Source organism: Misgurnus anguillicaudatus, chromosome 19, assembly GCF_027580225.2.
Source record: "Misgurnus anguillicaudatus chromosome 19, ASM2758022v2, whole genome shotgun sequence".
Lineage (NCBI taxonomy): Eukaryota > Metazoa > Chordata > Actinopteri > Cypriniformes > Cobitidae > Misgurnus > Misgurnus anguillicaudatus.
This window is the reverse complement of record NC_073355.2, coordinates 46,713,287-46,785,375: the sequence shown is the minus strand read 5'-3', so window position 1 is coordinate 46,785,375 and position 72,089 is coordinate 46,713,287. Positions and strand designations below refer to the sequence as shown.

General features: G+C 39.9%; 2 protein-coding genes across 2 annotated transcripts; one reads left to right on the top strand and one right to left on the bottom strand.

Annotated features, from left to right (window-relative positions):
- Positions 1 to 29,576: 29,576 nt before the first annotated feature.
- On the bottom strand, positions 29,577 to 42,059 carry LOC141351208 (phosphatidylcholine transfer protein-like). The gene is made up of 6 exons (XM_073857787.1): positions 41,876 to 42,059; positions 41,458 to 41,575; positions 32,357 to 32,436; positions 31,884 to 32,055; positions 30,310 to 30,377; positions 29,577 to 30,203 (listed from the first exon to the last, which is right to left on the bottom strand). The coding sequence occupies exons 1-6, from the start codon at positions 41,999 to 42,001 to the stop codon at positions 30,126 to 30,128; spliced, it is 642 nt and encodes a 213-aa protein (XP_073713888.1). The 5' UTR covers positions 42,002 to 42,059; the 3' UTR covers positions 29,577 to 30,125.
- A 2,567-nt stretch (positions 42,060 to 44,626) lies between these two features.
- Positions 44,627 to 47,212, top strand: LOC129436735 (transmembrane protein 100). Its single transcript, XM_055194974.2, has 2 exons — positions 44,627 to 44,782; positions 45,710 to 47,212. Exon 2 carries the CDS (start codon positions 45,763 to 45,765, stop codon positions 46,219 to 46,221), a length of 459 nt encoding a protein of 152 aa, XP_055050949.1. The 5' UTR covers positions 44,627 to 44,782; positions 45,710 to 45,762; the 3' UTR covers positions 46,222 to 47,212.
- Positions 47,213 to 72,089: the final 24,877 nt, after the last annotated feature.

Here is a 72,089-nt window from a genome sequence, read left to right as displayed (position 1 = left end):
ATATTCTGAAATAAGACAGTCTTGATGACGAATGCATCCTAGATATGAGACCTCCTAGGTCCTAAAGCTGAAGTTACGTCCAAACCCAGTTCATATTAATCCTTATTGTAATTAATATTTACAAATTACAAACAAATTATACAAAGAAACCCTGCTTATAGACTTATAAGACCAAAGATTACCCGTTAAATTGACCCGAAATGAATTTTATCCACAGTTTAAACACTACTTTGACGTCACAGCCAGCGGATATTTTCAGCGAGACTGGCCGAGGTGAGGCGCCGTTGTCCGGTATATATATTCGCGGAGCGCCCGCTGATTATCTAGAGCTCCCATCACCAAAAACTTGAAGGAAATGTTTAAATAGGCGATATCTTTATGAACTGCTTTCAAAACTTTGAATTTTGGCACAATAACAGAAATATTTCCTAAATCCGTCCGCTTAGCACTCACCTGCATATCAACCTGAAATGGTTTTTAATTTAAAACAGCTCATTTGTATTACGTTGGATTTATTCAGTATTCGCTACATGCGCAGATACACAATAAGAATAGCTAAATCCTTCACAAAAACAATAAGTTGTTTTTATTCCAGTCATTTTTAAAGAATTTTAACACAAAAAATACCAAACTACATGAAATTAATTTTATTAAATAAAGTTTACATAATCAATTTCATCAAATCTACAAGCCTGCAGAATGACTTTTTACAGTGTATTGTGCAATAAGTAATAATATGTTAGCAAACTTTACTTTTTTTGTAAGCATTTCTCTTTAAACATGACCGTAAATATGAACACAAGATTGAATGTATAATAAAATAAATGATTATTTGTCATTAAAAACTTTATAAATGTGAAAAAAGACTTGAATGATATATACTCGCACGAGCAGCCATGTTGGGAAATTTCTTACCCGTTCGTTTGAAGTGGGATCCTGAAAAATCTTAATTTGAAGGGCTATTTGGCCCTTCCCACTTTCCCTACCCCTCCAACTAAAAGAGAATTGGGACATCCCTAGCCTAAACAAAGGGGGAAGGAAAGTGTAGGGGGAAGGGGTAGAAATGGAATTGGGCCAGAGAGAGAGAGCAGAGGGAGAGATGAGAGAGACAGAAAATAAAGGTCTGAGGCCCAATTCCATTTCTACCTCCATTGCTCTCCCTAGTGTGTAACTTCACATGAAGCTGCTAGTTAAACCTTGGAAGATAATGCATTGTGCAAATGAGTGGTAAAAACCCAGTCGGCATTTCCGTACTCAAGAGTATGAAGCCTACCTTCCATGGAAATAGAAAACTCGCTTCGCATCAGTGGAAAGTGGTCGCTTAAATATAGCAGGGTGTGATGGCTAAGGCCACACCATTAAGTTTATTTTTGTTTTTCTTTGATAATTGTTTTATTTTGTAGAGTGGTTTGTGTTGGCATGAATTTGTTTTATTTAAAATGATGCTGTGTATTTATTAGGTTTATTGTGACCCTTAATACTTATAAATTGTTTAATTCTCTTGCTAGAGTGCACCCTAGTAAATGAAGAAAATAATAAGTGAGATTTGGGTCTTATTTTCATGTTTATTTCATATATTTATTTTTATTTATTTTTTGGGTTGTGCCACGGTTCATGACTGCAGCGTGAGTCAGAGGTCGGTAATTTAAAAGGTTTTCTTTTAATGTTTGAGTTGTAGTTTTTCAATAATTTGTATTTCTTTTTATAAATAATTATATTTCTTTATTTTTTATTTTCATTTGATGAATTTGCTGTTGATATTTTCTTAGTTTTTGGAATTTCGTGTTCAACCTAATTCCAGAATGGTTTGGTCCGCCAATTAGTGAATGCATAAGCTGCCGATCATTAGGAAATTGTTTGGTGAGATCCTGGGAGAGCAATGCAACCAGGGTCTAAGTGTGGCTAGATTTCCCTGTTTCCCGAATTTATGGGAATGTTTTTGATAAAAGAAAGATAAATAAATTGAAGTCCAAACGACATTGATTATAAGCAGTGGGTCCTGTGGTTTTTGGGCGAGAATCCTCACAAATATGGTGTCAGAAGTGGGATTGCCTGATCAGGAGAAGGCCACTGGTGAAGAGTGGAAATTAATGGGACATGGCGCCTAAAAGAGTGCGTGCTGTTGTACCTACTGATACGGAGCCCGTTTCGGATGATGGAGAGGTCCGCTCAGGGACCGAGCGTGACCGAGATGCCTGGCAGGCACAAGAGGTGAATCGACAGGATTCTAGATGGAAGACGCTCCAGCATCAGTTCCGTTTGCTGCAGGAGGAGGTGAATCAACGTACCCCGGCGGCGGATTTCGCGGGATGGCGCTAAGCCGGTGGGTCCACGGGGAGCTTCTTTGGGCTCCGCAAATATTAACTTTGGACATGTGTTGAAAGAGCCGAAGCTGCAACAGTTGTGTGAAGCGGATGATATTGAACATTACCTAACTACGTTTGAACGCATTGCTGAGGTGTGTAAATGGCGGAGAGAGGAGTGGGCCATCAGACTTATTCCATTATTGACTGGGAAGGCGCGTAGCGCATATGTGGCTATGGATGTAATAGCTGCCAGTGACTATAGCCAAGTAAAGGAGGCGATCTTGAGGAAGTATTCTATCAACCACGAAACGTATCGACAAAGGTTCCGTTCGTTGGAGGTAATGGAAGAAGAGACTCCTAAAGAGTTGTATGTTCGATTAAAGGACTTGTTTCATAAGTGGGTGTCACCGGACGAGAAAACTACGGAGGACATTGCTGAGGTAATTGTCCTAGAACAATTTCTGCGAATGCTTAGCCCAGAGCTGCAAACGTGGATAAAAGAACATGATCCGCCTTCTGCTGAAGAGGCTGCGCGATTGGCTGATGTCTTTGTAGCTGCGCGACGGAGAACTGAGCCATGGAGTCTCAATCGCTGGAAAACGGTGCGTCTTCTCGTCGACTGCCGTCGACACCTCAAGGTAGCAGAGCTGCAAGTGAGTCAAGTTTTAAACGAACTGAGAACTCTGTCTCTGTGTCAGAGATTAAGTGTTATAAGTGTGGACAATTGGGGCATAAAAAACCGATGTGTCCGCAATTAATGAAAACATTTACAAATATGTGTTATGTTCCACAAGTCTCTGTACCTGAACCTACTAACATTACTGTACCCAATGAAATATTAAGAACTGTAGAATTGAATGGGGAAAAAGTCACTGCTTTACTAGATACAGGTTGTACACAAACCCTTGTGGAAAATGAACTTGTACCTGAAGTAAATATCGGTAGTGTTCCTCAGGTGATAGTGAAATGTGTACATGGAGAGGAGCGGCATTACCCGATCGCCAATGTGAATGTGGGAATAGAGGGACATCAGTGGTGTAGTCTAGATTTTTGTAGGGAGTATACTCAGATTTTTCCCTCTCACCCTTATGCTAACTCGTCCCAGCGCAACGCACCACCACACTCACAGATGCATACAGTATGGATCTTCATGTAACAGAGCATTCTGAAAGTGTACTCATAAACACATAAACTGAATGTGTTATCAACATGTCAGTTTATAATAAGAAAAAAAAGGAGTTTAACAGCCAATGGGTTTACAGCTGGGGAAACTGGACTGATTTTTAGACTGGTTTAGTGTTAATCAACATCTAACTCGGGGCCAAACTTACTCAACTGTAAATTAAAATTAAATAAACTGTTTACAATCTTCAATCCGTGGCTAACACATGCATAACTATTGATAACATTACCATGTGTAATTTAATGGTGTAAATGTTTTTATTTAATACACATTTAGATGACCATGAATTAACTCTAATACAGCAAATTCTAATAATTAAATTTGCATAGTCATTGATATAAAAAGCTTATTTTTGTGTCACAGGAGTGACGATCTTTTAGGCGGAACCAAAAATTGGGAAATTTGGTTCCGCCCGGATGTTTCCGCCCGGACCGGTAAGAGAAAACACCGGACATCCGGTAGCGTCGCGAACGCTGAAATCAGCCAAATTACACACAGCTGGGAGTTATTAAGAGGAGCGCCGGGTGATTGGACGAAAGCGACACCAGGAGAGTATTTTAGGACAACGTAAATCACAGTCTTGGTTGTTGTTACGGTGTGTGGTTGTGTATCGTAGCGCTGAGTTGGGCTCGCCGGATACGCTGTTTTGGATCGCTGTATTGCTCTCTCTCTCTCTCGTTTGGATTATAGATCTATACAAAGGAAGACATCGATGACCTTATGGGTGGAATATTAGACAGATACCGACGCTGAATGAGAGAAACGGAGGAAGAGGAAAACTTACTGTTGTGAGTACACACCTGTGGAAAAGTAGTGTTGGTGGCTGGAAACGCCTCGTTTATGCATCTGGAGTCAGTACAGCGTGAAGTCAACCTAGGACGAAGGGAGACCGAAGTTGTGAGTAGATACATCACTTGAAGTAGGTGTTTTATATGCAGTTGATTTATACAATCATTTGGAGTGTTTTCAAGAGTGAACGAGGGCCCTACCCCTGTACCAGCGTGGTGGGTGAGCCGAAGGGTTTTTGTGTAAGCTGCTACAGTGACAACAATAAACAAACACTAGGCCGTCTACCACCTCCCTATTCTCGCCCAGAGCAAAGTGGAAGAAGGCGGGTGTCATTGTGTGCACTAAGCGTGGTGGGTGAGTCTTTTGGATGTAGAAATTTTCACTTGAAGTGGTGCTGTGTAATGCTGTGTATTGCAGTGAGAGTGCTGTGTCTTGTCTGACGTAACCCTGCCTTCAGTCACTTGTCCCGGGACGACGAAGAGGAAAAACAGCGCTAGAGAACATCTGCACGATTATGCTGTAGTGTGCTTCAGTCTGACGGTATTATAGAGTGGCGGTGAAGAACTGTGCGAGTGGCGGTGTGCATGAGTACTACATTTGCTGTTGTTACTTTATCTGTGTCTTTTTCATCACTACAGAGTAGAGGCGAACGAGATCCGCCGGCCCGAGGTCTCGACGAAAGGGCGCCCCGGTCCGGTTTTCGATTGACCAACGGGTCTCGAGGAAAGGGCAGCGCTCGACCCGGTGTGCCGGCGTGACGTCCTCGCCCCTCTGTCAACCAATAAGTTCGCCGAGTGGGTCTTGGTCCCCGGCGTCCCATTGTAAACTACTGTCCAATCGACGCATTGCATAGTTAGCCAGCGTTAAGCCCGCCACCCGTAGCCGTATGTGAGAGATTGAGCTGTGGAGAGAGCCGTACCTACCTAGAAGTTGTAACCAGCACAGAGGTGAGAGGAAAACCTTGAAGTCGATTCACTGTACCCTTGTATCCCAGCAGTCGTCTGCGGAGAGAAAGAGAGCCAGCGTGAACACTGAGATATTGAGCTGTGAAGAGAGCCATACCTACCTAGAAGCTGTAACCAGCACAGAGGTGAGAGAAAACCTTGAAGTCGATTCACTGTATCCTTGTATCCCAGCAGTCGTCTGTGGAGAGAAAGAGAGCCAGCGTGAACACTGAGATATTGAGCTGTGAAGAGAGCCATACCTACCTAGAAGCTGTAACCAGCACAGAGGTGAGAGAAAACCTTGAAGTCGATTCACTGTATCCTTGTATCCCAGCAGTCGTCTGTGGAGAGAAAGAGAGCCAGCGTGAACACTGAGATATTGGGCTGTGAAGAGAGCCATACCTACCTAGAAGCTGTAACCAGCACAGAGGTGAGAGAAAACCTTGAAGTCGATTCACTGTATCCTTGTATCCCAGCAGTCGTCTGTGGAGAGAAAGAGAGCCAGCGTGAACACTGAGATATTGGGCTGTGAAGAGAGCCATACCTACCTAGAAGCTGTAACCAGCACAGAGGTGAGAGAAAACCTTGAAGTCGATTCACTGTATCCTTGTATCCCAGCAGTCGTCTGTGGAGAGAAAGAGAGCCAGCGTGAACACTGAGATATTGAGCTGTGAAGAGAGCCATACCTACCTAGAAGCTGTAACCAGCATAGAGGTGAGAGAAAACCTTGGAACCGGTTCACTGTGTCCCTGTGTCCCAGCAGAGTCTGTGGAGAGAGAGAGAATAAGGAAGAAGAGTGAGTCAACGAGCAAGGAGCCGTGGGAGATAGGCGGCAAACCGCCGTGCGCTGTTAAAGGTACACTGACAGGAAAAGTTGATACCAACACTCATTGTGATTTTATTCGGCCTCCAGGGAGGAAGAGGAGCGCGCCACGGGCAGAGGGAACCAGAGGCGGGAGCCCGTTCCCCGACGCAACCCCCCCCCCCCCCCCTTGGAGGACAGACCCCGACTTTAGTTTTAATTTCCCTTTCCCCAACTCCCCGTATATTTTAACTATTTAAATAAATAAAGAATATTTTATACTTACCTTGTACTCGTTGTTGTCTGGTCATTGGGTTGGTTTTGGGGACCTCCTCGAGGTGGAAGTTTAGAAGGGGCGCGGCTTAACCATTAGCGCCCAGCCCCTGGCTTGTGACAGATTTTGGCGTAGTCGGCAGGGTTCCACCTCGAGTTGAGTAACCAGACTAGCCCAATGACCGACAACGCGGGGCCCGCAGCCCAACCCCGTGCGGTGCCTGTCTTTATGGGCAGCCCTTGGGTCCAAAAGTATGGAGGGACGGAGTCGGGAGTACGACTTACAGAATGGAAGGCCCAGTTGGAGTATCTAGCCGACCTGCAAGGCCTTAGTGTAGCCCAGCGGCTCCAGTTCGTGCTGAACTCCCTAGAGGGAGAAGCGCGGCGAGAAGTACAGGCCGCCCCTGAAGCTGTCCGAACCAGCGCCCAAACTATATTCCAGTTTCTCACCGAGCAATATGGTGATCACACCCCCGTAGCCGTCCTCCGTTCCCAATTTTTTAATAGTAAACAAGGCCCCCGACAACCCATTAGAGCTTTTGCCCTGAGACTGCGAGAGCAGTTCACCCGGTTACAGACCCGCCGCGATCATGGATTGGGAGATGGAGAGACTTTGCTGCGCGACCAATTCCTTTTGGGGATGAAAGAGGGCCCCGTGAGACAGAGTCTGAGGGTCCAGTTTCGGAGAGCCCCCGACCTCACATTTGAAGAGGTAAGGAAAGAGGCGCTGGCGTTGGAGGGCGACGAGGTTGAGGTGAGTGAGACCCCAGTGTGTGCGGCTGTAAATGAAAGCGTGCCACCACCACCTGAGCGCACGGACTGGAGGCAGGCTCTGAAGGCAGAACTCTTGAAAGACGTCCGGGAACAGATGTCTGAAATATCTAAGACCCTCCTGGGAGAGCTACGCCAAGGTAGGGCGCGGGAGGAACCAAGGCCGGCACCCCGAGAGCGAGTGTACTCGGAGAGGAGCCGAGAGCCACCTGGACGCCCAAGCCGCTACAATCGGCCCCGTTTCGAATGGGATGACCAGGGGCGGCCGATTTGCAACCGTTGTGGTGAGCCAGGACATTATAGCCGTCAGTGTGGGCCCCGCAGGGCATCAGAAGGGGGTTTTTAGGACGACCGGCCACAGTGGGTCGTGTGGCCGGGACCCCTCGAGAAGACCCGGGAAGAAGGGACAGTTCAAGGCAACAGATGATCGGGCATAGCCCGGTGGCAGAAGTAAAAGTGTGTGGCAAGTGGATTCAGTGCCTGGTAGATACGGGCTCACAGGTAACGATGTTTGCAGAAAGCCTCTCCAAGGAGATATTCGGACGAGGGGGAACACAAGGAGCGGAGGCCCCCTGGCTGACTTTGAAGGGCGCTAACGGCCTGGAGATCCCCTACATTGGCTATCGCCTGACGGATCTGGAAGTGCATGGAGTAGTTGTCCCTCAAAAAGGTGTGATCATTGTTGAAGATAAGTGTTTGGGTGCCCACAGGGCCCTGTTGGGCATGAATGTCCTCTCTGAGTGCTGGGAGGAGATATTCCGGGCTAGGCCTGGTCCAAGGATTTCACCTACCGAGAGGCCCAAGTGGGAGCGCGTAGTGGCCGACTGCCGCCGGGTCCAGATGAACCAGGTTCGTAGAGATCGGGAGGAGGTGGGAAGAGTAATGTGTCGTTTTGCTTTGTCTATTCCCCCTAGGAGTGAGGCTATCGTATGGGCAAGAGTGCCCCTTCAGGAAGCGAGCCCTGAGGAGTGGGTGTTGGTAGAGCCACACACAGATTGTCCACAAGTGGAGGTAGCACGAGGATTAGCTGCGGTCCACCGGGGGAGGATCCCTGTGAGGGTACGAAACGAGCACCCCTATGCAGTACAATTGCACCGACATCAACGACTGGCCCGGCTGACGATGGTCACACCCCACCAGGTGAGAGAAGAGAGGGACGTCAGTTTCCGTCAGGTGTGCCCCACTGTGATCGAGGTGGCCCTGACTCAGATGGATGCCCCGGCGAGTAGCCAGGGGAGAGGTGTGCCAAGACATCTGGCGGGTGAGTCACTGCAAGGGGATGACCTGGGACAGGTACAGACCCAGAAACTACAGACACTCCTTCGAAAGTGGCAACATGTGTTTGCGAGGCACGATGAGGACTATGGGTGCACCCGGGTGGTGGAACATCACATCCCCACTGGGGATGCAGGGCCCAACAGGGAGAGGTACCGACCGATTCCACCTACCTTGTATGCAGAAGTGCGTACACTTCTGCAGGGCCTGTTGAGCCAGGGCATCGTCAGAGAGAGTAGTAGCCCCTGGGCAGCCCCCATCGTGCTCGTACAAAAGAAGACGGGAGCCTGGAGGTTCTGTGTGGACTATCGCAAGTTGAACCTGGTAACAAAGAAAGATGCTTTCCCTTTGCCACGTATTGAAGACTCCCTCGCTGGCCTCACGCAGTCAGCCTGGTACTCCACCCTAGATCTGGCCAGTGGATATTGGCAGGTGCAAGTAGCCGAGGTAGACCGGGAGAAGACTGCCTTTACGACCCCGTTTGGACTATTTGAATGGGACCGGATGCCTTTCGGGCTTTGCAACGCTCCGGCCACCTTCCAACGCCTGATGCAACGCTGCCTTGGAGGTCAGTTGATGGAGTCAGTACTGGTATACTTGGATGATGTGATTGTGTATTCCCCAGATTTCGACTCTCACCTCCGGCACCTAGAGGAAGTCTTTCGAGCCATGGAGAGATACGGGCTGAAGCTGCAGCCAGACAAATGCCACCTGCTGCGGCGAGAGGTGAAATTTCTGGGCCATGTTGTCAGCGCAGCAGGTGTGGCCGTGGACCCCGAGAAAGTCTCTCAGGGTTCCTGCAGGTTTCACCAAGTCAAATTTAAGACTTTTTAAGACCTTTTTAAGACCATTATGAGTGAAATTTAAGACCAAAGCGGCACAATGATCTCAGAAATTCTCAAAACATTACATTTTTATTATATCTTTGTTTATTTACTTATTTTTTGACAAATAAAATCCACTAATATGGGAAGATCAGTATGGTCAGCTGCTGATATGTGCCTTGTTAACATGTTTTACACTTTCTCCACCCATACGTTATGTGCATAAATATGCGCTATACCGCCATCGCATTTATTCCCCTCTCTAATTACACAATAATGAAATGAAAAGGAAATTTACTATTAAAAGGCTGTTCGTGGTTTGTTGTGTGTTGCAAACAAGGCCGTTTCTAAATCCGAAGGCTCTAGCCTCCAGAGGTAGCATTGGTAGGCTGCATATGAAAATTTGACTCATTGTTGATGGCGCGGGACTTGACGGCCTGACTGTTTAAGTTGATTTTCAATAAAGCAGTGTTGATTTTTTCGCTTCTGGGTCCTCTATGTTTCAGAACCTTGCAAATGCTCTGGTAAGCCACGGGCTAGTTGGTTAAATTAACACAGAAACGATTTTTCTCGCCAAACCTACAGTATACAGTCGGATCACAACACCTGAAATATAGCTTATGGCATGAATTGCGTGGATTATAATAGCCTACATTTGTATTCTCTTTAAAAAATAATGATTAAAAACTGGATTGAAGAGACATTCAGGGACACGCAAAGTGCAGAACTTTTCTTTTTAGAGGCCCACCCATCAAATACATTCTTCCTCCGTCACTGAGGCATTTTAATTTACCATTTTATTTTTTTTCGGACAACCTTTTCGGGAATAAATGGAGGTAAGAAATTTAAGACTTGGGTTAATTAAATTTAAGACCTAGGGTGAAAATCTGGCCATTTTTAAGACTTTTTGTGGCCTTAAATTTAACTTTCTAAATTTCAGACTTTTTAAGACTTTTTAAGACCCCGCGGGAACCCTGGTCTCTGCAGTGAAGGATTGGAATGCGCCTAAGACTGTGAGGCAAGTACGATCCTTTCTGGGGTTCGTGGGATATTACAGACGTTTTATTAAGGATTTCTCGAAGATTGCCAAGCCCCTTAACCAGTTGCTGGTTGGCACGGGACGAAGCCGGGGCCATGGATCGCCCTCTATTAACTGGGGTAGTGAGTGCGAGATGGCTTTTCAGAGGCTGAAGCAGGAGTTGTTACAGGCCCCCATCTTGGCGTATGCTGATTTTTCTAAACCTTTTGTCTAATATACAGATGCGAGCAACCTGGGATTGGGGGCAGTATTGGCCCAACGACGAGAGGGAACAGAGCGGGTGATCGCTTATGCGAGCCGGAGCCTTCATCCGGCAGAGAGGAACGACGCAAATTACAGCTCCTTCAAGCTGGAACTGCTGGCCCTGAAGTGGGCCCTGAGCGAAAAATTCAAGGACTACCTTTGGGGAGCTAAGGTAACAGTCATCACAGATAACAACCCTTTAGTACATTTACAGACGGCGAAGCTGGGGGCCGTGGAACAGCGATGGGTGGCTCAGCTGGCCAACTTTGATTACAAGTTGCAGTATCGGCCCGGACGAGAGCATACGAACGCGGACGTCCTCTCAAGATTGCCAGAGGTAAAGAGCCCCAGATACCAGGAGTATCGAAGGGAGGATAGCCAAGAGGAGGGCTACATGATAGGGGCTGTAGAGGCGCCAGGAGACCGGCAGGAAGCCGCACCAGGGAACTGGGGGTGGGACCCCCGCCGTTGGATGGAAAGGCAGGCCCAGGACCGGGACGTGCGTCAGGTGAAGACGTGGGTGGAGCAGGGCCAACGGCCCACGCCGGCGGAAAGGTTAGCCCAGACAGAGACTGGGAAGAAGTTGCTGGGACAGTGGGAGAAGCTGGAGCTACAGGAGGGGGTACTTTGCAGGAAGACCCGTGATCCGAAAGTGGGCGAAGAGGTGTGCCAGATCGTAGTGCCCGCCGACCAGGTAAACGCATTGGTCTCAGCCTATCATGACCAGTTGGGACATCAGGGACAGGAGAGGACTGTATCTCTGCTGCGTAGATTCTTCTAATGGCCGGGACTGGAGGCGTCTGTGCACAACCTAATTCAAGCTTGCCCCCGGTGCATGTTGTTTAAATCTAGACGAGAGGCCCGAGCACCGATGGTGCCCATTCACGCGAAAGCCCCCCTCCATATAATGGCAATGGACTTCCTGACGCTGGGTCGCCCTCGGGACCGTTATCAAAACATTCTGGTAATTACTGACCTATTTACCAAATACGCCTGGGCAGTCCCGACGCTCGATCAGACAGCCAACACCACCGCCACAGCTCTATGGCGAAATGTGTTCCAGACATTTGGATGCCCCGAGTTTCTGCACTCCGACCAAGGGGCAAATTTTGAATCCAAGGTAATCCGTGAGTTATGCCAGCTGTATGGTTGTACCAAGACCCACACGACGTCGTACCATCCCCAGGGGAACGGAAGCTGTGAGAGGTTTAATCAGACCCTATTGGGGTTACTGGGGACCTTAGACCAATGACAGCAGAGCGATTGGGTGAGTGCTTTACCAAACCTTTTGCAAGCCTATAACAATAGTGTTCATAGCACGACGAGGTATGCCCATACTTGCCTGATGTTCGGCAGGCACGTACGGATGCCCACTTTCCTGGTCTTGGGAGTAGCAGCAGACCGGGAAGAAGTGAGCGTGACGGAGTGGGTGGGGCGCCATCACCAGCGCTTACACTTTGCGTACGAACAGGTTTCAAGGAGAATACAGACGGCAGGTGAAAGGAACAAACGGTTGTATGACCGGACTGCCCGAGAGGCCCCCCTGTTACCAGGTGTGAGGGTCCTGGCGAGAGATAACCGGCGGCAAGGAAAAGGCAAGTTAAGCGACCGCTGGGAGGCTATCCCGTATGTCATCTGCAAGCAGCAGAGGCCAGGACAACCGGTGTACACCATCCGGCCGGAGGGAAAACCCGGCCCCGAACGTGTGGTGCATCGAAACATGCTTCGCCCCTGTCCGAACTACCCTGAGGCCGTGATGGAGGGGCCCACCGAGCCAGTACCGGAGGCCCCCTGGATGGAAGGATGGGCTATGGTACCAGGTCGACCCGCGATAGCGCCACCCCCGGACACCCAGAGACAGCCAGAGATAGCACCCGAGCCAGCTGAACCCCCTGTGGCCCAGATACAGCCTGAGCCGGCACCTGAGCCGGTTGAACCTCCGGCGGCCCAGTTGCAACCAGAGGTAGTACCCGAGCCAGCCGAGCCGGATTCACCCGTGAGACGCTCCCAACGGGAGAGCCGAGGACGCCCCCCTGCCCGGTACGGTGAGTGGACAACGCCGAGGCATTCCAGGGACTAGAATGCATTGGAGGGGGAGGATGTCACAGGAGTGACGATCTTTTAGGCGGAACCAAAAATTGGGAAAGTTTGGTTCCGCCCGGATGTTTCCGCCCGGACCGGTAAGAGAAAACACCGGACATCCGGTAGCGTCGCGAACGCTGAAATCAGCCAAATTACACACAGCTGGGAGTTATTAAGAGGAGCGCCGGGTGATTGGACGAAAGCGACACCAGGAGAGTATTTTAGAACAACGTAAATCACAGTCTTGGTTGTTGTTACGGTGTGTGGTTGTGTATCGTAGTGCTGAGTTGGGCTCGCCGGATACGCTGTTTTGGATCGCTGTATTGCTCTCTCTCTCTCTCGTTTGGATTATAGATCTATACAAAGGAAGACATCGATGACCTTATGGGTGGAATATTAGACAGATACCGACGCTGAATGAGAGAAACGGAGGAAGAGGAAAACTTACTGTTGTGAGTACACACCTGTGGAAAAGTAGTGTTGGTGGCTGGAAACGCCTCGTTTATGCATCTGGAGTCAGTACAGCGTGAAGTCAACCTAGGACGAAGGGAGACCGAAGTTGTGAGTAGATACATCACTTGAAGTAGGTGTTTTATATGCAGTTGATTTATACAATCATTTGGAGTGTTTTCAAGAGCGAACGAGGGCCCTACCCCTATACCAGCGTGGTGGGTGAGCCGAAGGGTTTTTGTGTAAGCAGCTACAGTGACGACAATAAACAAGCACTAGGCCGTCTACCACCTCCCTATTCTCGCCCAGAGCAAAGTGGAAGAAGGCGGGTGTCATTGTGTGCACTAAGCGTGGTGGGTGAGTCTTTTGGATGTAGAAATTTTCACTTGAAGTGGTGCTGTGTAATGCTGTGTATTGCAGTGAGAGTGTTGTGTCTTGTCTGACGTACCCCTGCCTTCAGTCACTCGTCCCGGGACGACGAAGAGGAAAAACGGCGCTAGAGAACATCTGCACGATTATGCTGTAGTGTGCTTCAGTCTGACGGTATTATAGAGTGGCGGTGAAGAACTGTGCGAGTGGCGGTGTGCGTGAGTACTACATTTGCTGTTGTTACTTTATCTGTGTCCTTTTCATCACTACAGAGTAGAGGCGAACGAGATCCGCCGGCCCGAGGTCTCGACGAAAGGGCGCCCCGGTCCGGTTTTCGATTGACCAACGGGTCTCGAGGAAAGGGCAGCGCTCGACCCGGTGTGCCGGCGTGACGTCCTCGCCCCTCTGTCAACCAACAAGTTCGCCGAGTGGGTCTTGGTCCCCGGTGTCCCATTGTAAACTACTGTCCAATCGACGCATTGCATAGCTAGCCAGCGTTAAGCCCGCCACCCGTAGCCGTTTGTGAGAGATTGAGCTGTGGAGAGAGCCGTACCTACCTAGAAGTTGTAACCAGCACAGAGGTGAGAGGAAAACCTTGAAGTCGATTCACTGTACCCTTGTATCCCAGCAGTCGTCTGCGGAGAGAAAGAGAGCCAGCGTGAACACTGAGATATTGAGCTGTGAAGAGAGCCATACCTACCTAGAAGCTGTAACCAGCACAGAGGTGAGAGAAAACCTTGAAGTCGATTCACTGTATCCTTGTATCCCAGCAGTCGTCTGTGGAGAGAAAGAGAGCCAGCGTGAACACTGAGACATTGAGCTGTGAAGAGAGCCATACCTACCTAGAAGCTGTAACCAGCACAGAGGTGAGAGAAAACCTTGAAGTCGATTCACTGTATCCTTGTATCCCAGCAGTCGTCTGTGGAGAGAAAGAGAGCCAGCGTGAACACTGAGATATTGAGCTGTGAAGAGAGCCATACCTACCTAGAAGCTGTAACCGGCACTGAGGTGAGAGAAAACCTTGAAGTCGATTCACTGTATCCTTTTATCCCAGCAGTCGTCTGTGGAGAGAAAGAGAGCCAGCGTGAACACTGAGATATTGAGCTGTGAAGAGAGCCATACCTACCTAGAAGCTGTAACCAGCACAGAGGTGAGAGAAAACCTTGAAGTCGATTCACTGAAACCTTGTAAACCAGCAGTCGTCTGTGGAGAGAAAGAGAGCCAGCGTGAACACTGAGACATTGAGCTGTGAAGAGAGCCATACCTACCTAGAAGCTGTAACCGGCACTGAGGTGAGAGAAAACCTTGAAGTCGATTCACTGTATCCTTGTATCCCAGCAGTCGTCTGTGGAGAGAAAGAAAGCCAGCGTGAACACTGAGATATTGAGCTGTGAAGAGAGCCATACCTACCTAGAAGCTGTAACCAGCATAGAGGTGAGAGAAAACCTTGGAACCGATTACCGGTGTCCCTGTGTCCCAGCAGAGTCTGTGGAGAGAGAGAGAATAAGGAAGAAGAGTGAGTCAACGAGCAAGGAGCCGTGGGAGATAGGCGGCGAACCGCCGTGCGCTGTTAAAGGTACACTGACAGGAAAAGTTGATACCAACACTCATTGTGATTTCATTCTGCCTCCAGGAAGGAAGAGGAGCGCGCCACGGGCAGAGGGAACCAGAGGCGGGAGCCCGTTCCCCGACGCAAACCCCCCCCCCCTGGAGGACAGATCCTGACTTTAGTTTTAATTTCCCTTTCCCCAACTCCCCGTATATTTAACTATTTAAATAAATAAAGAATATTTTATACTTACCTTGTACTCGTTGTTGTCTGGTCATTGGGTTGGTTTTGGGGACCTCCTCGAGGTGGAAGTTTAGAAGGGGCGCGGCTTAACCATTAGCGGCCAGCCCCTGGCTTGTGACATTTGCATATAATACAAGCATTGTCTAAAAATGAAAATAGGCTTTTACTTAATTCTTATTACAAGACCATCATGTAGCCTAGACACCAAAACCAAGTGAAGAAAATGATCTCTTTAATTTGCAAGTCTGAACTGAACATCAACGCAGACATGAATTTCCTCACAGAAGTTTAAGATCATATATCATAGAAGTTTAAGATATATAAGATCATATCTTGAACGTGGATATATAAATGAACACAGAGAAGGGAAGCACAAGCAAACATGCTGAAAGAGGCTAAAAACCATCAGGACATAATCGGGCTTATTTTATTGCACTTGAAACCTTACCTCCAGATAAAGTATTAAACTGGACTGATGATTTAAATGTTGTTTACTCACATGTGCGTTGTTAACTCTACGGATAACTCTCGTTCACTTCTCCAGGGACTGTTTGTTTACAGTGTCACGTGAGCAGCTACACTGCAGGTTCTACTTCATTTGGCGCTAAGCAGACCTCTTTGTGATGTCAAAGTACCGCGAGAGCGATTCAAAGCAGATTTCTCCATGTGATAACTGGCATCGCTCTCGCGGTACTTTGTTGTCACTCGCCTGTGGGTTCTTGTGGCGCCACAGCAGTCTGCTCCCCAGTCACTCTAGCGCCGCTATAGTAGTAATTTGATTTCATACGCTGATCGGATCGCGCAGTTCGGCAGGAAGTCATCAAATATATAGCTTATGTATATCCATTTAAACCCACTAAAGTAGCAAGTGTAGCATGCTAATGGTTAGTGCTTCACATCTAAATTATGACTAAAAGTTTGAAATGTCACAAAACCATGCTGTTACGCATCCTTAAGCTATTTTTAGTGGGTATACGGAAATCCTTGACAATTTCTAGTGGGTATACGGCGTAGTCCTGCGTATCACGTAGACTACACCACTGAGGGACATTCCTATTTGATGAAAGTAGGACTTGCACAGGGTTTACCTTACCCAGTGATTTTAGGTCATGATTTCCCCGCTTTAGCGGACTTGTTAGCTGTAAAAAAACACATGTAATGTAGTTTTGACTCGAGCGCAAAAATTACGAAATGAATGTGATGATACAGATAACCCTTTGATGTGTATGCCATTTTTTGATGCAGAGTTGATGATGAATCCGTCAAAAGAAAAAAAATCAAGAAGGGAAAGGAAGAGGGAAAAGTTTAAAGGAACTACAGTACAGGGTACAGAATTAAACGAACCTGAGAAATTGTTGGATAGTGAGCAAGCTTTAATCCCTGGAAATTTAAGACAGCTGCAGAAAGATGATGCTGAGGTTTCAAAAATTCTTTGCATGGTGATAGAAGCAGCACAAAAAGGGTTAAACGAGTGTGTGATACAAGGGATGTCTTTTTGTATACAAGATGATTTACTGTATCGCAAAACGGGTGACAAATTGCAACTGGTCGTACCATTTCAGGTACGTAATACAGTCATGACGCTGGGGCATTCCATTCCTTGGGCGGGACATTTGGGGAGGCACCGAACTCACTCTAGAATTAGCAAACATTTTTACTGGCTGGGTATGAGTAAAGATATTGCTGAATTTTGTAAAACCTGTCCTGAGTGTCAACGTAGCGCCTTGCGCAACCCCCATAAGTACCGTTAATACCCTTACCTGTTATCGATGTACCTTTCCAGCGGCTAGGGATGGATATTGTAGGTCCACTCGAGAGAAGTAAAACTGGCAATAAGTTTATGTTGGTCATCTGCGACTATGCGACGAGGTTTCCAGAAGTTTTCCCGTTAAGAAACATTAAGGCTAAAACTATTGCTTTCTGTCTAATTCAATTCTTCTCTCGAGTGGGCATCCCGAAGGAAATACTCACCGACAGAGGGACGAATTTTACGTCTCTGCTTTTACAGCAGGTATATCAGCTGTTGGGGATTAAAGGGTTAAAAACTACTCCTTATCACCCCGAGACAGACGGTCTAGTAGAAAGGTTTAATCAGACCTTAGTACAAATGCTTCGCAAATTCGTGAACGAGGTGGGAAACGACTGGGATCAGTGGTTACCATACGTTTTGTTCGCTTATAGGGAAGTCCCCCAGTCATCAACCGGGTTTTCACCTTTCCAGTTGATGTACGGGCATGAGGTGAAGGGACCGTTGTCACTTATAAGAGAATTGTGGGAAGGGGACACGAAGACTCGAGACAAACCGAATGTAATTGATTATGTGTTAGCCATGAGACAAAAATTGCAACGAATGACTGAACTGGCTACCACCCATTTGAGCGAAGCGCAGTAAAGGCAAAAGACGTGGTATGATAGAAAGACTGAGAGGCGATCCTTTGACCCAGGTCAAAAGGTTCTCATAATGCTTCCTACGTGTGAAAACAAACTTTTGGGTAAATGGAGGGGACCCTATGATGTGATAAAAAGGATAGGCGCCACCTCATATGAGATCGCTATCCCGGGACAAGCACGCTTGCATAGGGTGTTACATGTTAATCTTTTGAAAAGGTGGTACCCGCAAAAGGAGAGCGCAGTGGCTAATTTAATCAGATTGGTGGAGAGTGAAGAAGAGACAGAAGAGCAATATTTGCCTGAGAGTCAAACATTGCCTTCTGTTGATTTAAGTCACCTTTCTGATGAGCAGCGAATTCAAGTTCAGCGGTTGTGCGATCCAAATCTTTTTAAAAATCAGCCAGGACATACCACGCTTAAAAAGCATAAAATTGTGCTAAAAGAAGGTGCATGCCCAAAACGAATGAGCTATCGTATACCTGAGCGACTAATGACTGCGTTTGAGGATGAGGTAGAATTGATGCAGAAAATGCGCATCATAGAGCCCTCGAACAGCGAATGGTGTAATCCGGTGGTATTGGTGCCGAAGAAAGATAATAGTCTGAGATTTTGCATTGATTTTCGCTATTTGAATTCTGTATCGAAATTTGATTCCTATCCCTTGCCTCGTATCGAGGACTTGACTGAAAAACTTGGTAAAGCTACCTTTATTAGTACTATCGATCTAAGTAAAGGCTATTGGCAAGTTCCATTAGACCCAGATTTGCGAGAGTTCACAGCCTTTCGTACCCCGAAAGGACTGATGCATTTCCGGGTGTTACCTTTCGGTTTGCACGGGGCTCCAGCAACGTTTCAACGATTAATGGATTCTGTGTTAAATGGTGTAGGAAAATTTGCCGCCGCCTACTTAGACGATGTCGTAATATTTAGTACATCATGGGAAGATCACCTTCAACATCTTAAGGTAGTTTTTCAGCGAATCAAAGATGCTGGATTAACTATTAACCCCGCAAAATGCGCGTTGGTTAAAAGGGAGACGGAGTACCTGGGCTATGTGTTGGGAAGAGGGGAGATTAAAACTCAAATACAGAAATTAAGGGCTATTCAATCTTGTCCGCTACCAGCCACAAAAAAACAAATAAGATCATTTTTAGGCTTAGTTTGCTGGTATCGGAAATTTATTCCCCATTTTTCTACCATAGCAGCCCTGTTGAAAGACCTTATCAAAAAGGTAAAGCCCAAACAAGTACAGTCGACAGCACCTGCCGAAGAGGCTTTTACGCAGTTAAAAGCTGCGCTGAGTACTGAACCAGTTACATGAGTTACATGGTTACATGAGATGAAGGACACAAATTCTCGACTGACACAATGGTTTTTGTCTATTCAACCCTTTCGCTTTATACTAAAGTACTGTCCAGGGTCTGAAAATAAAGCGGCTGATTTTCTTTCTCGCTCCCCGTGCGAGAATATTTAGGTGGGGGGAAATGTGATGGCTAAGGCCACACCATTAAGTTTATTTTTGTTTTTCTTTGATAATTGTTTTATTTTGTAGAGTGGTTTGTGTTGGCATGAATTTGTTTTATTTAAAATGATGCTGTGTATTTATTAGGTTTATTGTGACCCTTAATACTTATAAATTGTTTAATTCTCTTGCTAGAGTGCACGCTAGTAAATTAAGAAAATAATAAGTGAGATTTGGGTCTTATTTTCATGTTTATTTCATATATTTATTTTTATTTATTTTTTGGGTTGTGCCACGGTTCATGACTGCAGCGTGAGTCGGAGGTCGGTAATTTAAAAGGTTTTCTTTTAATGTTTGAGTTGTAGTTTTTCAATAATTTGTATTTCTTTTTATAAATAATTATATTTCTTTATTTTTATTTTCATTTGATGAATTTGCTGTTGATATTTTCTTAGTTTTTGGAATTTCGTGTTCAACCTAATTCCAGAATGGTTTGGTCCGCCAATTAGTGAATGCATAAGCTGCCGATCATTAGGAAATTGTTTGGTGAGATCCTGGGAGAGCAATGCAACCAGGGTCTAAGTGTGGCTAGATTTCCCTGTTTCCCGAATTTATGGGAATCTTTTTGATAAAAGAAAGATAAATAAATTGAAGTCCAAACGACATTGATTATAAGCAGTGGGTCCTGTGGTTTTTGGGCGAGAATCCTCACACAGGGGTTTCTTTCATAAGAATTGAATTGATGGTCTGCATCAGCTGGCACCTGTCTTGTCCGCATCCATGGTTCTTTTTGTGAGTTTAGCACGTTCCCCGCCCATCAATCAATTATCCGTGTCGTGCCTTTATCACCTTGCTATTTTTACTCAGTAATGGATGTGATTTAAGTTGTAACGAAGTACAATACTTTAAACAAAACATAGTTAAGTAAAATTACAGATTTTAAAAAACTACTTAAAAAGTAGAAGTACACAAAAAAACTTCTTAATTACAGTAATGTGAGTAAATGTAATTTGTTACTTTCCACCTCTGCATAAAGAAGAAAACACTACTGTTTATTAATTTTACATGATCTTCCCTGACACAGGTTTATATGAAGTGGAATTCCCGGAATTTTCCAGAATTAATCCGTGATGGAAATTACATTACAATAGAAGAACTGAAAACTATAAGAGGACTAAAACCAGAAACAGTTGAATATCTGTCACACAACATCGACAACTATCCAAACCCTGTTGAGTTTCACATCACAGAGGTGACTCATGTCACAAACAAAAGTAACTTTGAGAAGATCTGGAAGTCTGGAGGATTCAAGGGATTTACAGATAGGGATTACATGCCGTTATCATGGTGGAGCTTGAAGATTAATGAAGATAATATCAAAGATGCTGAGAAGCGTTATCTTGAGAGTAAGTTCCCAAACAGAACCCAAGAACAAATAGAAGAACAGCAGCTGTTCCTGAGGGAATTCACCACATCACCCTCTTTCCGAAATGAAGTGTCACGCTATGGAAACTTCCGGTTCACAATTCCTCTGACTAACCTAATGGAAAGCTACAAGCTTAACATATGTGATGGTAAAGACCCAGTTCTCAGAGTTTATCAGACCAAAATTTACAAGCAGGAGATTGTGTATGCCGTTCTTGTTCACAGCCCTCAAATGAACGAGAAGTTTCAAAAGTATCCAGAGCTTACATCTGACTCACAGTCACTGGTTTCTGTAGAGACAGGTCAAATCATCTGGAACGCACAAGCCATTTGTGAAACCCACAACAATCAACTGATATTGGATGAGGGAATGCAAAAAGCTACTGTTACTCCCACACAACTGCCCTATCAGGAAAGGTTTTATGTGTGGGATCATGTGAGCCTTGCCTTTCACCTCGCTGAGGGAAAGGTGCTTCCTTTCTTTAACCCAAAAATGGATTACTGTAAAATCGATGAAATAAATCTTTCAGGAGAATCAAACTGTCCATATGATGAAGCTATGGAACTACTTAAGAAACTATGTGGAATGCAGTACATGGATGAGAAGAAAGAAGACGAATAAGAGTCTAAAAGGAGAAGTTAACAGATGGTCTACAGCAAAGGTGTCAAACACACACCTGAACCATCATCACTGAGATCTTCACAGGATCCTCATTATTCATATGCTGGTGTTTTGACTTTAAATAAATAGGTGGAGGATTATTTGTTTATTTTATTTTTATGTTTTAGACTGTGAGGGCTATAATGAGTGTGTTTTATCCTTCATTAGTCCTTCATTAGTCCTTCATTAGCTTGTATTCTGTTAGAACTTTTCACACACAGATTATATATTCTGTGTGTTCATGTTGAATTGTGATGTCATCACAAATATAAGAAGTTTATATTTACAAATGTAACAAGAAAGTATCTTTTTACCCTTTTCGATTGGTTTTAGAGGTGAATGTTTATGTTATCGTAGCCCTTTCTTCTTGATTTTTTTTTCTATTTCCTTAATGAAGCTTCAGTAAATATTTTTCTTTGACTTTGAAAGTGATTGTTTTAAGAATATGGTTATATGAGTGTAGGATTAGTTATAGCATTAGGGTTGATTAAGTGACTCTTTTGTGTCACTTGTTTAAGAGTAGGAGTTCTTGTTTCATTAGCATGAACATCATACATCTGTACTATAGACTGTGGCGGATAACCACATCTAGACAGCCTGTTCTGTGAATGTTACAATAAAAAGAGCTTAAAGAAACTTTGTGTCTGTGTGCTTTGTGCTGCTGAGATCTTGTATCAGCAAAACGTTGATGCTTTGGTCCAAGGGTCTACTCTGCATGTGCTCTAAATTTAAGAATTATTTAACAGTAATCCAATTATTAGCCTGGGATATACTGTCATTTCAGACAAAAAATGTTTAAGAGTGCTTGTATTAATATAATAATATAATATAGTAATATAATGCTATATTAATGCACAGTCTAGAAATGAGCTTTGCCATGCTGCATGCAGTTTGTTTAGTATTATTACTTGAAGAGCCCAGAGAAAGTCAGTAAAACCCCACACTGAAGTGTAAAAACCTTGCTCTCCAATTATGGAAATTTATCAAACGTTCAAATGTAATTAATTTTGATTTTCTAGATTATTTAGTTGTTTTACAAAATCATAATCAAATATATTTAACAGTAATAAATTATTATAGTAGCTACATTTAGATGTGTATCCAGGTCGCCAAAACAGTTTGGCCCACTAATGGCCCAAAATCTGGCAGGCCAGAAAAAAATAACCTGGCAGGTGCGGGATGAATGACGCCCCAGAATCGGCCTAAGTACACTCTCCCATGTCCGTGTGCTAACATGACTACATTGAAAAAAACAACTTGTAAAATTTACTTAAAAAAATCCTCGTAACAATTTGCACGAACTTTTTTTAAGTAAAATGTACTGCTTTTTTATAAGTAAAACTTACCTACTAAAATCAAATAAAATTTACTTAAAATTGCATGATAAAACATATGTTTAATAAATAATTAAATGTTACTTAATTATTTTATTTAGAAGTTAGATTTATTTTAATCGTTTAGGTAAAGTCTATTGGGTTTTTTTTGAAAATTGAAGCATATTGCTGTCCTAATAATATTAAATAAATCGTATTTTCTGTTTGTTATTTTCTTTAACATATTCCTATGGACCTAGTTATTTTTAGTGTTATAAATGGCATTATAACACAAAATTCATGACTGACAACAAGTCAGTCATTGAACAAACTTGATTCGGAACAGAATCGCACACAAACTGTGTTTCTGAGATGCATTATCAGCACTGTTGAGAGAATTACAATACAATGTTCTGAACAGGGTTCATGTAAAGAAACACTGATCACCTGAACGGTGACTTCACAAAATTATTATTTACAACAAAACAACATCAATAATATAAGAGCTTAAACCTTTATGACATTTTGCTAACAAATATTTAAGTAGTTAAAGTTCTTATCAGTTCTTATTCTGTGATAAAGCTTAAAAAATAAAAATATTCAGTCGCAAAGAATTGTGGGTATTCCTTACAACATGTGCAAATAAATGTAAGTAAATTTTACTTAGATTTTTTAGTTTAATGGATTTAATATTTTTAAGTAAAATGAACTAAGATTTTTTACTTGAATCTGCTAAAGTTTTTGATTAAAATGTACTTAATTATTTTAGGACTATGTGCAGTGACTATAAAACAGTTAAATAATACAAGAAAATATCTAATAAGACTTACTATTCCCACACAGTTCATTTTTTACATGAATTAATTGTGTATTTATCGTCATTTTACTTAGGAAAATCTAGTTCTCAATAAATGTTAATATTATTATGTAGAAATTATGAGAGTTAATCTAATAAATATTACTACACCAAAAAGTTAGTTTTTTCAGTGTAGCGTTACATGAGCCGACACTGCCAGCCCAGCTGACAAAGAAAAGTTCCAAAAACGTTTCTAACTTTCCCAAAAATGTTATGCCAACATTAAAAGTATTCAGTTTTTATATGTTAGGAACATTTCTTGGTTGTCTGAATGTAAGAGAAATGTTATATTCTCCATGTTAATTTTAATTTAACATAAGGTACTAAAGATCAAGTATGAGAGTGTGCATAAGAGCTGCTTTAAACAATTCAAATACATAAAGTGAGGTCTGAAATTCTGAGACAACTTTAAAAATCTAAAAGATAAAAAAGATGAATGATTCTTTGTTGTTTCGATAATCAAGTTTAAATTAATTCCTACCACTGGTGTCCTTTAGACCACAATAAAATTCAGGAAAATAAGACTGCTATTTCCTACAGGTATAGTTTACACAAAAATAAAAATTCCGTCATCATGTATTTATCCTGAAGTTGTTAAAAACCTATACAGATTTCTTTGTTTTGCTGGCGTAAATGGAAGATTTGTGTTCAAGTGGGAAACAGGAGCAGAATTGACTTCCACATTAGAAAACGAAAATACTATGTGGAAGTCAAAATATCTTCCCCTTTGGTCAGCAGAAAAAAGAAATGTATATAGGTTTGTAACAAGTTGAGGGTTAATGAATAATGACAGTTCACAAAAAAGGAAATTCTATCACATGCTGATCTACAGTCTTGTTCAAAATAATAGCAGTACAATGTGACTAACCAGAATAATCAAGGTTTTTAGTATATTTTTTATTGCTACGTGGCAAACAAGTTACCAGTAGGTTCAGTAGATTCTCAGAAAACAAACAAGACCCAGCATTCATGATATGCACGCTCTTAAGGCTTTGCAAGTGGGCAATTAGGTGAAGGGGGTGTGTTCAAAAAAATAGCAGTGTCTACCTTTGACTGAACAAACTCAAAACTATTTTGTACAAACATTTTTTTTTCTGGGATTTAGCAATCCTGTGAATCACTAAACTAATATTTAGTTGTATAACCACAGTTTTTTAAAACTGCTTGACATCTGTGTGGCATGGAGTCAACCGACTTGTGGCACCTCTCAGCTGTTATTCCACTCCATGATTCTTTAACAACATTCCACAATTCATTCACATTTCTTGGTTTTGCTTCAGAAACAGCATTTTTGATATCACCCCACAAGTTCTCAATTGGATTAAGGTCTGGAGATTGGGCTGGCCACTCCATAACATTAATTTTGTTGGTTTAGAACCAAGACTTTGCCCGTTTACTAGTGTGTTTTGGGTCATTGTCTTGTTGAAACAACCATTTCAAGGGCATGTCCTCTTCAGCATAGGACAACATGACCTCTTTAAGTATTTTAACATATGCAAACTGATCCATGATCCCTGGTATGCGATAAATAGGCCCAACACCATAGTAGGAGAAACATGCCCATATCATGATGCTTGCACCTCCATGCTTCACTGTCTTCACTGTGTACTGTGGGTTGAATTCAGAGTTTGGGGGTCGCCTCACAAACTGCCTGTGGCCCTTGGACCCAAAAAGAACAATTTTACTCTCATCAGTCCACAAAATGTTCCTCCATTTCTCTTTAGGCCAGTTGATGTGTTCTTTGGCAAATTGTAACCTCTTCTGCACATGCCTTTTTTTAACAGAGGGACTTTGCGGGGGATTCTTGAAAATAGATTAGCTTCACACAGACGTCTTCTAACTGTCACAGTACTTACAGGTAACTCCAGACTGTCTTTGATCATCCTGGAGGTGATCATTGGCTGAGCCTTTGCCATTCTGGTTATTCTTCTATCCATTTTGATGGTTGTCTTCCGTTTTCTTCCACGTCTCTCTGGTTTTGCTCTCCATTTTAAGGCATTGGAGATCATTTTAGCTGAACAGCCTATCATTTTTTGCACCTCTTTATAGGTTTTCTCCTCTCCAATCAACTTTTTAATCAAAGTACGCTGTTCTTCTGAACAATGTCTTGAACAACCCATTTTCCTCAGCTTTCAAATGCATGTTCAACAAGTGTTGGCTTCATCCTTAAATAGGGGCCACCTGATTCACACCTGTTTCTTCACAAAATTGATGACCTCAGTGATTGAATGCCACACTGCTATTTTTTTGAACACACCCCTTTCAACTAATTCAACTAATTGCCCAATTGCGCAGCCTTGGGGGCGTGCGTGTCATGGGTGCTGGGTCTCGTTTGTTTTCTGGGAGTCTGCTGAACCTGCTGGTGGCTTGTTTGCCACGTAGCAATAAAAAAATATACTAAAAACCTTGATTATTCTGGTTAGTCACATTGTACTGCTATTATTTTGAACAAGACTGTATATAAAGAAATAGCTGACATATGGTTTGACTGTATAGGGATTGGGATCGAACATGAAGTGGTGAAACATGTTTGTGAAACGTAGTTATTTAAAACAATGACAATGAAAACTACAGTATATTAAAATAATCCTTTAAGACCAATGTGTCTACATTTATATATATATTTATAACAAAAGGGATTATGAATGTAGGTTTCCATCACCCCAATTTTATTCGCATTTAGAAGCATCACATAAGAAACACTACATTTGAATAAAAATCCCTTAATTTGCAAAAAGTTTGTATGCTCACTTGGGGTGGTTTTTGACTTGTGCAATAAAGAGTAAATGCGAATAATGGGAGATGGTAACACATTTGATAATAAAATTTTGACGTGGCTAACATTTAACCCAAGTGACTGATCATCCATCTTTTTCTGTCATTGTCTTTACCATATATGGGGCTCAACGTCATCGCAATGCCCTTGCCCTAGTACCTGCATAAAAAATTCTGCATTTCTTCTTCTGTGCACAGCATTTAGTTTGGCAATTACAAGCTGTACTGCTAGTAAATCCATTTTCTAAGCATGCCTTGCTTTATTTATTGTTGGTTACCAATACCACTGTTATTCGCTCTAACAATTTAATGAAAACACACCTAATTTGTGAAATGTGAACTTTGGAAGACATTCGCACCGCATTAAGCATTCAGAAGCTTGTTCTAGCAGTGATGTGATTATGACGTACCGAGATGGAGGCAGAAATACGAAACAACAATGGACAAAATCATCATCGCTGTAACACCCGGAGCTGTATGACACATCTTTGTACTTTTATAAGTGAGTGAGGAGGTCGGACAATCTGGTAAGTTAAAAAAAGTAAAAAACGCTCTTTACTCAATTTGAGCTATATGGGTGATTCTCACGAAACCATTGAAACACCACGGCACTAATGATTTTAGCTATAAAATGTGTAATATAGTTATACTAAAAAGCATCAGAATTAACACAATACTGTGTTCTACCTTGCACAATGTGTGATTTCAACATAAGAATTTATAATTGTCAATTTTATCTCATTTTCTGCTGAAATTCTCATTACCGCAATGTGTCCGGCTGTGTTTGAACATGCGTTATGTTGTAATTTAATCAAATTAACACAAAAATATTAAGAGAAAAAATAAATGGATGTTTTGCTAGACTACTTTAGATGACAGAAAAAATATTTACTGAATATTCATGTATAATAATAATGAAGAAAAATTAGGAAAATTATGCGTCCATGCCTGATGTTCTCATCCTCCGCAACACTTTTTGAGAACAGTTTAAGCACACATACAGAATTTTAATAAAGTTTGATTTTGAGTGACCAAGCACATGGACCAGTTACTTCAAGATGGCTACCAGGTAAGATCATTTTTTTACAGTTAATTTAAATATAGTCTTGTCAGAATGCTTACACCACATTTTGATTATCATTACCGCAACAGATGCTTATTAAATGTTAATTTAATTAATAGAAGCATAATACTTTGATTTTAAATGCATGTGCAGAATCTCCAAATTATGTTCTTTCAGGTTTGTCATGTCATTTTGAAAATATGTCAGTGTTGATGTTTTCTGACTGTTGCGGTAATGAGATTTTTTAGGACTAATTTTTTTAAATTATGTTACAAAAAGTGTTAAATGATCAGTAAAAGTTTTTAAATTAATGTTCCCATTTACTCCAGACTGTGTTTTTCAATGTCTGGGGGCAAAAAAATTAAATTTAAGCAATTTTTACATTTTCATGCTTGACATTTTTAAAACCAAGTTTCCGTGAGAATCACCCATATACAAACATATTGAGACTAAAGCCGGTAAATTGAGCGTATTCGCATCTGAATTTCCCGGCAAATTAACTCAAAATGCACAAGCTTACAACTATGCATGATTTTTTCGCTTCATTTGCGTCTGGTGCAAACACACAGTTAGAAAAATTATGTTTTAGAACAAGACAACATTATCAGGTCAACACATGAAAGCCCATCCTCATAAGTATTATTCCATCAACATACGTCTGTGATCATTTGTTTTTTAATCCTTAAGACCCATTGCTTTGCACATGTTTGATTTCTCATTTATTTAACAAATGCCGTCATAGATATAATGTGCAGTACTGTGTGTCAAGACCACAACTAAAATCTACAAATGTTGGGTGTCAAATGTCCTACAGACCTGCAGTGGTGTCCCAACAGTGAATAACTTTAGTTTATAATCATCCAGATGCTTTTAGTCAAACTAGGTAAACAATCATCTTGAAAGATATTTTAACAGTGATTCCTAAAACATATTCAACGGTCTTAAAAGGCAGAGCGAGTTTTTTATTGCAAGAAAAACTTAACGACCAATAATGGACAGTTTGAGGAAAAACATACAAATGATTTTACAGCACTGCAAGTTTAAGAGGTAGATGTCACAAAACCAAAACAAAATGACAGAAAATATGATTAAAACAATCAACAGATTGTCAAAACTTAAAAAGAGGTATAAAGAACATCAGTGTATAAGTTTCCTATTAAAAATCTTTATTTCCTATAACATATAAACCCACCAAGTGCTGCTTTAAACATATCAACATCATACATTTATCATCACATCCAGTGTTGCTGCATAGTGCAATACAAAGGTTTCATATTGGACATCTGTACTGTAGAAATCAACACATCATTACTCATTCTTAGAAAGGTTTTAAGTACGGCTGTCAAACGATTAATCGCGATTAATACAAAATAAAAGATTATGTTTGCATAATATATGTATGCATTGTGTGAGTAATTATTATGTATGTATAAATACACACACATTCATGTATGCATTTAAGAAACATTAACATGTGAATTTATATTAATTTATAGTTTTATATATATTATATATACATGCGATTAATCGCGATTAATCGTTTGACAGCACTAGTTTTTAGCAGTTTTAAAATGGTTCTTGATAATGCATTACATGTTCTTTAAATTATTGTGCTGGTGTCCGAGTTTCTTAAACCTCACAATCTACAGGGACAGATTCCCAGACAGGGTTAGTTTAATCCAGGACTTGGTTACACTAAGACATTTAAGTAGTTTTTAGAAACACACCTAACAAAAAACAATACTGTGTGCATCTTGAGACAAAACAATGGCACTGATGCATGTTAAGATATGTCAGTGCAAATTTTTTTTTTAAATTAAGGCAGCTCAAACATGCCGGGATTAAACTAAAACCTGTCTGGAAAACCGCCCCTTAGTGTTGTAAAACGAAGGTGATAAACTGAAGCGTTTAATAAACTCAGATTTGATCAGTATAGACTCACTGTGCTTGTGATTCATTTGTAAACAGCATGTATTTATGATGCTAATCGGTTCAAAAGTGCATACAGTCATAATATTCTCAATGACGTGATTTGATTTATGGATTTTCTTGATAGTCACACTACTAAACATAAATTCAAATAAAAGCATTAAAATCATTGTTTAAATTAATTTTTGACTTAGTTCGGTTTAATCAGCAAGTAAAAGAGTTCAAGGAGCCCAGACGTCAGATGTAACTCATTGGTCGTCTTGATTTAAGATAAATGCATGTGTTCCTACATCCAAAACCATAGGACCATACACAACTCAGCACATTCACCACCAGAGGTCACTAAATGATCACAGTACAAACATCACACATCATCTACGAAGACTCATAAGAACTGCTGTTTTATGCACAACACCTCCAGATATATCAGTGCATGATTGTATTCAGTTCAAGTTTAAATGTGAAAACAAACAGTTTAGTCACACTTACAAATAACTTTGCATTAAATTACAAAATATCAAAGCAAACCATCCAACAAAATAACGCTGGATATGTTCTCACAACTTAAGTTTTGCAATGATTACGTCATTTGACATTAAAGTGATTTCTAGTGCATGTATAAAGTCCATTATTCATTCATACAGATGTCAAAAGATCATCATCATCTCATCGAAACTAAATGCTTTAAAAGTGGTAAAAACTTTCTTTGATATTTTGTTATTTAATACATTTTTAAGTGTGACTTGAGGTTTTAAATATTTTTAGGGCCACTGCATGTGACCCTACAACAGCTCTGTGATCTCAAGGCTCAATGGTTGCGTGTGATATATAACACAGGTTAAGTGATGTTTCATTCATTTATGTAATCATTTAGGATTAAAGTGCTAAAATAATTTATATAACAATAAAAATATTTTGGGAAGCCTGAAATCTTTTGATTCTGTGACTCAAGAGCAGATAAGTAAGATTATTAAGACTGAATGCTCGTGAAGGATTCCTGATGTTGGCCACAATAAAAACAGCAATCATTCGACCCACAACCCACCAAATGCCCTTCTGACACCAAACAAAACAATGCAAGAGAAAATGAAAGACGATCATACATGCATCACTTGTTAGTTTTGCAGTAGCTGGAATAGTTGGAGCAGGCTTTCTTCATGTCCGTCAGAAAAGCCGGAACGCCCGTCTGGATTAAAAAAACAGATTGATCAACGGAGCATTGCACCACACGCTCGGCTTATCATAGTTTTCCTGATGTAATAATAAATCAAGCACATCCCAAACTCGCTTACCTTTGCCACCCAGTTCACAAGCCATGTTGGAATCATGCCGCCGGGATTATCAAAGTAGTTCAAAAACACTAAAACATAAGATTCACATAAACACACAGTTATCGATCGGTCGGCTACTGAGACATAATGAATCTGATGACTCTTGCTGCACTTGTGTTTGTTTGGTCTATTTAAAATTTATTATAAAGCAAACGGGAGAGAAATCCTATTCAGTTTCTTCATTAAAAAATATTTTTAATAATATCTTTAAGCTTTCAAAACATGAGGCCATCTAGCCAGAACCACAATTTTCATCCCAATCCTACCCCCAAACCCAACATTTCACGGCATTTTGGTCGTAGCTGTATCCCATCTAGCCAGAACTGCTGTTTTCATTCTATTCTTACCCCATAACCCAACTTTTCACTGCATTTAGGTCATAGCTGTATACCATCTAGCCAGAACCGCGATTTTTATTCCCAATCCTACCCCAACATTTCACAGCATTTAGGTCGTAGCTGTATCCCAACTAGCCAGAACTTGTTTTCACCCTATTCTTAACCCCTAATCCTACCCCCTAACCCAACATTTCACTGCATTTAGGTCATAGCTGTATCCCATCTAGCCAGAACCACAGTTTTCATCCTAATCCTACCCCCTAACCCAACATTTCACTGCATTTAGGTCGTAGCTGTATCCCATCTAGCCAGAACCGCGATTTTAATCCCAATCCTACCCCCTAACCCAACATTTCACAGAATATAGGTCGTAGATGTATCCCATCTAGCCAGAACTGCTGTTTTCAACCTATTCTTACCCCCTAACCCAACATTTCACTGCATTTAGGTCGTAGCTGTATCCCATCTAGCCAGAACCACGATTTTCATCCCAATCCTACCCCCAAACCCAACATTTCACTGCATTTAGGTCGTAGCTGTATCCCATCTAGCCAGAACCACGATTTTCATCCCAATCCTACCCCCAAACCCAACATTTCACAGCATTTAGGTCTTAGCTGTATCCCATCTAGCCAGAACCACAATTTTCATCCTAATGCTACCCCCTAACGCAGTGCTTCTCAATCCTGGTCCTCGAGGCCCCACTTCCAGAAAATTTTAGATGTCTCCTTATTTAAAACACCTGATTTAACTTATCAGCCTCCTTCCAAAATGGTAAACATGTCTCCCTAACAAGCTGATGAGTTAAATCAGGTGTGTTAAATAAGGAGACATCTAAAACTTTCTGGGAGGGGGGCCTCGAGGACCAGGATTGGGAAACACAGCCCTAACCCAACATTTCACAGCATTTAGGTTGTAGCTGTACCCCATCTAGCCAGAACCACAATTTTCATCCTAATCCTACCCCCTAACCCAACATTTCACAGCATTTGGGTCGTAGCTGTATCCCATCTAGCCTGAACCGCTGTTTTCATCCTAATCCCAAACCTAACCATAACCCAACATCTCTAGAGATTTTCGTTTGTTGTGTCCCATCTAACCAAAACCCATTTCAGCCCCTTATATCTCCTGTTACAGAGATAAACTCAGGTTTAGATCCAGTACTCAAACAGTTTGTAATCTGTAATGCGTGTGCACCTTTGGTTCCGCCCGATCCGTCGTTCTCTATGGTCAGAGTCTGTTTGTAATCCTTCACCCGGATCACACCTTTTTTCTCAGGACACTGAGACACAGAAGTGCTCTTGGCTAAAATCACCCAAATTTTACGGCCGTCCTTTTCCAGAACCCGACGTTCCCGCATGTAAACATACTGAAGAGAGTTAAGGGCTAACCGTTCTGTGTTTACTGGATCTACAGAAACTCAACAATATGTACAATATAAGAATAACTCCAAAACCTTTAAAGAAATGATATGCAAATTAATCAGCTATTAGTAAAGGTGGTAACATACGATTACATTTATATTTATGCATTTAGTAAACGCTTTTATACAGTGCATTACAAGGTATACAGTTTTTATCAGTAAGCGTGGTCTTCTGGGTTCAAACCCAAAACCGTTTTGAGTCTTTCTCTTCCTGCACATGACCATGATGTCGATGTTTAAAGGATACATCCCTGTTAGAAAGAGGAGTTGGATATTTCACCTCCCAGTAAATCACTTTCTGTCCGCTGAAGTCTTTTTCCTCCAGTTCTGTATGAGGACCAAACACACAAACACAAACAATGAGTTTCATACACACACAAAGAAACAGGTCAGAGTTCACAACGGACTAATAATGAACATTATGGCTTTTCCAGATGACCATAAAACACTGGAAGAAGATTTATGAGATAAGATATATGCAGGTGTAGGGTGTTATGACAAAAATCATAAATTAAACTAAGTATCTCCTGTATGAATGTATTTAAATAAACTATGTCAAAGTTATTTAATTACATTATGCATTAGATAAATTATTGTTAAACATTTACCTAAATTGACATTAAATCTTCACTTTAACAATTATTTGCTTTATCAAAGCATTTCCGTTTCTTTTTTCGACTGCATTTGCACTAAAACTGTGACGCGTCCATTTTCTCCAGACATAAACCGTGAGGAGTCAGTTTTCGTCAGATATAAACCGTGAGGCGTCCGTTTTCATCAGACATAAACCGTGAGGCGTCCGTTTTCGTCAGATTAAAACCGTTAGGCGTCCGTTTTCGTCAGATATAAACCGCGAGGCGTCCGTTTTCGTCAGATATAAACCGCGAGGCGTCCGTTTTCGTCAGCTATAAGCCGCGAGCCGTCCGTTTTCGTCAGCTATAAGCCGCGAGGCGTCCGTTTTCGTCAGCTATTAGCCGCGAGGCGTCCGTTTTCGTCAGCTATAAGCCGCGAGGCGTCCGTTTTCGTCAGCTATAAGCCGCGAGGCGTCCGTTTTCGTCAGCTATAAGCCGCGAGGCGTCCGTTTTCGTCAGCTATAAGCCGCGAGGCGTCCGTTTTCGTCAGCTATAAGCCGCGAGGCGTCCGTTTTCGTCAGCTATAAGCCGCGAGGCGTCCGTTTTCGTCAGCTATAAGCCGCGAGGCCTCCGTTTTCGTCAGCTATAAGCCGCGAGGCCTCCGTTTTCGTCAGCTATAAGCCGCGAGGCCTCCGTTTTCGTCAGCTATAAGCCGCGAGGCCTCCGTTTTCGTCAGCTATAAGCCGCGAGGCCTCCGTTTTCGTCAGCTATAAGCCGCGAGGCCTCCGTTTTCGTCAGCTATAAGCCGCGAGGCGTCCGTTTTCGTCAGCTATAAGCCGCGAGGCCTCCGTTTTCGTCAGCTATAAGCCGCGAGGCCTCCGTTTTCGTCAGCTATAAGCCGCGACGCCTCCGTTTTCGTCAGCTATAAACCGCGAGGCATCCGTTTTCGTCAGCTATGAGCCGCGCGGCGTCCGTTTTCGTCAGCTATGAGCCGCGAGGCGTCCGTTTTTGTCAGCTATGAGCCGCGAGGCGTCCGTTTTCGTCAGCTATAAGCCGCGAGGCCTCCGTTTTCGTCAGCTATAAGCCGCGAGGCCTCCGTTTTCGAGGCGTCCGTTTCCGTCAGATATAAGCCGTGAGGCGTCCGTTTTCGTCAGATATAAGCCGCGAGGCGTCCGTTTTCGTCAGATATAAACCGTGAGGCGTCCGTTTTCGTCATATATATACCGTGAGGCGTCAGTTTATATCAGATATAAACTGTAACACGTCCGTTTTCGTCAGATATAAATTCCGAGGAGTCCGTTTTCGTGAGATATGAGCTCTGAGGCGTCCGTTTTCGTCAGATATAAGCTGTGACGCGTCCGTTTTCGTCAGATCTAAGCTGTGACGCGTCCGTTTTCGTCAGATCTAAGCATTTTTGCATTAGTGTAAATGCATTTTTGTTTCTGCATTTACACTAAAACTGTGACTTTTCCTCAGTTTTATTCTTTAATTTTTGTCAATATGTAAATATAATGAATGACAGTAAAGCACATTAAACGCTGTGTAGGGCCATTTGTGATCTGATCGGTACAAACAAATATAAATATCAAATATAAAACAGGCAAATTATTGAGACACCATCAATATCAGATTTTAAACTCAAACTGAAAGCTTTATTTCAGCACTGGGTGTAAATAAATCCCTAACACAGATGATGTAATAAGTCAGAGGTGATGGCAAATGTGTTGATGTGTGACTGTAATTCTTGTTTTATTCCTGACTGATATAACAATAACAACATTTCAGCTCTCTGGTGGTCCAATACAACGATCATGCCGGGAAAATCACAGCTAACATTACACAACATCATTCTGATGAGATTAAAATGTGTTTCATTTGTTTCCAGCCAGGAACTTCAAAGAGAAGAGAAAAAACTTCTCTGCGTTATTTGGTATTAAATCAAGATGTTCAGATAAAAGAATAAAAACAAGTTTGACTGAACTCTTGTCATCTCTTTAACTTTGTTTGTAAGATGTTGAAGCAACAGTTCACCCATAACTTTAATCACCCTCGTGCAGCGTTACAAATATCCACAACTGCACATGACATTTTTTTAATGGTAGTTATGGGGATTAATGGATTTATTAATGGGTTTTCAGCCACACAAAGCAGTGTGACACAAATATCTCACTTATCAGATTCGATGTGTTGAATGCTTTATTCTGACTGGTTGAGAAACTTCCTATGGGTGTGCATCATTTTTCAGTAAACGCACACCTATGAAGTAGTTCCAGGTCTGTGAAATGCATTACAGTTCCATATCACTACGCCAAGTTTATTTGATGGGATTTATTTATTTTATGCTCCATTACAATTTACTTATAATAATAAATAAATTGACAACGATCCATTTAAAGCTTACATAACACAAGCTTTGCGCTCATCTCATGTGAGTACCTATAGAGTTGTATTGCATCCTTCATATCTCCAAACAGTTTTTGTCAAAAAACAGATCATCTTTATGCGATTGTTTCCAGAAAAATCCAGGCATCCAGCGGGAGCGGCGAGTCACAAGCAGGCAACACACACACAAGATATTATCCCACTTTCTCTGGATAACTTATGATTCACTACATGTCCGTGTCATTTACATTATATGCACTTACGCACCGATTGGTAACAAAACAGACATTTGATGCAGTTTTACTTACCGCCTGCGACCCATTTCATCAAAATCCAGCATTTATCAAACACACACGGACAACTCCGGTGCTACCCCAGAAAAACTATATCCATTGTTTCTATACAGGCTGGCTTACTTAGAAGCTGAACAAGGCTTTCTTCTCCTTACATCCAAAAACACACTTCTTATTTTGTGCCATTGTTGAGTTTTGATACAAAAAAGCGTGCAGTGATGTCTGTGATTTCTACTTGAAGGAAAAATGCTAATGAACGTTCTCATTCTCACTCTGATTGACGCGTGGGCGTGTTTTCTGGGGAAAGTGCCCATAAAAGGAATATGGGGTCACTGATACGTAACGGCTACCCCTGTTCGAAAAAAACTTGCTGAAACGTATAGAAATGAGGCGGCATGAGTTTGACCAAGAAATACTTTGTCACACGCTCAACTGCTTTTTTGACACTTTGCATTTGGTTAGCATGAGGATAACATCTCTTTAACTGTATTAATAATTCAGAATGCACCCCCCCACCCCTGAAGTATGTAAGGAATAATTGATGACGGGCCATTGAATTATAAGAAATAATGCACACCCAAGGTGGTAACGCCTAAATAATTCAAAGGATCAGAGTCAATTATTCTGCTTATACCACGGTTACCACAGACATTGCTGCCTATTTTTTAGACATGTAAGAAGTAAGGTGTGCGGTTATCGAAAAATAATGCATACCCGTGGAACATTTCTCAACCAATCAGAATGAAGCATTCAAAAGACCCGTGGTGTAATCGGAAATAAAGCACACATGCGCTGTCATTGCCACTCCCCTTCGTGTCACAGACTGCATTGACACATTGAGTGTGCATTATTTCAGAAAAAAAATCAAACGGCTGTCGTCAATTAGTTATTACGTTAATCATAACAGAGCATTAATCTCTGCTGTAATTGACGGTCTTAAAAAAACATGAAGTTTAGTGTTCATGACAGAGCTCAGAGTTTGGGTGAGAAATCTAAGTGGTTTTGAATGTTGGATGGTGCGGCTGATCGGCTTCAACCCCACCTTCATCCGCACAAACAAACGCCTGGATCAAATATTTAGAAACACCATGAGACGCACGAGAGAACGCTAGAGAACATAAATCAGACTTTAACCACAAACGCTGTCTGAACCGTGAGGTTCTTTATGAAAGATCTGCTCAAAACACACACATGTACACGTACACACGGGGCCTGACTGGAGCCAAAGTGTGTTTCTAATAAAACACAACTCCACCCACATATACACACACACATAAACACACACACACACACACAAACATACAAAGTTATTCTCAGTCTGTTTGTGTTTGAGGGAAATACACCACCCTACCACCTTATGTCTGAAAACAAGAGAAAAATTAAACATATTGTGACATCACAGAGGAAATATGATATTCACATATAAATATAAGACTTACACTTTAACTATTTAACTTTAACTACAGGAAAAAATGAAATGTTAAAGTTTAAGACAGAAAAAGACATTTCTACAGTAAGATTTCATTTCATGGACACTAAATTATATTGCATTAGGGGACATCTGCACAAAAAAAAATCTTTACATAACAACAGATTGGATCGTTAAAAGTTGGGCCATGTTGCTAATTGCTAATCGTCTACGATAGCCCCGCCCTTGTCCCGTTCCTCAAGACAGGAAGTGAAGAGAGGTCGTTCCAAGGAATTAAGGAGGTTAACGTTCTTGATTAAAGATTATGAATGCATATGAATAAAAAAAATGCAATTACACAGATAAGTCATTTAAAAAAACACTACAATATTCCAGTTTTTATTTTTTTTGGGTGACTTAAAATTTTTGGCTTCTTGACAAACATATTCACATGCAGTATTTGTCAAGATACAGAAACATGCCAAAATTAATAATGTATGATATGAAAGTTCAGAACAGACAGATACACAGATATTCCAGACTTATAATACACAGACAACAAAGAAATTTAGAGAGACATTTTTAAGGGGACATATCATGAAAATCCAACGTTTTCCATGTTTAAGTGTTATAATTTGGGTCCTCAGTGCTTCTATCAACCAAGAAAATGTGAAAAATATCCCAGTAACTTAGTTTTGTTAAACCATTCTCTGCAAGCATGTGAAAAAATAACTCATTGAAATTTGGCTCCCCTTGTGATGTCACTGTAAAATCTACGGTAAAAAACAGCAAACCTTCACATTTGATGATATTTTATTTTTAAAAAATTACGTTTACTTGAATATTTTGTTTGATCAGTTATGTACATTAGAGGGGTTATATGTTACCTTTTGTGTTGTATAATTAATATATATTTTCATGTCACTTGTGTTACCATGATGGTGTTTTGTGTTTGTGTGAATGACACTATGACACTATGATTTGGCAACGATATATGGAAAGGCATTCTGTGATAAGCTTTGGTTTAGTGTAGATCATCTTCCTGGCGTGGGAAACTTTATAAGCTACACTGTATAAACCACAATACTAACAAACAACATCACGTTCCACACAAACTACTTAATAAATACAACAGCACTGTCTAGATCTACTGGGATTTAATTACGACACATCAGTCCGGTTACCTGCACATCGGAAAGTTTTTCACCATCGGCACATGGAAAATCTTCAGGATTAGAAAAACAAAAACATTTAAATAAAACCCTGTGATGAATACACATCCTCTACACTGCAAACAACACGCTGTGAGAGCAAATCACAACTTCAGCAAGATCTGCGCATAATAAAAACCTATGCAATATAACTATCAATGAATAGAGATGCACTGATTGCCTTGCAATAAATTGAATTTTTGTTTTATTTCATCCGATCTGTTTCCGCACACAAATGTCTTGAGAAAAGTCTTTATAATTTTACAATATAAGTGTATTGTCTTTACAATATAAGTATATTTGCTGATAAAGCGCTGTTTATTATTGCGTAAAGGTGGTCGCATAACGGGCGAGAAGCGAAGCGCTACATCGTGTGTAGGACAACTCACAGGTATCGCACACCGGACGTGCACATTAAATAGCACAAGCTTAGTCAGACAGAGTCTACTTAAAGATGCAAAATATGCATTAGCAGCCTACGTTAATCGTTAAGGATTTGGAACATATATGATGTTATTTAATGTTAAACTATGAGAGTGGCACAGCAGGGATTTTATCATCGTCGGGAGTCACAGCAGACGGCCACCGCCATTGTGTGTACTTTCATAGAAAACAATGTGTTATATTTTAGATAGATGGTGCGACATGGCGCTTCTCATCTGGTGCACGACCCCCTTAAGGCTGCGTTGTTTATATGAATAACAATGGTAACCACTGTATTTCTGCTCTACAAGCGCCATCTACTGTCAAAGAGTGAATTTGCACTTTTATTCAGCCCATCTGGTGTTTTTGTGTTCAGGTGATCTGTTTAATTTAGCTTAATGCTGCGTTTACACCACCCGCGGTAGAGGCGTGAAGAGTGAGTGATTTCATTGTTAAGTCAATGTGTAGACGCGTTGACGCGCGTCTGGAGGTCTCGCGGCGCGGATGAGGCGTTTCCGCTTCATTCGCGCATCGCTTTTCGCACGAATTGAGCGCCTGGCGCAGTACGCATTAATGGTGCTTTTTGTGAATTTTGTGTATGACGCGAATTGCCGGCTGACGCCCGAGTTGAAAATTTTGAACTTTGGCGGAATTTCACGCCGCGTTAACCAATCAGGAGCCTGCTTGCTGCTGTGGAGTCACTCATTCAACATGAAGAAATGCTTGATATTGTCCGAAGCAGTCACCCGGAGCTAAATAAAAATGACCTCGCTTGGAAGAGTGTCAGTGAGGACATCGGGCAACCAGGTAAGTTGTAAATACAAATTTCCCTTTTGAGTCACGGGACGTTTATCGACCCGGCGCCATTTATTTTCCCCCTATAGTAAGGTTACAAAATACAAACTGGTAACTCTCTCGATAAATGCACAATCAACATCAGTCATCTTGCAAACAGACAACCGCATAGCACTTGCCCCTCCCACAAGAAACGGATTTTGCCTCGGACGCGCATCAAATGCTTGCTTTTTCCGCGCGTCTACTTCGCTCTACACGCGCGAATGCATTCAAACTGTTCAAACGACAAACCACGCGCGGTAGACATGATTTTGAAGCCTCAAACGCAATTGGTGTAAACGCAGCATAACTCCACAATACTGAAGTCAGACCATTAAATCTTGAAATAATAGAGCAATTATAGTTATGATATCTATGCATTATAGAACAATTTCTGCATTAAAACAAAAACAACTTCTGATCCAACAAATATATTTGCTTACTTTAACTCTTTCCCTACCATTGACAAGCTATCTCGTCAATTAAGAGAAAACATTTGCATGAAAAAATGTGTTCCAGATGAGTTTTTATGATAATCTGTAATACCACGATAATCAACTACATGGCACACTTACCTAATTTATAAAAAACTAAAGTAAAAAATTACGTTAAAGGCGGAGTCCATGATGTTTGAAAGCCAATGTTGATATTTGAAATCACCTAAACAAACACGCCCCTACCCCAATAGAATCTCGACCTTCTGTTGATAGACCCGCCCCACACATACGCAACCCGGCATTTTATTTGATTTGATTGGCTATAAGTGTGTTTTGGTAGACGGCCCGTCTAATTTTCCAAAGCGTTTTTCAAACATCGTGGACTCCGCCTTTAAAGGGGGAGTCCACGATGTTTGAAAGCCAATGTTTATATTAAAAATCACCTAAACAAACACACTCCTACCCCAATAGAATCTGGACCTTCGGTTGATAGACCCGCCCCACACATACGCAACCTGGCAAGGATGTCGGTTAGTAGACACGCTCCTTACTGCTGATTGGCTATAAGTGTGTTTTGGTAGTCGGCCCGTCTCGTTTTCCAAATCGTTTTTCAAACATTGTGGACTCCGCCTTTAATTACCAATTTTAAACTCTGTTTGTATTATTAATGGTTCTGAATCTGATCTCTAACAAAATTTCTTAACAAAAATGCAATTATTTCAGCTTTTTGCTAAAAAAATATATTTTTTAAAGAAAAATACCCATATTTAAAAGTTTATAAGAAGAAAAAATAAAGATAGGATGAAACTTTTTTCTTATTTTGTTTGTTTGTTTATTTGAAAGCAGAGGGTCTGTTCTTTCATTTGTTATATTTGTATGTTTATATATTTTTAGAAGAAAATTTTCCCAGAAGGCATTTTGTGAAAATCACAAAAATGCTGTTGGGCAACTTAAAAAAAAAAAGTCTGGCGGGAAATAAGTTAAGATGCAGTTTTTGTCTCTTATTTAAAATAGCTAGAATTTTTGTTTGTTTGTTTAAGACCAGTTTGACCTGTTAACAAGCAATTTAACAACTTGTTTATGTACTCTTTCTCGTCTGTTCCTTAACCGATTGGCCCATTTCCTTCTGCAATTGGAATAAACTGTGAAAATTTCTAATCTGTGCATTAAACAAATCCAAATGTATTAGTGCCCATACTGTATCATATGAAGAGTTTGAATGCAAAACCTTTAAAGTGGTCTGACATGTCTTCTTGTAAATGAGCATAATTTTTTCAGACTCTTGGATTTTGCAAGCAATCCGACATTTCTGAATGGTCTGAGGCCAGGAATAAGCAGAATTTAAGTGAAATGTATAAAATACTAGATTGTTGACAGAGGTGGCATTTAGGGGCTTTTGCATTTGAGCTCCTCATATGTCATTTTTATTATTTAATTTACAAAAGTAGTTAAACAGACAAAAATGGATCAGTTGGTGTAAATATAGTGTTTTACTGACAAATTACTATTATCTCTGTTTAAGGTCTTAATGTACATTCATACAGCAAACAAATCAAGTACAGCCTGTTTGAGGAGTTATTGAATATGTGAATCACCCATAACATCTACATTGAGGACTAACACCCTAACACATTTCTGCATTGTACGATGTTAAACCTGTAGTACTGGTAATACTGGGGTTAAAGTACAACTCCACAACTAGTTTACTGTAGCTAAACACAGTGACATTAAGAATCAAAGTGCTTTCTAAAATAAGTTTGAGAAGATGTTTAATTTCATTATTATTACCTTTCACATAACTGTCCCACTGTTTCCTATAGTTCAGATCCATGTAAACATCTGCACAGATTTCAGAAGAGCAGCCGGTCAGGGAGCCGAATGCTTTATATTCATACAGACCGGAATCCTGTTAAACATCACAGTACAAATAAATGTAGTAATGTACAGATAACTGCTACACACATAGCTAACACTGATGTTATTATATTATAACATATAGGGTTAAATGCACAGATACATGCAAACAGATCCCAATGCATAAAAACAACAGACCCAAGACGACTTTTCAAACCAAAATGTCACTTACAGGACTATGTTATCGTACATGACATTTATGTTATATAAACTATAAGAAACATACTGTTCATTGAACTCCATACACCTTACATTTTGCATAGTTTGAGCATGCGCATGATGTATTGTTTACCTTATGATACAGTCGGTATACTTTGACGCCCATGGTCTCGGTAAAGAAGTCCCAGCCGTCCAGCCGCGGCTCGTCCAGTTCGATCCACGCCAGCTGGAACTCATCATCACTGAACACCACCGCCATCGCGCTTCTGGATCCACAGTCGTCACGTGATCAAAGGAGAACAGCAGCTGATCAGGGCGCCACGTGATCCCGCGCGAGACGTCACTAGAGGCTTGTTCGATTTCATGCCGCGCCGCAAGAACTGACATTCGGATGACGTCAAAGTACCGCGAACGCGATTGGAGAAATCATAGGGAGAAGTCTAATTTCGACTCTCTCTCTCTGTACTTTGACGTCATCTGCCTGTCAGTTCTAGTGGCGCCGCATGAACTCGAACAAGCCTACTGACAGCGTACAAACGTGTTCGATTTCACGCAGCGCTGCGCAGACCAATTGGAAAGTATCGCGAGAGCTATTCAAAAGCTGTGAAGTGAAAGTGCGCGGTTTTTATCATTAAAAAAAAAAAAAAAAAAAAAAAACATTTCAAAACTCAAGAATGTTCTTTTGGTAATAGCAGTGAGGAGTCTTTATGTCATTTGGTTTTTGATTGCCAAACTGTACAGGGCAGGCATTTTGGAAAGATTGTTTTTCTGTATTGTCAACTAAAATTAGTTCATTCATAACATTTAATGTGACAGATGTTATTATAAGTATGATGATAAAACTATTTACAATCTGGTCATTTTCTTGATCTTGTATAGCAATTTTTTATTCATAAATGTAGATTGTTAAAATCACCTCCTTGAAATTACTATTTTAATGAAGTCTCGAAAAGTTTTGAAAAATGTAAAAGGTACATTTCTTATTTTTTATATTTTATATAATTTTATATTTTATTTTATTTTATATTATTATATTTTATTTTTTACATTTCATTTCATTTTATATTTTATTTTATATTATATTTCATTTTATTTTATATTTCATTTTATTTAATATTTTTTATTTTATTTTGTTTAAATATTTTATTTAAAAATTTTATTTTATTCTTTAATTTTTTAAGTTTCTGTCTTTGATGCCTGTTTTCCTGTAACAATGTTTATATGTTCTCTAATAAAAAAAAAAGCTAAATTATTCATCTCATCCAAATATCTTCTGGATATCTGCACAATGCACAGTATTTTACAGTATTTGCATAATGTAAAGTGAACAAAACATGATTTAAACATTTCATCTGGTTAATGTTTAATATCCCTCAAATCCTTTTTTTCTAATTAAACTATAAAATCAGCCTATATTGTTTTGTTCAACTCTGTTTTTGAGGCAATTTGTCTTAGAGTATTGTGTGTCTGTCATTGAAACTTAACTCCATAAGCTTTGTCACCAGATACCAACAGCATAACAGTAGTGTAAACTGTTCCCAGACCAGCTGAAATATTTATACTCATATATAACATATTCATACCAATATCAATTATTCAGGAGTGATAGTCTGTGTGATAATGGTCTGAGATAATGTATAACTTTGCAATAAGAATCAGCATAAGAAGTTACAGCATAAGAAAGCTTTTTATACCCTTTTCTATATCATTTATCTGTATTTTTAAAATCTATTAAAAAGGCAGAAGTCTTGGTGCACTATAAAAATATTAAATTAACAAATTAAGTTAAATAATTTCAACTTGTTTATGTCAACTATACTAGTCAAAACCTAAAATAGTAGGTTCAATTGACTTGCGTAACCAATGTAATTAAACTAGCATGCAGCATTGCACCATCTTTTATAGTGTGTCAGTCAGAGAGATCTGAGCGATGTTGCCTCACTGTTTGGCTCGTTTCGAGAAAGATTTCCTCTGGGAAGGAAGACTGTCGACAACACCCTGTATCACATTACAAGTCAAGCGCAGGGAAGAAACCGGGCTGGATGTTGGAGTCTCTTATGGATGCATTCGATGGGCAGAATGTGATTAAGCAAATCTTTACGCACAATTCAAATCACACATTTAGATTCAATTAAACATATTTCAATTGGGTTTCGCAAACAGGCGGGCAGAGTTTTTGAGTGGTTTAAAAACAGCTGCTAGAAGATCTTTGTGTTTGTAAGTGTTTATTGATTATATGTGGATTATGTATATTTATATGATTTTATTTGACTGTAGATTTTTAAATAGTAGTACTTTTATTTTGTACAATGTTGAAATTCAATGTTGAATGAATGTTGAAATTTTGAAAAAAAAAACATGTCTGCTAAAAACCCACAAAACACTGCTTTCAAGAAATATGTGAAATACAATTTCTGAGAAATCTTGATAGTAATGTACACTGTAAAAAATACTTTGCTGCCTTAAAATTTTTTGTTAAATCAACTCAGATTTACAAGTCATGTCAACAGAGATGAGTTGTCACAATGTATAAAATATAGTTGAGAAAAGTCAACTTAATTGTATAAGTTATAACAACTCACCTGTAGTTATAACAACTCATCTCTAGTCAAGATAAGTAATAGTAAGTTGAAATGACTTGTAAATCCGAGTTGATTCAACAAAAAATTTAAGGCAACAAAGTATTTTTTACACTGTACCAAAATCAGAAATAGAAAAGTAAGTGTATATATTATAATAAAATTAAATAAAAAAATAATATATAATAAATATTAAAATACGACTCCAAAACTAACTTTAGAACAAATGTGAGAGTGGGGAACTGGGGAAACCTGTATCTATATTTCACTCCACCCCCAGACACACACATTTAGTGAATGAGACACGCTCAGTGAGAGAGCGAGTGAGCGAGCGATAGAGAGAGAGAGAGACTCTCCATGTGTCACTGGCAGACCTTATTCACTCTGGATCATTGCTAAACCTTAAAGTCTTTGGTTTTACACAGAAGATCTTGGAGTTGAAGATGAAGCACAAATGTGAGGTAAAAGACTTTAAACCATCTCACTTTATCTTTATATGAATTACACATTACGCATCAGTGTTCTTATGTTTATCATGCATGATTAGTTTCATAATATTTCGCATGATATACTAATAAATAACATTTTTATAGTGGCACTGCATTTGGTGAAATACAACTTGTTTTTTTTTTGTTGTTATATAAAAAATACTTTTAGGATTCTATGCATAGAATTAAACTGCATGTATTTTTAAACATAAAAAGTTTAAAAGAAAAATGCATAAAAATAATATTTATTAAATGTATTAATTGTAAAACAGGGTATTGATATCCTAATATGAGTATCATGTTTAATATATTCATAGTTAATATAAACAATACATATTCACATTTATATCTGTCGCCAGTGCATTAATGTGTCAAATTTATGTCTAATGTCTTATTTAAACACTCACATCATACATAACTAATAAAATACAGATATTTTATACATTTATGAGACTTACATATTTAACATAATTTTTTTCAATAAAATGACTGATGATGAGATATTACTTTTATACTGACGTCATAGAGCGCCGTGGGACCTCAAAGAGAAATGATTTCAACATGAGGGTTACAAAGTGAGCTGAACTTTGCAGATGTAGTGTTTAGCGGTCAGAGAGAAGTGCCTCGGGCGTTTGGCAGTTGTCCTCATAAGAACAAGCCCCCTGTGAAACGACTGTTAATTTATATAGCGCTCGGGTTTCGTGCCGGGGTTTGTAATGTCATATCCCGAGCTCTCCAGGGAATGTGGCAGCTCTCTCTGCGTCATTCAGGCGGTGGTCAGTCTCATAAACTAGATCAAGGGGCTCTTCCCATCTGAAAAACCAAAACAACTCCTGCCCTGTCTGTAAAATGCAGATGACTTTAATGAGTTTTCATGCATATACATTTCTTTATTTTTAGGTGTGGAGGGTCTGTAAGCAGATGCTGTAGAGAAACGAGCCACGCTGTGGCTGATGCCCCGAAACAATCTGACCCTTGACCCTGCAATGCCCGGCGAGCCTGTTAAAGACATCATGACGATCCCCGGAAGCCCACAGCGTATCTCGATCGATAAAACCAACAACAACGAAGCTCCTCGGCCACCTCCACCAGCAACAGAGATCACCGTTCCTCTGGTCAATGAGGTTCAGTTGACGGCGGCCACCGGCGGGGCCGAGCTGTCCTGCTACCGCTGCACCGTGCCGTTCGGCGTGGTGGTTCTGATCGCCGGGATCGTTGTGACCGCCGTCGCCTACAGCTTCAACTCTCACGGCTCCACCATCTCGTACTTCGGACTGGTGCTGCTCTCGGCCGGCCTGGTGCTGCTCGCCCTGAGCGCCGTTTGCTGGAAAGTTCGGATGGAGAGGAAGAAAGAAAGGAGGAGAGAGAGTCAAACGGCTCTCATGGCGCACCAGAGAAGCATCTTCGCTTGAAAGAAGAGATACGATTTTGACGAGGCCAATCGCTGATCCCCAAACGTGCGATTTCTGTGAATAAGGCGCAATTTATACCAATCCTAAGTTGCATGGAAATGAAATGCACTTTTGCACAATATAGCATCTGGTTAGTGAAGAATAAGAGTTTTGCATAACTCAAGCGTCATCCTACAGCGTTTCAAACAGAAAATCTCATGCAGCTGCATGGGTCCAGATGTCGAGACACAGCTGGGACAACGTCTACACTTTTGTTGACCTTTACTGCAAACACTCACAGTTAGTGATGGACAGACCGCAAACTTTAAAGTGGCTCGTAAGCGCTTTCTATCTTTCTTTCTCTTTGTTTTCTTCTCCGTCTCTGGGATGTGAGCCAAGAGGAGCGCATCAATATGAAGACAAGTGACCGCGGTCACGGGGTGCTCACCCAAAGACAGGAAGTGTTGTATTAATCCACGGCTGCTTCCTGTCCCGTAGGATTAATGGAAAGACGGTTCGAGACATAAAGGAAAAGGGCGGAAAAGAGGAAATAAAGGACAAGGATTTTTCCTCATTGACACTCAGCTACTTATATGTCAGTAAATGATATACGTATAACTGCACGGTACTTATATTACTTGTATTATGATATATAGACACCACATGGCTGGAAAACCAGATACATTTATTGATTTATATTTGTTATACTGTACTTGGATTAAGAGGACAGACATACGACACGCTCTTATTTGAGTCGTGGTTTATATTAATTATTCATCACATACATGAGAGTATAAAACTGATGGTTGTGTATTCAAGCACTTTCAACTCAAGCATTTGAATGAAATGCAAACAGTAATGAATTGTTGATGTTTGTAGCTGCTTAGAAGGTAAAATAAATGTCTTAATGCAGATTTATGATGATGTAATCGTCTTATAGTTCTGTTTGTGACAATGTTATCCATAAGCTGCTGAACAAAACATTTTTAAAAAACTCATGTGAAATGATGAATGCTTTATGTCGTGACATTTCTTGGAAGGTTTTGAAAACTTTAGGCTGAATAATGAAAAGATACCTGATAGTCTTGTATAGTACCACCCTGCTGAGGTTTATTTTTCAATAATCCCTATCTTAGCAAAGAAAATATCGGGTTATTTAGGAAATAAATAAATACATGCGTATGAAATATTGAATTGAATCAAAATGAATTCATTGTGTTTTAGCTTCGTTATAAAACCATTTGATTGTGTTTGATCAGATCACGGGTTTTCAGGTCTGTCATTGGTTAAAGCAGACTGGTTTTGATTATTTCTCCAGTCACTCATGCTGTGTGTGTTTGAAGTGAAGGTTGGGTTGGGTACGTAAGGAACTCTCTCATGTGAGTTGCTGTGATTAAAACCATTCAGTAATGAATGGAAGGAAATGTTGATTTTCGTTCACAGTACGTTGTGTGGCGCCGTGTCTGCACTTGTGTGCATGCGAACGCAGAGTCCCTAGATGAGTTTGGACTGTACGGCACGTGTGGTTTGAAGTGCAGATCTGCCCTAGATTTCGTTTAAATGAGTTCAACATTTTATTAAAAGCCAAGGGAATTTCTATGGTTGCATTTTCTTTACATAAAAGAGAAATGAATGGGTCTTAAAGCAAGCCTCAATACTGTGAAATTTAGAGTAGGTGATTTCTACAAACACATTACTTATAATTTTTTTTTTTTTTGATGAAGTAGGATTTATTTATTTCATCTGGTGTTGCTTAAAACATATTACTTACATTAAAAACCAGAGCAGTATTTAGAGATCAAAATATCTATTTATTATAGAAAAACTACTCAGAACACCCTAGCAACCACATAGCAACATGCTAAAATACCAAGAACAGCATAGCAACCACATAAAACCCTAGCAACCATCTAGCCCCGTCAATCAGTATACCCTGGCAATTGCAAAGCAACATGATAAAACCACTAAGAACACCCTAGCAACCACTTGGCACCCTACGAATGCCCTAACAACCACCAAGAGCACCTTGGCATCAGCACAGGAACACAGTAACACTAAAAACACCCTAGCAACCACCCAACAAATTAGCAACCATATCAACCTCCAAGAACACCCTGCCAATCCTACACCAACATGATAAAACCACTAAGAACACCCTAGCAACCACCTGGCACCCTTCAAATGCCCTAACAACCACCAAGAGCACCTTGGCATCTGCACAGGAACACAGTAACACTAAAAACACCCTAGCAACCACCCAACAAATTAGCAACCATATCAACCTCCAAGAAAACCCTGCCAATCCTATACCAACATGATAAAACCACTAAGAACATCCTAACGCCCACTTGGCACCCTTCGAATGCCCTAACAACCACCAAGAGCACCTTGGCAACTGCACAGGAACACAGTAACACTAAAACACCCTAGCAACCACCCAACAAAGGAACCATATCAACCTCCAAGAACACCCTGCCAATCCTATACCAATATGATAAAACCACTAAGAACACCTTAGCAACCACTTGGCACCCTTCAAATGCCCTAACAACCACCAAGAGCACCTTGGCATCTGCACAGGAACACAGTAACACTAAAACACTCTAGCAATACCCAACCAATTAGCAACCATATCAACCTCCAAGAACACCCTGCCAATCCTATACCAACATGATAAAACCACCAAGAACACCCTAGCAACCACTTGGCACCCTACGAATGCCCTAACAACCACCAAGGGCACCTTGGCATCTGCACATGAACACAGTAACACTAAAACACCCTAGCAACCACCCAACAAATTAGCAACCATATCAACCTCCAAGAACACCCTGCCAATCCTATACCAACATGATACAACCACTAAGAACATCCTAGCAACCACTTGGCACCCTACGAATGCCCTAACAACCACCAAGAGCACCTTGGCAACTGCACAGTAACACACTAAAAACACCCTAGCAACCACCCAACAAATTAGCAACCATATCAACCTCCAAGAACACCCTGCCAATCCTATACCAATACGATAAAACCACTAAGAACACCCTAGCAACCACTTGGCACCCTACGAATGCCCTAACAACCACCAAGAGCACCTTTGCATCTGCACAGGAACACAGTAACACTAAAAACACCCTAGCAACCACCCAACAAATTAGCAACCATATCAACCTCCAAGAACACCCTGCCAATCCTATACCAACATGATAAAACCACTAAGAACACCCTAGCAACCACTTGGCACCCTTCAAATGCCCTAACAACCACCAAGAGCACATTGGCATCTGCACAGGAACACAGTAACACTAAAAACACCCTAGCAACCACCCAACAAATTAGCAACCATATCAACCTCCAAGAACATCCTGCCAATCCTATACCAACATGATAAAACCACTAAGAACACCCTAGCAACCACTTGGCACCCTTCAAATGCCCTAACAACCACCAAGAGCACCTTTGCATCTGCACAGGAACACAGTAACACTAAAAACACCCTAGCAACCACCCAACAAATTAGCAACCATATCAACCTCCAAGAACATCCTGCCAATCCTATACCAACATGATAAAACCACTAAGAACACCCTAGCAACCACTTGGCACCCTTCAAATGCCCTAACAACCACCAACAGCACCTTGGCATCTGCACAGGAACACAGTAACACTAAAAACACCCTAGCAACCACCCAACAAATAAGCAACCATATCAACCTCCAAGAACACCCTGCCAATCCTATACCAACACGATAAAACCACTAAGAACACCCTAGCAACCACTTGGCACCATTCAAAAAACCCTAACAACCATTAAGAGCACCTTGGCATCTGCACAGGAACACAGTAACACTAAAACACCCTAGCAACCACCCAACAAATTAGCAACCATATCAAACCTCCAAGAACACCCTGCCAATCCTACACCAACATGATAAAACCACTAAGAACACCCTAGCAACCACTTGGCACCCTTCAAATGCCCTAACAACCACCAAGAGCACCTTGTCAACTGCACAGGAACACAGTAACACTAAAACCACCTAGCAACCACCCAACAAATTAGCAACCATATCAACCTCCAAGAACGCCGTGCCAATCATATAGCAACATGATAAAACCACTAAGAACACCCTAGCAACCACTCAGCACCTTACCAATGCCCTAGAAACCACCCAGAGCACCTTAGCAACTGAACAGTAACACAGGAACACTAAAAACACCTTAGCAACCACCCAACAAATTAGCAACCATATCAACCTCCAAGAACACCCGGGCAATCGTATACCAACATGATAAAACCATCTAGTAACCACTCAGCACCTTACCAATGCCCTAGAAACCACCCAGAGCACCTTAGCAACTGCACAGTAACACAACAAAAATGCTCAAACACCATAGCAACCACTCAAAACCATAGCAACCACTCAGCACTTTAGCAACCACTTAGAAATGCCTTAGCAACCTCCTAGAATACTTTGGAAATTGCACAACAACATGATTAAAACAAATAGAACACCATAGCAACCACTCACAATCTTACAATCTTAATCACCTAGCACTGCCTTAGCAATCAACCAAAACAAACTAGCAACCATCCAGAACACCCTGGCAATTAGACAGTAACATGCTAAAGACACCATAGAAACCACTTAGCGATGCCCTAGCAACTCCCAAACACTTCAAAACTGCATAGCAGCATGCTAAAAACACTCAGTACTCCCTAACAACCACCTAGACATGCTCTAGCACTTAACCAAAACACCCTAGCCTAGCAACCAACAAGAAAACCCTGGCAATTGCATAGCAAGATGGTACAGTAAAACAATTAAGAACACCATAGCAACCATTCAGCACTTTAGCAACCACCCAGATAACCCGGGCAATTGCATAGCAACATGATAAAAACAAACAGAACCCCTTAGCAACCACTCCTAATCTTAACAATCTCTTAGCACTGTTCTAACAATCAAACAAAACAACCTAGCAACCATCTAGAACACCCTGGCAGCTGCATAGCAACGTGCCAAAAACACTGAAAACACCTTAGAAACTACCCAACACCATAGCAAACAATTAAAAATGCCATAGCAACCCCCAAACACTCCAAAACCCTACTGAAAAATCCAGCTAAGACCAGCATAAGCTGGTAGCTGGTTTTAGCTGGTTTAAGGTGGTTTGCGCTGGTCCTCCCAACCTGACAAAGCTGGTCATGCTGGTGGGCCAGCTGGTCTTCCAGCCTGACCAGCTAAGTCCAGCTAGACCAGCTTAAAACATGACCAAAACACAGCTAGACCAGCTTGCTACACCAGCAAAACCAGCTTCCTACACCAGCAAAACCATCTAAAACCAAGCTGGAAACCAACTAAAACCAGCTTACCAGCTTATGCTGGTCTTAGCTGGATTTTTCAGTAGGGAACTGCATAGCAACATGTTAAAATCACTCAAAACTCCCTAACAATCACCCCAAACCTTACAAATCACCTAGCACTGCTCTATAAGTCAACCAAAACACTAAAGCAACAATCCAGAACACCCGGGCAATTGCATAGCTACATGCTAAAATCACTCTAGGAACCACCCAACATCATAGAAATCATCAAAGCAACACCAGCTATCCCCTGGCATCCCCCAAGCACTCTAAAAACTGCATAGCAACATGCTAAAGCACTTAGAACTCCCAAACAACCACCTAGCACTGCTCTAGCATTCATCCAAAACACCCTAGCATAGCAAACAACTAGAACGCTTAATGGTACTTTAAAACAACTAAGAACACCTTAGCAACCCCCCGGCACCATAGCAACAGCTTATTGTCCTAACAATCGCATAACAACTACTCAGAACATCTTAGCAACCTCACATGAATGCCATAGCAACGTCCAAGTATAAGGCAACCTGGAGAACTGTTCTAGATCACAAAAGTCAACACATTAAACATTACAGCTGTAACCCCCTCGATCGGAGCTGTGCTAATTCTCCATAGGTGATAGTTGTGGCCTTGAACTGCTTGCTTCACCGTGCCGGTTTAAAATAGCCGGACTTAGAGTTGTATTTATAGGCAGCATTTGCGTCGCTATGCGTTTCCCTGACACCAGACACTACAACTCAACGGTTTGTTTGCGTCAGAGGAGCATCCACGACACGTCAGATTTGATGGCCTCACGGCCGAATGGAGAGAGTCAGAAAGAGCTTCACACCTGACACACAGATCAGATGTTTGTCGCGCAGTAAGACGTCTCCTCCGATGGTGGCGGGACAGAGCAGGAAGTGGACGTGGAATATGACAGGTGCCGTATGACGGGTCTGTGTGAACCTGCAACCTCAACGCACGTCATCTGCGTTCACTTATATAACCCAGACATATAGAATGGAAACACTTTCCTGGAGCATATTGGGTTTTTGTAATTAAATTAGAAGTGATGGAATAGTTTTATAAGCTGTTAATTGGCTGTTGACCTTCAAAGTGATTATTTGTAAAGTCATGCAAACTCATCATGCACTGCTGCCAACTCCTAAAGCAATTGAATTAAGAAAAGACTCTGCGAAACATGTGGTTTAACTTTAAAATATCTCTTTTTCAATTTAATCTGATTTAACTGACTCATACAACATGGGAGCATCAGGGGGTCTCTAAATATTACCCGGGGTCTCTTTGTGTTGAAAGATCACCGCTGTTCAGATTGAACTGTAGTAATGCTGAGGACACAATGTACATGTGCACAGCTAGAAGTGATTGCATTCCTGTGTAAAGTCATTAGTCTTAGTCATCTCAGTCACAACAAAGTAAAGGGCCGTGTACACCAAAGCATTTAAACACGGCTGAAAATGCCAGACGGATGCTGACTGTAGGCGCTTACCAGTTTTTTCAGCTGAGTACTTTGGTTGCTGTGATTACTTCTGCTGTGTGTATTAGTCGGTGAACGACGCGCCGGTTGGTTGTTGTGATATTTGCCCCAACCCTAATCCACTGTGATTGTAGGGCTAAGTGAGAAGTGACATTGACAAGCTGAGAATTTTACCCAAAGTTAAAAAAATTTCAACTCTTAGCGCTCATTGCAGACAAATCCCACCAGCTGCTGGCGCTTCCATTGGAAACAATTGAAAACATATGCCGGCGTAAACGCATTTGGTGTGCATGCCTCCTAACTGTGCGTGTACACCCCCAGCGACTTCGTTGCTGAGTGCCGCTAGTGTCTTTCAATGAGATCATTATTAGGTTGTCCTAATTCTGGTTGTCATATTAACAACAGCCCTCTTAGTAAATGATGAAAGATAGATAGCGTCCAGAACTCCACTGCTTCACTCTCATTGGTTGTCACTCCCGGAAGTCGCTCATCATTTGCAAAAAGTTGAACTGCTCTCAACTCGCCAATGGTCACTTGTGTCGCAGAAGTTTCCATTGAAATAAATGAGATTGTGTCGCTCCGCCATTGCTGCCGGTGTGCACACAGCTTTAGGCAATGTTAACTGAACAACAATGTAATAAATAATGAAAAAAGTTGTCCTTTTGGGAAAATTACGACATATGACAACATATCAATAGGGCTGGGATGAATAAATGCGCTGAAAAAAAAAAACAAAAAAAAAATCCCTGTCTGCATCATTTTTGATTGGCAAAGGCGATATTATGCACAACTCTTTCATGTATTACGGCTCTTTGATCCTTATCGATCTAAATTCACTGAGTCGTTTATAACATGCATTTAACAAAGCAACACTCGTCAAACGTAATCATTATAAATATTCTTTATTATTATGAAAATAATAAAGAATTTAAGAACAGTGATATAAATATGCTTATATCAAAAAAATTATACTTCTTCTTCATATTAAGTTTTTGCACAACAGCACCCTCTGGCTTTTAGATGTAGCGGCATTTCACCATTATTCAGTGACCACGTTTACATGCACCCTCATAATGCGGTTATAATGGGAATTTGGTAATACCTCATGTAAACACAATACTTCGTTAAAAATAATGCGATTAAGCTCATAATCGCAGTAATCGTATTAAATTGTAAGCCGTTTTTAGTATGCGTCCATGTAAACGCAATTAATTGCATTTTTAACGGCTTTTACAACTGAAGTGCGTGTCTGTTTTAGTCACACAGCTTAAGCACAAATTCGTTTTTAACTTAGGAAGTTTTTTTAATCGTCCCAGCACTAGTTGATCCACGTTTAGACAGATCCACAAAAATAACTAAATATGCTGTATGCGGACCAGGCCAGTAGATGGCAATGTTATCTTGTAAAGAAACACTACATGCACATTCTACAAAACGATAAATCCAAAAATCAAGACGCAATTGTGTAATTTTGTTTAGACAGATGATGAGGTAGGTTTATTACTAAAAGTGACCCAGGACATTAAAGCAACAACATTTTTAAACTTTGTCCAAAAAGCATTAATAAACTTAAACCCATCTTCAAAAGTAAGCGTTTTCAGGTCCTGCACTGCAAAAAAATATTTTCAAGAAAAACATTTCTTAGTACTTTTTTCTCGTTTTTAGTAAAAATCTCAAAAAATTCTTACATTAAGGTGCTTTTTCTTGATGAGCATAACGACCCAAGAAAATAAGTCAAAAATATCCAATTTAAGTGATTTTGTGCATAAAACAAACAACAAAAATCTGCCAATGGGTCAAGTAAAAAAATCTTGTTTTTTTTTTAAACACTAAATTCAAGAAAAATTCAAAAAGAATTAGCTTACTCCATTAGCTGATTTTTTTTGCTTGTTTTATGCACAAAATCACTTAAATTGGATATTTTTGGTCTAAAAACTAGACTTATTTTCTCTGGTCGTTTTCAGATCTTAATTTAAGAATTTTTAGATATTTTTACTGAAAACAAGACAAAAATACTAAATAATTTTTTTGCAGTGTTATAAACAATCAGCCAAAACCTATAAAAAAGTCCTGTTTTGGCTGAAAATTGTGTTGTGTAAACGCCCCCTAAATCACAAACCTAATCGAGCGAAATCTGACCGCCATTTGAATGCAGTGGAAAAGACCTTTAGAAACAGTGCTGGCCTTTAGGGATGAAATACACAGCATCAAACCCCCCGCAGCAACTCTGGTCTTTAAACGTGAAAGCGTGAATCTGTTTTTGGTGAAGACACTTTTTGTTCTCGATAAACTTGGCCAAAAACAAAAACATATCCGTCTTTCAGCAGTATTGTGTTTCTAACAGACCAAAGCATCTCCAAAGCTGCAATTCAATGCATGTAACCCAAGAAAACCAGAAATGTGTTTGAAACTCGCAGAACTAAACAGGAAGAGTTTGGTTATATGTCAGCTTCAGCGTTTCACAAAGAGACAAACTGAGCAATTAATGCTGATAAACGCTGGCAGGTCTTTAGGGATGCGAGATCTCAGCGTGGAGCTGATGTTCATCTGTGCCAGACGGGGATGTCAGCCAGTAACGGGGAGGAACTTGACTTTTAAGCATCGTGCATGTAAAGCACAGCTGAGACATCTCAGTAAAACCATCAGCTCATCTGTTCCACTTCATTTCCACTGACAAGTTAACTCCCAAACTTCCCCTCGGTTTAAAAGTGAATAGCGAAGAGCAGGAAGAAATAAGATGGGTGAAGGGTGAAGTTTTCATTATGATGTGCGCAAGAAATTCAAGCAAAAGCCCTTTGACTTTGCAGTGCTATGAACTCTTTGTGTTGCAACAGTGATATGCATTTTAAAAGAAGAGTTGGCAAGAGTTTGTGTGGATCTGGATCACAGCTGAACAAAGACAATCAAACCCTGTTTATAAAAAAGATCATTACAACAAACACATCAATGCAAGATTCAGGAGGTCACTTTACATCTGCTCAGATTTCTAGAGTTATGAAAAAAACAGTATTCTTAAACACGTTTCCTTCTATGATCAGATTTTTACAGGAAGCTAATAATTATGAGCGATGTCAAAGTCTGATCAGACATCATATCAAAAAGCCAAGTACCAGAAAGCAATTTTGCATTTAAAAGACGTTTAATAGACGTCCAAACACAATCAAGATGTCAAAGCTAAGCACGACAAAATTTGGGCTGTCAGTGAAAATGAAATAGATGTCTAACCATAGCCCAAAAATAAATAAAATAAAAGTAAATCAGCAAATAAAAGCAAATACTTTGCACTCACTGTTGACTTTGCCTACATGATGGAATATCTCACAATTTATTTTAGGCAAAACTACATATAACCAAATTCAAGTTTATTTTGGCTAGAAGGGGGTTATCAGGTTTATAGTTAAAGGGATAGTTTACCCAAAGATGAAAATAACCCCATGATTTACTCACTCTTAACCTGATAAGAGTGAGGCTGCATTACGTCATTGTAACATTGAAGCATTAAATCTTCAAAATATACGGTCGTGCAGCACATCGTTTTAAAGCTTAGACTTTCGGGATTCCATTAAGCGCACACACTGTTAACCCTTGCTGTAGATTTCTGAGTAAATAACTGTAAAATTGGAAGTATTTAGCTTTAACATCGGTGAAAGGTATTTTACTGTGATATGAGGTGGAGTTATGCTGCACTAATAATAAACTACAGTAAATTACTCTTTGCACCAATTAAGGAAAATAACTGTAATATTATCTGGTAAATTACTGGCACACACACATACACACATACACAGGTGCAGGTGTCAACAATTTGCCTTGATAACCTTGTTTGTTTGTTTGTTTACTCGTGCTGTGTTGAACAATATAATAGTGGATTTGTATGTTTAAAAGCTGAAAATGAGTAAGTAAACTGTTAAAATATTTGTGAGTGTCTTTAAAACACATAAAGTTAAGGTTCCAAATAGCTTCCTGATTAGCTAGTTTTTAGCATCTCCTATCAATGTTAACCCTTGTGCATTGTTCAAATTCACTGCCCTTTCATGTGGTTCATGGGCAAAAAAATGCCACTAAATGAAACTGTTGTAAAAATGTATCAGAATACTGATCAAAATTACCAAATATTTACAAAAATTCCATGATTGTAACTCTTTAAAAAGTTTATAAGTGAACTTCCCAAATAAGTATTTGGGAAAAAACACAAAATGACTTATTTTCAATATAAAAAGTGATTTTGGACTGGATTTAAAAAAAAACCTTTTCACAGTCTTGGGCATTTCAACGATTAGAATAAACATTGGCTTTGATGAATTTTTAGTTTTTGTGCAGCATCAGATTTAATTTTTTTTCTTCCTCATTTATGGTTTGTGGTCATTTTTGCCCCATTGACTTCCATTATAGACCATTTCAAAAGATGTAAACAACACTGGTCCAGAAGCACTTCCTGGTTCCGTTTTTTAACATTTGATAAACGTTGGGATAAAATAAACCAACAGAACATATAAACCTGAATTAACTGAAGTTAAACAAACATCTTAAAGATAATAATATGTGAAATAAAAAAATACCTGTCACAAACTGTAACAGGAGGTGTTTCTGGACCAGTGTTGTTTACATCATTTGGTTGCAAAGCCATTTTTGATGGATGCAAAGCCATTTTTGCAAAAAGGTAAAATTTGTAATTTTTACTGTTGATCACCATGTGGCACCATTAACCCTTTAGTAGGCCTGTGCAAAAAACAGAGCTTAATTTCTGGTTTCTACTTCGTGTTATATGAAGCATTTTTGTTAATGCTTGAATTGTAAGAATATAAGAAGGTCATTTAAATTATGTTGAATAACTGCAGGTTTGGAATAACCTGAGGGTCAACGGTGACAACGGAGATCTTTTTTTTTAGGGTGGGATTTGACATGATTTTGTTAAGTGTCTTAAAAGAATTTGTCTATTACACTGAAAGTAAACCACACAATTTGCCATATGTGGTTTTTTTGCTATGTGTCGCACTACCAATAAATAACCTGAATGTTATTTGATTGCATTGTTTTGGAGTATGATTTTGTTAGTTTTGGTTTAACTGTCATGCAGTGGCAGTGTTCTTTGTTTATATTGTTGCTTTTTGTTATCTTATCTTATTTTGCCAATTCTACAGAAAATTTGTTCTGTTTAGTTTAATTTTGTGATTCCTTGTGCTGTGCATTTATCTATTGTCAGGATCCTGCCAAGGAGTCTTGTTTTGTATTTATATCTAGTTATGATGGCAGTTTGGCGTTCTGGCAGACTGGCAGTCCCATGCTCTATGTGAAGGTTCATGCCTTGTTTATTGGGTCATGTGCCTTTGCTGTCTTGTCTCTTGTCCCCGCCCCCTCGTCTTCCTGCTTATTAGTAATAATCATTGGTTTTCTCCCATCACCTGTTCCCCCTCGTTATCTTGTTTGTTTTTTTCTATATAATGTCATTGTGTCCTTAGTTCTGTGCAGGTTCGTTTTGTTTTGTTCTCGTGTTCATGTGGTTATCTAGCCGAGTTATCTTTTCAAGTTTAGTATTATCTATCTGCTTACAGTGTTTCATGTCATGTACACCCTCGTGGGTTTTGTTATATGTTAGTAAATAAAGTGTTTTCTGTTTTCCCCTACTTCGTCTGCGATTGGGTTCATCCGTCCTCTGATCCTGACATCTATTGCCACAGTAATAATGTGTATTTGTCTAAATATTTTGGGGTTATTTCTCCCTTTTTAATAAAGTAACATAAAAAAAGAATCTTTCAAAAGTTTTAGAGTACCACAATGAGTACGGCATTTTATATACTATACAGTATTATACCTGAAGCATGTGGTACTGTACAGTAATTAACTGAAATCACTGCTGCCAGTTATTAACTGTAATTACTAACCTACAGTATAAAACTGGCAACACTGTTGCCAGTAAGACACCGTAATGGTACAGAGACAGTAAATTACTATTGTCATAGACACAGTACTATACTGGCAACATTGTTGCCAGTAAGTCACCGTAACACATGCTGTACAGTAACTAGCTGGCAACAGTGTTGCCAGTAATTTACTTCTAAAAAGCCTGGTAAGGTTTAACAGTGCACACAAAGCATAATATGATTTTTAGCAGTTATAAAACTGTAATCTAGTTGTTAGTTACCTGAACCGGGCGGCGCCGATTTAGGATATTTCCTTACCTTCAAAATCTTCCCTTTATCCGCTTCGGTGAAATTGTCCAAAACAGATTGTTCATAAATCCCCAAAAGTCCAAGGAAATGGAATATCTAAGCCTTTTAATACAAAACGATTTGTTTATCTCACAATCTTGACGTTTCTGACAATATTACGATATAAATAGTGTACACAATTAGTTCACTAACAGACATTCGTTCAAATCTTACTTTTCATTCACGGTTTATAATGAATATATTGGATGTCACGTTTATTGTGCAATGTCTAAGGAACAAATGAAGAGTTTGGTTCCAAAACGCGATAAACGCCATTTTTGAAAAAAATGAGTTACTGCCAAAATCAGTATTATATCAGGTCAGTAGTTAAAAGTAAATTCTTAATTTTACGCAAAATCCAATATCCGCCGTGTTATTCTGTCATCTTTTCTCCCTTTTTTCCCAAAATGCGATAAACGCCACTCCTCCTTTTTTACAGAACGCAATAAATCCACTTCCGATATTACAGCCCACCAGTCACGCAACGCAAACAAACAATGGCGGACGCGCTGAGCACACGGAGTCCTAGTTTTCCTCATCTACTTTGTACTTCGTGATCAACAAACAAAACAAAATAATACTTTAATTGCATCGCTAAACCTGTGATGGTTTTCTGTGATGGGAAAGAAAAGTAAGCCATCAGCATCTAATAATTTCCCTGAGAGGCACTCAGGAGACGGGTGCTTGTTCTCCCGACAGCATCAAGCTTCTCATGCTAACACATTGACATCAGAGGATCTTATGAAAAACTTTACATAATTTTACTCAAAGTCAACGAAAATCGAGCAGGACCAAAAACATTTTACAGCTGATCTCTGTGAAAGACGTTAAGCGACGACGTAACCGCAATGACAGTGATCTTAATATTTTAAGTGTTTTGATTAATGACATTAATGTTTATATTTTTAATTAGTGTGTACAACTAGTCAACTAAATGAATATAACATGGCAAAGATGAATGCACATTTATATAGGCTATTGATTCAATAGATTTATAGCATTTTGAATAAAAACTTGTCATGGATTTATTGCATTTTGTGGAAAAAATAATCAGTTTTTATAATAAATCTTTGAAAATCAACTTATGGATTTGAATTTTTTATGTTTTTATAACCTAAAGATGCTATGTGAAAGTTTGTAACAGAAAATAGTTGTTTTCATCTTGTCACTTTCTTGGTATAGAAAACACGTTTTTACCAAAATTTGTCAAAATGGATTTATTGCGTTTTGGAACCAAACTCTTCAAATACGCCCCCTTGTGGAATTTCAGCCGTTCCATAAGGGGCTACAAGGTTAGAAATATAAATAATGTCATTAATGACTCTCATGTCGTTCCAAACCCGTAAGACCTCCGTTCATCTTTGAAAACACAGTTTAAGATGAGCTTGTTGAGCCTGCATTGAAAATCTATGTACGGTTTACTATACCATGTCCAGAAAGGTAATATAAACATCATCAAAGTAGTCTATGTGACATTAGTGGGTCAGTTACAATGTGTTGAAGCATCGAAAATACATTTTGGTCCCAAAATAACGACTTTATTCAGCATTGTCTTCTCTTCCGGTTCTGTTGTAGACGGCGTGCACCAGATTAAAGTCACGTGACTGCAGTGACGCGGATGACGTGTTATCCTCAGAAATGTTTACAAAGTTGTTGTTTTTTCAAACTTACAGCGTGCGTCTCCCTCAGACTGTAAACGAAGCTCGTGCGCACAAAAAAACAAACAGCTGGGGCGCACCAGATAACACGTCAGCCGTGTCGTACGTCATCTGCGTCACTGCAGTCACGTGACTTCACAACAAACACGGAAGAGAAGACAATGCCGAATAAAGTCTTAATTTTTGTTATTTTTGCACCAAAATGTATTTTCGATGCTTCAACAAATTCTAACTGACCCACTGATGTCACATGGACTACTTTGATGATTTTTTTATTACCTTTCTGGACATGGACAGTAGGACTGTAAAGATTACTTGTGCAAATGCACGTTTTCTCAATGAATGAATTTTAATGAATTATGGTGAAATCCCGACACATCCCAAAGCCAGGGGGCACTCTCGTGCAGAAACTCCCTTTGTGACACAGAAGAAGTAGCATTACAAACACTATTTCATGGTAATAGAGGGTATGTATTGACGTCAATTTTCCACATGACTCGCCCCGTCGAGTGGCAAACGTTCAACAAAATGTCTGGTTTTCATAGCGGCTGCGGCGCAAATGCTAGTAAAACTGACTATTATCAGCTTAAATTGAATTTGTTGGACTTGATAGCAGAGGTGGACAATACTTAGTTACATTAGTTACATTTTCCAAGCATTTGTGGTTTATTAGGATGTTTGTATTGGGAAAATTTTTACTTCACTACATTCTACTGCATATAATCATACTGTGTATTCTTTAATATTGCATATTAAAATTTATTTAATACCTAATTACATTTAAATTGTGTACTTTTACTTGAGTAAAAGTATGTTAATGTACTTAAATAGTATATTTCTGCTTATAAACTCTTTAATATGGGTATTTTTCAGCAAAAATTTTTTTTTTGCAATAAGCCGAAATAATTGCATTTTTGTGAAGGAATTTTGGTAGAGATCAGATTCAGAATGATTATTAAAACATAGACTTTATAATTAGTAAATCATTTTTTTGCTTCAGTTTTTTCGGTATTACAGATTAACATAAAACCTCATCAGGAACACAGTTTTAAATGCAAATGTTTTCTCTTAATTGACGAGATAACTCGTCAATGGCGGGGAAAGAGTTAACCACCTGGAGCACCATTTATTGCATTACAGGACATTTTCTAATATAACTGATTGCATTTCATGCTGATTGCATGAAAAAAGACATCTTGGATGGCTTGAGAGTAAATCATGGACTTATTTTCATTTAGGGTGAACTATCCCTTTAACCTAGCAGTGAAATGATGCCTATTGCTTGCTGGGCATTATAATGCCAAACAACAGACATGAAAATACTGTGGATAGTTAAGTGCCGTTACTTAACTAATTCACTACCTAGTATTTAATTTCCATACCCAGTGTCCGTATTTACATTAATATTTGGGATATGGAAAAGACTTTAGGTCTGTAGAGCAAACTTACAGCATGTTTTAAATGACTAAAAGTAGTCAGCTGCTTATGTCATTATTGGTGTGTGTGTGTTTCTGTCTAGGTCCATGCAGACATTATGAAGTTATTGTGTGCTTGCTGGAAGGTGGTGAAGCTCTTCTGAAACAATAGCTTTTTGTTTTTCAATGATTTCCATCAATTCTCAAGAGCATTTCTCTGGAAGGTTAAAACAATCGGCTCATTTCAGCAGCGAGCGAGCGAGCGATAAATCCCGACCGGCCACGGTGACGCAATGCTGTGCCGCGGAGATTGGCCGCCGCTGATCGATCGCCCTGTTGCTGCAATCCACCCGCCCTGATCTGTACAACACACACACTTCCTAATGAAACCCAGGAGTGTTGCACTCGCCCTTTGTTAAACTTTCCTCATCAAGAGATCGTTCAGATTTGTGAAGCCACGTGCATTGGCCCTTAGACACAGAAGACAGACGTATCCCACAATGCACCAGGGAAGGAAAGACGTCAAGACCCCCACAAAGGAAACCGCAGTTTAATGTTTTATTGATGCCTTTGTCACAGTGTGAGGAAACAGCGGTTGTACACTCAGTGATTCATTTCTTCATCAGGGTTTCAGTGAAAGTGAACAGCACATATGAGAAGCATCTGAGGTTTCATTCAAAGCAATGTATAAATAAATACAAATGATATAGGCCTGTGTGATGCATTGAATGTATACGCAAGAGACAACGATACTCATAGTACTGCAATGCCGGGGTCTACATCAGTGTCTCTTTTATCTGGGTTGGGTACACTATTAAAACAAATTCAAAGGAGATTTTATTAGACTATCAAGACCACAAAATAACAAGACACTTTTACATGGAAAGTCTCCGTGGATTGGCATGACTGTGTTTTTCCCAGGATAAACAGAGTGAATAGTTGAGATGGTTTGTGCAGGAAGTACGAGGGTGTGACCCTCACAGCAGCTGGTGAGGTCAGGAGGTATTTAACTGTGACGTCATGAGTGTAACGCTCTTTACGGCAAAATGGTTCCTTTTATCTCACCCCGGCATGCTGTGAGAAAAACTCAGTCCATCCGTTGACCACACAAGACGCGTGAGAAATCAATGCAAAACACAAACATCTGTTTCATTTAGAAAAACTTTAACTATTGTGCGTAAATTAAAAATCTGTTTGTTTTACCTTTAACCTAAACCCAGAGGAAATAAATTATTTAAAGTTTTAATAATCTAAACATGCAAATTTTTTACAAAAGTATTATGGATAGTAACATTTGATATTCCACTACAATCAGTACGGATTAAGCAAAACTACCATTGTGCATCATTAAAATAGTACTTTACAAATTTACATTTATGCATATGGCAGATGATTTTATTTAAAGCAACTTAAGCTCAGAGTATAGTTTTTTATTAGAAATGCACATATAATATTTTTTTCCCATATCCGATACCTGATTATTCAGATATCTCCTGTTTTTAAACGATTGGCCAGTAGCACGCTTTTATCGTCCGATACCAATTATTGGCCAATATATCGGTGCATCTCTAGTTTTTATACATGTCTGTGAATGTACGCGCAAAGCATCGTTTTTTTGACTCGTACGTGTACACAGATATTTGACGCATGCACATTGCGACAAAATAAAATGCTAAATACTACATCCTGTCCTGTCGCATGCACAACCTACACGTAAAAAGTATGCGCGGTAAAAAACACATGCGAGTACAAAGCATTCGTACTATTCTAATAACGAAATTTGTGATGCGTGCACTATACACAGACGCTCGCGTTTGCATTAAAACGGAACAATACTTTAAGCCCGGAGTATAGTCTGTTTTTTACGTGTACGTGAAAGTACGCACACGATCGAACACACAGCCTTGCATAGTATAATTAATTGACTTTTAACGCATGTGGGTTGCAACAAAATGCAATGCATCACGTGGGCTAGATAATACATTCTCCTGTAGGTGCATGCGCGACCTACGCAGAATGACAAAATTGCGTAACGCGCACTGTATGCGGACCCTCGCACACTGTAAAACCTAACGGTTAACTTAACTCAAACCATTTAAGTAAACCGGTTGCATTAGGCTATTTAAGTTGTAAAACACATAAATTTAAGTACTGTGAACTTGAGTCATGTGCAATTATGCACTTATATTTAAATAGTGTGAACTTAAATACAAAAGTGCATAACTGCATATGACTCAATTTGTTTAAGTTCAAAGTACTCAAATGTATGTGTTTTAAAACTAATGCAATCGGTTTACTTAAATGGTTTGAGTTGAGTTAACTTTTAGATTTTACAGTGCATGTGCGTAAAACGGGACTATAATTCGGCCTTTACAATGCATTACAAAGTATACATTTTTTATCAGTATGATCCGAACCCATGACCTTTTGCGCTGTTAACGCAATGCTGAGCTATACAGGAGCAAATAAAATAGTACTACATCATTACCTTTGTTTCATACTTTTGAAGTAACCTTATTGAAATCATTACAATGTTATATCAATTCCAATACAATCATGAATCGATGAAAAATCGAATGACTCTAAAATAGCATTAAATTTTGTTAAATTATAATTTGTTCATTTGTATTTTGGGTTTATTGTTCTGTAGGTTTTTGGAACTGTTAAAAAGAGATTTTATGTAATTATGTAAGTGTTATTTGACAGACAGCTGTGAACAATCAATGCGATACTCACAAGACACTAACTAAACACTTAAATCTTATTACACGAGTTTATGCGAGTACTGTATCTGGCAAACGTGAGCTTCTCTTTTATAATAAACCTTTCTGACGCATTTGCAGCAAGCGTATTTTGACATGATGCACAATGCACGTAGGTTTACATGACGCTACGAACACATCTTTTGACATGAAGAGCCACACACGAAGGGCTACATACCTGTTTTGACAGGTTACCTATTCGTGACTCCACGGAAGAGATCTCGCAGCACGCCACTGACATTCTGAATTTTGTTAGATTCGTTACATCAATTTGCTGGAAATGAATACAAAAACCTTGAGCCCAACTTATAAAATTACCTCTTATAAAATAATATCTATGTAGACATAAATTTTTAAGTATTTTGTAAATGTTATCCAGCAGCATATTTGTCTCCATCTATTAAGCCTGTGTATGTATACGTTGTGATGTAGTGATACTGCGGAGAGCTCAGAGAGGTCTGAGGTTCAGCCGGACAGGCCTTGACTTGAGGAAGTCCAGGGAGGAGCGGGTTCCCACACCCAGAAGAAGGGCTTTCTGCTGGGTTAACACAAACACTGTAGCCCTCAGGAAGGAAAGCATTCCCAGACACCTCCACAGACCCAACACCGGTCGAGACCCGATCGCTCGGAGCCGTCTGGACACATCAAACTGAGATATGCACATGAATGTGCGTTGGCATACACACCGGCAGCATGAATTAAATGTACTGCACTTATTTACATTTATAGTCTGCAAAAGATAATGATGACTATTGCTCATATATACAGTTTAGGATTTATACCCATAACTCATCCTGCACTGTAGGAATGATATTAATGGAGCTGTAAAGTTGTGCTGTTAGTTTTCTAAGTGAAGTCCCATTAGATTTACATTAGGTGGGATCTGAGCCTAGATCAACATATCATTGAGACTTTTGCCTGGGACACACTGGACAATTTTTATATCTTACAGGATTTTATTAAATCCATGGGCAAGCACAGACGTAAGGACAGTTTATAGTGATTATAAACCGCATAATTGTAATAAAGAGTACTAAATTACACATGTGAAGTCTGTAGTAACAATTTCAAATTGAAGCGAGATCTCACAGAAATTTGAGATCAAATGTGACTTGAGAAAACAAATTTTGTGATAGTTCTTGCACGGGACATTTTAAAAGCACTTATTGTTGTCCAAGTTGTTGTCCAAGTTGAAAAAGCTTGTTTGAAATGAGCAAACTCTGCGCAGAATCGATCACTGGTGATCGCCTCGAGATGCATGCCGGTTAGAAAAGTGTAATCACAATAATACCATACACTGAAGTTTTTTTTCCCGGCTGCAATAAAACACTAAGTCCCCTTTCGATCACAGAGGTTGCAAATCGGTCTTAAAACCTTCACGTGTGTGGTCGGCCTTAAAGGTGACATAGAATGATTGAACGGAGTATTTATCCTTGTTCTGTGATGTGACATGTAGACAAAAATTTTTTTTGTTTGGGTCTGTAATGCCTTAGAAGCTTCCTAACAACCTCTCTCAGATAGCTCTATTAGGGTGGGGGATTTTAAACAAGTGGTTTTGCACCTATTTGGCTCCCCCTACTGGCTTAACTTGGAATCTCATTACTGATTGGCTGACTTTGCCGCCACTCAAAAAATGTAGCCAATTATTTTAAGGTGGAGGGGCAGTTATATGTCTGTGATGTCATAAGCATCAGTTTTTCAGATTGGGCTGTTTTCTGGCTGACATTTCTAAAAGAGGAATTTCTATAAGACTTGAGATGTTTAGCATGTTTAGCACTTTTTGTATGTTTGTGAATGTGGGTAGACTACCATTATTCAACAAAGACAAGGTAAAAATGGTTTTTCATTCTCTGTCCCCTTTAAGAAGATTAGTAAGCATCCACATAAAAAAGCATTTCCAAATGACCCTAGCAAGTGTATAGCGGCATGCTAAAACACTTTTTAATATCACCGTTTACATTAATAAAAGTCACACAGGAAATGTTGAAATCGAGATTATTAGGCAAATGTTTTACAATTATTGTATGACAAAAACTAGATGAGATACACAGACACGCATTGTGTACTTGCAGATGTGTCAGGTTTTTATGGTAGCATAAAATTCTGTTTGGATAGATAATCGAATACGTCTTGCTGGCCGTGTCTAATTGAACTGTCTCCACAGTCCTGAATAAATGGGTGAGGAACAGCAGGTCACACAACAAACACACACACACACACACACACACACACAAAATCTGCAATGCCACAAAACCACAGACACTACTGTTTCACTTCTTTCTCACAGATATCACACAGGAAACTATACGTTTCATAACTTTGGTTTATGTGAACTACAGCTAGAGAAAGCTACAAACTTTCTGTCCGTCAGACCTAATATTGTATGAAATCACAGTTCACTACAGATTTACCATCAAGGTTTAATGGTCTTTTTTGCATTACCCACAGTCAGTGTCGGCGCCACGAGCGGGCCCTAGGGGGCATGGCCCGGCCACTTGAGTCACTGTGCCCCCTTACTTCTCAAAATAACAATGAACTTAATAATTTAAAAAATGTGCTGCAAATACATTTGGTTATACAATGAATACTGAATAAAATTCGGAGTATAATTAATAAAAAATAATAATTAAAATACTAACCCACAATGTTTAAGAATGTGGGGCTTGTAGTGCAGACCGTGCTGAACTCTGGGTAATGTAGTCGAGGAGCGCTGTGTTCGCATGTGCGTTGTTAATAGTGATACACACAGAAGGAAATACGAGCTGTTTTCATGTTTATCTCAAGTTTATTTGCAAGTTTTGCCCTGCCACCCGGGTGTTCAGATGATGTGAACCTGATAAGAAAGCGATGGAGACTGTTTCGTTGGAAATAAAAAAAATGTGCTTCGGAACCACATTGTCTACTCATCACTGCGTGTAAACAAACCCGAGTGAACTGTTACAACTACCGTCACGATAGCCGAGGCGGATGATAAAAAGGTAACAAATGCTAACATAGTCAGCCAGTTACAAACACGCAGCCACTACATTTGAACAACACAAATTCTTAAAGGTATCCCCAGTGTTTGGTCTGCACTGAAAGTTACTGTCACGTTCGGGGGCTCAATCGCCAACTCATTTTCTGTCTAAATAATGTATACTTGTAAGTCTTGGCATTTGAGCAAGACAAAGAAATTTCGCGACAAATAAAAGGACCTTCATAAAAAGTTTGAAAAAGTCCTCTCGTCGCCTGCAGCTCTTCTGAAGGTAAACGCATAGTTCATTCTGGTGTTAGATATGTCAGTAACATTGTTTTCTTTTGCTGTTATTTGGTTATGTACTGGTCTTTATGATTTGCGTGAGTTATCCAGTCTTGCACTTTAACGTCATTATAAGTTATGGTTTTACTATAGTGAGGGATTTATTTGCGACAACAACTTGGCTGGCTGTATCAATCCTGCTAATTTAACGGCTAGTTGCTATATGAGTAAATATATAGACATAACATTTTGATTTGATGTCTTTTATAAGCTAAATTTTAAGAAATGCAAACCTTCTGGCAAAACGTTTCCAGACGCGTAAAAACAAGTTAAAAGTAAAAAGACGAACCATCCATTTAATCAAAGTAAATACAAACTCATAAACGTTATTAATTATGCATATTTATTCTGTATTAATTCGTAGGTATTAAACTGTCCCTGTTAACGTGACTCGCTCGCACTCGCAGTACCCGGGTGAGGCTGTGTTTCAGGCGGTTGTTCAAGGAATAAAATACCTTTGAATGTTGCGACTGGCCAGTGGCCAATCAGTACCAAGCATTTTACAGTGCCATGTAGTAATAATAATAATAAAATAATAAGATGAACCAGGTGCCCCACCAGTAAAATAGGAGGCCCCCTCATTCTGTATTCTCTGGCGCCGACACTGCCCACAGTGATGTTCTCCAATGCACCGAACTCTACAACAAGGCTTTCAAACGTTTTGTCAGCCAAACTTCCTTTCTCTAAATTATTTACTTATAGTTCCCCTTTAAGATTTTAAGTGAAAAAATATTCATTTAATAGCACATTTATTTATTTAACTTTATATTTCAACCATTTAAAAGTTTTTATACATCGTATTTTACTTAATTAAGTAGTGTTATATTTCATATTTTGGTCATATTTTGTAGTGTTGTGTAATGGTTGGCACATGACATGCAGATTAAACAAATTATATATATATATATATATATATATATATATATATATATATATATATATATATATATATATATATATATATATATATATATATCCTTTTTTAATGTTGGGGGGATGAAAAGATGATGTACACTTTAAAATGCAACTCTTTTTTTGGTCTAGAAGCCTAGTAAAGTTTTTCACTAAAGTGTCTGGAGGTGAAAATATTATTTTTTTATAGCAGTTTAAATTTATTGTAAAAAATAATGCAATAAGGTATATATTTTATACATAAAATAATCACAAAAAATGTGGTTTGTGTTACAGTGCGTTTACATCAGCCGCGGTAGAGGCGGCAAAAACGAGCTATTGGCGCGTAGTTGGACGCTTGAACATTTGAGTTCACTCGCTTCATTCTAGTCATTCAAGAAAGTCACGCGGAAATTCGCGTCATGAGAGGGGCTTCTGCGACTCCGCTGAGACTCCTCTCACTTTCTATAATCACGTCACTACTACAGCAAGGTCCTGATTGGTTAACGCGTCGCGGAAATCCGCCAAAGTTCAGATTTTTTAACTTGTGCGTTTCCCACGGCAAAGCTCAATCCGCGCGTATTGCGTCGCAGGATGCCTAATCGCATCTTTGCATTGACTTAACATGTAAATCATCCGCACTTGCCGCCTCAACCGCGGCTGGTGTAAACGCAGCATGACACTTTTAGTTGTTTACCAACAACGGCCACTAGGTGTCAGCATTTTTTAGAATACTCTTGTCACAAATTTTTTTATTACTGTCACTGCATTATTATTACTGCTAAAATGTTTTGAAATATGACAACCACATTCATAAACCTTTCCAACGATATATAGTTTGTTGATAGATTAAAAGTTACATGCAAAATATTGAAGTAAACTTTGGTGTCCCACGGGACAGCGCCAGTTAAGGTAAACATTTTCATCAACTCACAACCCCCCCCCCCCCCCCCCCCCGCAATTCCCTCAAACCCCAGTTTGGGAAACCCTGCTCTACAGCATCATGTGCCGGTCAATAGTGGATTACAGTCAGTTATTGCAGGATCGTCCACATGATATGACATTCAGAAATAATCCTATTTTAAACATTCTAGAATGAATACTAAATGCAATATTTAATGCAAGCTTTTATTTCTTTTGGAGTACTCTTAAAACTATGAAATGGACTTAAATATGTACCTGTCTTATGCTTTTGATGTGAGGACTCATGACAGTTTGGTGTAAAACATGCAGTGAATCACATCCACATCAGTAACTCATCAGAAAGTTTATCCACCTGAAAATGAAAACAAATCAGGCGAATGCAAGAAGAAAAGTTCTAGTCAGTAGATCAAATGTTATCTTTAGCATCTCATAATTTAATATAAAACACATTTTTCATAATTTTATTTAACAAATCAGGACAGGTACAGCAACATTTATGCATTTAGAAGACGCTTTTATCAGTACATGTCAAGGTATCATTTTATATCATCATGTGTCTCTGGGTTCGATCCCATGACCCCAATGCTCTACCACTTGAGCTACTTGTATAAGAAAAATACCTGAGATTTTACTAGACATGAAATAAACCCAGAGATTTATGTGAAATGGAATTGTGGGTCCTGACATGGAGGTGGACGGCTTTGTTTAAGTGTCAGACAAATAATGTCAGAATTTTGTGGTTATCACGTATAATCCCGGAAATAAAAGGTCAAAGGTTCTTCCTCCGTCTCTGTCTCTCTTTCTGAATTGGCATGGCACCATTAATGATTCCACCCAGACATGACAAACTCCACCCGAGTCTCTCAATACACAAACTCATAACCGCTCCAACATGAGAAAATATTTCAAATGACTGATTAGTGATAATAATATGTGCAAAACATCCCAGCATATGAAACATTCTCAGATATGGTAGTGCTTTTATATCAGTTGTCAGTTTCATCATTTCAGCAGAATAAATGATTGAAACAATCTGTTCTTCAAAATAAAAAACAGAGCTGCATAAAAAAATTGCTGTTGTTTCAGCATTACTCCATACAAAATATACAAAAAATATATGTACTCAAATATATTTTGAAATATATTTACAAAAATGTATTTTTCACTAATATTTGGCTATTTTGGTTATCCATAATTTGATTTTCAGAGATTTATTATAAAAACTGATAATTTTTTCCCACAAAATGCAATAAATCCATGACACGTTTTTTTCCCCAAAATGCTATAAATCTATTGAATCAATATATAAATGTGCATTCATCTTTGCCATGTTATATTCAATTAGTTGACTAGTGGTATACACTGATTAAAACATTTTAAACATTAATGGCATTAATCAAAACACTTACTTTGTCATATTAAGTACACTGTCGTTGCTGCTGTTATCAGCACTGTCGCTGAACTTTTTTTGACAGCGATCAGCTGTAAATGTTTTGGTCCTGCTCAATTTTCGTTGACTTCGATTAAAATAATGGAAAGTTTTTCATAAGATCCCCTAGTGTTCAATGTGTTTGCATGAGAAAAGCTAAATGCTGTCGGGAGAACAAGCAACAGCCGGCATTGTTCCATCTCTCGAGTGCCTCTCACGTAAATTATTCGATTTGATGGCTTACGTTTAATCCCCGTCACAGAAAACCACCACAGGTTTATCAATGCCATCAAAAGTATTATTTTGTTTTTGTTTGTTTGTTAATCACGAAGTACAAAGAAGATGAGAAAAACTAGGATTCTGTGTGTATTCAACGTGCCCCCATTGTTGTTTACAATGCGTTGAATGATGCGCTGTGACATGTTGAGCGGATTTATTGCATTCTGCAGGGAAGG

Excerpts from the sequence above, each read along its gene's own strand:
- LOC141351208 (XM_073857787.1), bottom strand. The coding sequence starts at position 42,001 with ATGGCGGTGGTGTTCAGTGATGATGAGTTCCAGCTGGCGTGGATCGAA. Across the intron at positions 32,056-32,356 it reads CTCCTCTTTCTAACAGGGAT|TATGTTTACATGCGGGAACG; the intron begins GTATCCTTTAAA and ends AACTCTCTTCAG. Across the intron at positions 30,204-30,309 it reads TTGTGAACTGGGTGGCAAAG|ACGGGCGTTCCGGCTTTTCT; the intron begins GTAAGCGAGTTT and ends TTTTTAATCCAG.
- LOC129436735 (XM_055194974.2), top strand. The coding sequence starts at position 45,763 with ATGCCCCGAAACAATCTGACCCTTGACCCTGCAATGCCCGGCGAGCCT.